Here is a 72,089-nt window from a genome sequence, read left to right on the forward strand (position 1 = left end):
GGAAGAAGAATCATCAGTTGTTTTAACACTCAGCTCTGATTGATATGGGTCCCTGACTTCAGCTTGTTCGATCAGGTTTTCAGAGCAGGTATCAGACTTTTCTGTGGCATTGTGTACCACACTTTCAGAAGAGTAATCATTTTGATGTATTTCATTAATTTGTGTTGGTTTTTCCTCCTGGTTGTGCTCTTGATTTGAAGCATCCTGTGAATGCTGAGCATCTTTGACTCCACATAAGTTGATATGCTCATTTATTTCCTCATGTGTAGACAATCTCTCTGTTGGTAATGACAATGTTGCTTGATCAACATTGTGTTCAATTTCAGTGGTTTCTCTGACGCTGGATTTATCAGTGATAATCTCTGGTGTGGTAGAAAACTCTACATCTTCTGATTCTACATGTGATTCAGTGACTTGTACATTTCCATGCTGACTTAACAATTCTGTGTCCTCATCTCTTTCCTTGTTCACTGTATCTGCTACAGGACCAACATTAGGAAGCTCTTCATTTGGCATATCTTGTGAATTTTCATCTACTTGATCACTAACTTCATTAGTCTGAGAAGTGTCTAATTTGTCCATTTCTTCCAGCACGGTTTCCACTGATTTTTCTTCTGCTTTTGCCACTGTTAGTGATGGCCTTGTCACATCTTCAAGGGCTGCATTATCCATTGTATTTTCAACAACTTCCTCTGTTGGTTCAAAGTATGATTCAACAACTGGGTCCTTAATGTGTCGTCTTCCTTTATTTCTACGGCTAGACCCCATTTTTCTTCTGTTCCCTACAGGGTTAAAGCCGTCGTCATTTTGTTCTTCTATGCTCATAGAATCATCCTGAGGTTGGGAGTCCAAAGGAGCATTTATTTCAGATTGTTGGGTTTGTAAAGAGGATTTGAACTCCTCATGGTCAGAGAAGATTCCTTCCATCACCTGGTGAACAGTTTGTTCAACACTGGGTTTTAAATTGTCCTCTACTTGGCCTTCACCTTCATATACCTGACATGGTTCTATGTTGCTAATCGATGGATCCTTGGTATTGGATACATTATCATCCTCATTTATCTGGTCCAAAGCCTCCATATTGCTTCCTTTAATGGGACCCTCATCCTGTTTGTCATCAGGATTTGAAACTTCCTGCTTGGTAGAAGAATCATCAGTTGTTTTCACACTCAGCTCTGATTGATATGGGTCCCTGACTTCAGCTTGTTCAATCAGGTTTTCAGAGCAGGTATCAGACTTTTCTGTGGCATCATGGAGCACACTTTCAGAAGAGTGATCATTTTGATGTATTTCAATCATTTGTGTTGGTTTTTCCTCCTGGTTGTGCTCTTGATTTGAAGTATCTTGTGAATGCTGAGCATCTTTGACTTCACATAAGTTGATATGCTCATTTATTTCCTCATGTGTAGACAATCTCTCTGTTGGTAATGACAATGTTGCTTGATCAACATTGTGTTCAATTTCAGTGGTTTCTCTGATGCTGGATTTATCAGTGATAATCTCTGGTGTGGTAGAAAACTCTTCATCTTCTGATTCTACATGTGATTCAGTGACTTGTACATTTCCATGCTGACTTAACAATTCTGTGTCCTCATCTCTTTCCTTGTTTACTGTATCTGCTACAGGACCAACATTAGGAAGCTCTTCATTTGGCATATCTTGTGAATTTTCATCTACTTGATCAGTAACTTCATCAGTCTGAGAAGTGTCTAATTTGTCCATTTCTTCCAGCACGGTTTCCACTGATTTTTCTTCTGCTTTTGCCACTGTTAGTGATGGCCTTGTCACATCTTCAAGGGCTGCATTATCCATTGTATTTTCAACAACTTCCTCTGTTGGTTCAAAGTATGATTCAACAACTGGGTCCTTAATGTGTCGTCTTCCTCTATTTCTACGGCTAGACCCCATTTTTCTTCTGTTCCCAACAGGGTTAAAGCCGTTGTCATTTTGTTCTTCTATGCTCATAGAATCATCCTGAGGTTGGGAGTCCAAAGGAGCATTTATTTCAGATTGTTGGGTTTGTAAAGGGGATTTGAACTCCTCATGGTCAGAGAAGATTCCTTCCATCACCTGGTGAACAATTTGTTCAGCACTGGGTTTTAAATTGTCCTCTACTTGGCCTTCATCTTCATATACCTGACATGGTTCTATGTTGCTAATCGATGGATCCTTGGTATTGGATACATTATCATCCTCATTTATCTGGTCCAAAGCCTCCATATTGCTTTCTTTAATGGGACCCTCATCCTGTTTGTCATCAGGATTTGAAACTTCCTGCTTGGTAGAAGAATCATCAGTTGTTTTCACACTCAGCTCTGATTGATATGGGTCCCTGACTTCAGCTTGTTCGATCAGGTTTTCAGAGCAGGTATCAGACTTTTCTGTGGCATTGTGTACCACACTTTCAGAAGAGTAATCATTTTGATGTATTTCAATCATTTGTGTTGGTTTTTCCTCCTGGTTGTGCTCTTGATTTGAAGCATCTTGTGAATGCTGAGCATCTTTGACTTCACATAAGTTGATATGCTCATTTATTTCCTCATGTGTAGACAATCTCTCTGTTGGTAATGGCAATGTTGCTTGATCAACATTGTGTTCAATTTCAGTGGTTTCTCTGATGCTGGATTTATCAGTGATAATCTCTGGTGTGGTAGAAAACTCTTCATCTTCTGATTCTACATGTGATTCAGTGACTTGTACATTTCCATGCTGACTTAACAATTCTGTGTCCTCATCTCTTTCCTTGTTTACTGTATCTGCTACAGGACCAACATTAGGAAGCTCTTCATTTGGCATATCTTGTGAATTTTCATCTACTTGATCAGTAACTTCATCAGTCTGAGAAGTGTCTAATTTGTCCATTTCTTCCAGCACGGTTTCCACTGATTTTTCTTCTGCTTTTGCCACTGTTAGTGATGGCCTTGTCACAGCTTCAAGGGCTGCATTATCCATTGTATTTTCAACAACTTCCTCTGTTGGTTCAAAGTATGATTCAACAACTGGGTCCTTAATGTGTCGTCTTCCTCTATTTCTACGGCTAGACCCCATTTTTCTTCTGTTCCCAACAGGGTTAAAGCCGTTGTCATTTTGTTCTTCTATGCTCATAGAATCATCCTGAGGTTGGGAGTCCAAAGGAGCATTTATTTCAGATTGTTGGGTTTGTAAAGAGGATTTGAACTCCTCATGGTCAGAGAAGATTCCTTCCATCACCTGGTGAACAGTTTGTTCAACACTGGTTTTTAAATTGTCCTCTACTTGGCCTTCACCTTCATATACCTGACATGGTTCTATGTTGCTAATCGATGGTTCCTTGGTATTGGATACATTATCATCCTCATTTATCTGGTCCAAAGCCTCCATATTGCTTTCTTTAATGGGACCCTCATCCTGTTTGTCATCAGGATTTGAAACTTCCTGCTTGGAAGAAGAATCATCAGTTGTTTTAACACTCAGCTCTGATTGATATGGGTCCCTGACTTCAGCTTGTTCGATCAGGTTTTCAGAGCAGGTATCAGACTTTTCTGTGGCATTGTGTACCACACTTTCAGAAGAGTAATCATTTTGATGTATTTCATTAATTTGTGTTGGTTTTTCCTCCTGGTTGTGCTCTTGATTTGAAGCATCCTGTGAATGCTGAGCATCTTTGACTCCACATAAGTTGATATGCTCATTTATTTCCTCATGTGTAGACAATCTCTCTGTTGGTAATGACAATGTTGCTTGATCAACATTGTGTTCAATTTCAGTGGTTTCTCTGACGCTGGATTTATCAGTGATAATTTCTGGTGTGGTAGAAAACTCTACATCTTCTGATTCTACATGTGATTCAGTGACTTGTACATTTCCATGCTGACTTAACAATTCTGTGTCCTCATCTCTTTCCTTGTTCACTGTATCTGCTACAGGACCAACATTAGGAAGCTCTTCATTTGGCATATCTTGTGAATTTTCATCTACTTGATCACTAACTTCATTAGTCTGAGAAGTGTCTAATTTGTCCATTTCTTCCAGCACGGTTTCCACTGATTTTTCTTCTGCTTTTGCCACTGTTAGTGATGGCCTTGTCACATCTTCAAGGGCTGCATTATCCATTGTATTCTCAACAACTTCCTCTGTTGGTTCAAAGTATGATTCAACAACTGGGTCCTTAATGTGTCGTCTTCCTTTATTTCTACGGCTAGACCCCATTTTTCTTCTGTTCCCTACAGGGTTAAAGCCGTCGTCATTTTGTTCTTCTATGCTCATAGAATCATCCTGAGGTTGGGAGTCCAAAGGAGCATTTATTTCAGATTGTTGGGTTTGTAAAGAGGATTTGAACTCCTCATGGTCAGAGAAGATTCCTTCCATCACCTGGTGAACAGTTTGTTCAACACTGGGTTTTAAATTGTCCTCTACTTGGCCTTCACCTTCATATACCTGACATGGTTCTATGTTGCTAATCGATGGATCCTTGGTATTGGATACATTATCATCCTCATTTATCTGGTCCAAAGCCTCCATATTGCTTCCTTTAATGGGACCCTCATCCTGTTTGTCATCAGGATTTGAAACTTCCTGCTTGGTAGAAGAATCATCAGTTGTTTTCACACTCAGCTCTGATTGATATGGGTCCCTGACTTCAGCTTGTTCGATCAGGTTTTCAGAGCAGGTATCAGACTTTTCTGTGGCATCGTGTACCACACTTTCAGAAGAGTAATCATTTTGATGTATTTCATTAATTTGTGTTGGTTTTTCCTCCTGGTTGTGCTCTTGATTTGAAGCATCCTGTGAATGCTGAGCATCTTTGACTCCACATAAGTTGATATGCTCATTTATTTCCTCATGTGTAGACAACCTCTCTGTTGGTAATGACAATGTTGCTTGATCAACATTGTGTTCAATTTCAGTGGTTTCTCTGACGCTGGATTTATCAGTGATAATCTCTGGTGTGGTAGAAAACTCTACATCTTCTGATTCTACATGTGATTCAGTGACTTGTACATTTCCATGCTGACTTAACAATTCTGTGTCCTCATCTCTTTCCTTGTTTACTGCATCTGCTACAGGACCAACATTAGGAAGCTCTTCATTTGGCATATCTTGTGAATTTTCATCTACTTGATCAGTAACTTCATCAGTCTGAGAAGTGTCTAATTTGTCCATTTCTTCCAGCACCTTTTCCACTGATTTTTCTTCTGCTTTTGCCACTGTTAGTGATGGCCTTGTCACAGCTTCAAGGGCTGCATTATACATTGTATTTTCAACAACTTCCTCTGTTGGTTCAAAGTATGATTCAACAACTGGGTCCTTAATGTGTCGTCTTCCTCTATTTCTACGGCTAGACCCCATTTTTCTTCTGTTCCCAACAGGGTTAAAGCCATTGTCATTTTGTTCTTCTATGCTCATAGAATCATCCTGAGGTTGGGAGTCCAAAGGAGCATTTATTTCAGATTGTTGGGTTTGTAAAGAGGATTTGAACTCCTCATGGTCAGAGAAGATTCCTTCCATCACCCGATGAACAGTTTGTTCAACACTGGGTTTTAAATTGTCCTCTACTTGGCCTTCACCTTCATATACCTGACATGGTTCTATGTTGCTGATCAATGATTCCTTGGTATTGGATACATTATCATTCTCACTTCTCTGGTCCAAAGCCTCCATATTGCTTTCTTTAATGGGACCCTCATCCTGTTTTTCATCAGGATTTGAAACGTCCTGCTTGGTAGAAGAATCATCAGTTGTTTTCACACTCAGCTCTGATTGATATGGGTCCCTGACTTCAGCTTGTTCAATCACGTTTTCAGACTTTTCTGTGGCATCATGTACCACACTTCCAGAGGAGTAATCAATCTGATGCATCTCTTGCATTTGTGCATGACCAACATTCTGTGCATGCATTTTATTTATAGCATCCTCTGAATGCTGAGCATCTTTGACATCAGATAAGTTGAAATGCTCATTTAGTTCCTCATTTGTTGACAAGCCCTCTGTTGGTAATGGCAATGTTGCTTGCTCATCATTGTGTTCAATTTCAGTGATTTCTCTGAGGCTGGTTTTATCAGTGATAATCTCTGGTGTGGTAAAAAATTCTTCTGATTCTATATGTGATTCGCTGACTTGTATATTTCCATACTGATGTGACAATCCTGTGTCCTCGTCTCTTTCCTTGTTTACTGTATCTGCTACAGGACCAACATAGGGAAGCTCTTCATTTGGCATCTCTTGTGAATTTTCATCTACTTGATTGCTAACTTCGTCAGCCTGAGAAGTGTCTAATTTGTCCATTTCTACCAGCTCGCTGGATAGTGACTGGTCAATTAGCTGCTCATCAACTGTAGGATTTAAATGTAACCTGGAGTCAGGGAGTTGATCACTAACTTCTGCACTCTCGAATGTATCAGCTTTGTCCATTCCTCCCTGCATGATTTCCACCAACTGACAAGAATCAGACACCATTTTACAGTCAGTCTCACTTTGAGCATGCTCTGCTTGCAGACTTTCATTTTTGGGAATCAAACTTTCCACATCAAACTCTGAATTACTGGGGTTCTTTACCTCAATACCAGGCGTTGTGACTGAATACAAAGAGCTGTCATTTGCCACATCTAAGAGATCATCATCATTCCCTTGACTCAATTCTGCCTGCCTCTCAGGTTGTATTGCAAGTGACAGTTGTGTTGTTTGGACGGTTTCATTACTCATATTTTCCTCAACTTCCTCTTGAGGTTTGTCAAATGGTTCAGCAACGGAGTCCTTGACATGCTGTCTTCCTTTACTTCTACGAGTAGATCCAAGTTTTCTTCTGTTTCCTGTAGGTTCTGGTGAGGGTGGATGTTTGGTTTCCAATAGGGAATCTTCAGGATTAGGTAATATATTTAACAATTCAGTGTTTTCTTCTGGTATGTTGGCTTGTACTACAGAGGTACTGTCCTTTACTTGGAACTCAGGCTCTGATGTTTGATTTTGGTTTCCCCCTCGACGACGTGAACCATATCTTTTTTTCTTTCCACCTTGAGCAGACATGACTTCAAAGTATTTTACCTTAAAGCATGAAAGTCAGTTGTGCAATGTTAATCAAGTTTAATTATCGGCTATCCATGAAATAAATTATTTAAATTTGCCTTTTCTTTAGGCTACTACTTGCAAACAACCTAAAGAAGAATTTTCTCCTAACAATCATGTCACAGCACAGTATACACTGATTTGAGACTTAAAGCATTTTAATCAAACTTATCACTTTTAACTAAAAAAATGCACTTAAGACAGCTCCTTAGTCAAAAGAGTGAACTGCACTGATCACATTCTCCATAAAATAAAATGGGTTTACAGTACAATTAAGTCAAATACCTTCAGGCCTTATACTAAATAGATACGACACAAAACGTACTTACCAGCCAAATCTGGCACGTCTGTCGTCTTGCATGAGCTGCTTTGTAATCAAGCATCAGGCTCTGCTGAGCAGTAGTTAGAATTCACATATGAGGGTGTTTCTTTTCATGCAACCATGACTGAAAGCTTCCTGTGTGGGTGACACTTGCAGCTCTATCACCTCACACCAACAGCATACAACACTTCCTGAACTAAAATGAGCTACATTTTCTATACTATTAAAAGTTTAATTTGATCATTGCACATGGCCAGTTTTTTGCTCATATTTATCGAATTAGTAGCTTACAACAAGGCACAAAGAAGAGATGTCATCACCTTGGAAAAACATTTATTGAACAAGTTTTTTTAACTGCATCAGCATAAATTGTCAGAGCTCAGAATGAATTGAGAACAAATGCCTTCTTTTGTAAAAGTGACATGGTAAAATACAGTTACAGATGATGTCTGATGATGTTTTAGGCATTAAGATAGTCTGGAAATAACAGCATCAATATTTACAACATTTGTTGTCTGTTTTCTGCCACTGGTATAAACTAAAACTTCTCTTAATCGTGATGCATTTCAGTAACCTTTAGCTAGAAGTCAATGAATAATAAAAGAGCAAAACAAAAACATCACATGAAATTTAAAAAAGGAACAGTGTGTAGGGTTTAGTGGCATCTAGCAGTGAGGTTGCAGATTGCAAACTGAATACCTCGCTCCTCCCCCTCCCCTTCCAACAATGAAGGACAAACTACGGTGACTGAAACTTGCAAAATACTTGGAGCCAGTGTTTTGTCTGTCTGTTCTGAGAAACATGGTGGTACAACATGGCAGGCTTGGTGGAGGAGAAATCACTCCTTATGTAGATATAGATATAGATATAGATATAGGGGGCTCATTCTAAAAAGGTACCAAAAACAACAATTCTCATTTTCAGGTGATTATAGACTAATTAAAAAATATTCATGAATATTATATTCCATTTCTCCCAAATCTGTTCCACTAGATTCTACACAGTGCACCTTTAATCCAACAGTTAAAATAAACAGGATGGCAATGTAAAAAAAAAAAAAAAAAAATTCCAGTATTTCATTTCAAAACATGCAGGGTGACACAGAATTCGTTTTTATGTGAACAGTAAATTTGAAGGCAAAACATGTTTCAGTAAAATGGGAAAACCTCGCCATGAGAAATGACAAAAAGGAGGAAAAAGACTGAAGTCCTTTGTTGTTAATTCTATTGACTGCTATGACACAAGATGTAACTTGGACAACCTAAGGCTGCCTTGAGTTGGCAAATAAAATCTAGGAAGAAAAACATGACTATAAAAATTTGTATTTTCACAACCATCGCAGAATCCTGCTGATCAACCATCCTTTAATGTTTTCATTTCCTCTCGTTGGATCGGGAGCGACTGTCAAAACAAAAAATGAATTGAGTGACTTAATTTTAATATATTTCTGCAAGAGTCAAATCTCAGTATACAGTAAAACCACCAATAATAATAATAATAATAATAATAATAATACCTCCTTGATCGCGAGAAGGATCTTGAACGTTTACGATTCTTGTCTCTGGACAGAGACCTATATCTACGCCTGTCTCTTGAAAGAGACCTGGTGGACAAAACCACAAAAATCAAATTAGACACAGTTAAAGAATGTACATACACAAAGTACTTAAAACATATCATAGGTTCACCTGCTGCGACTGCGGCTGAGGCTCCTCCTCCTCGGTGATCTAGGGTGTAGGTGAAGCAATGACATGAAAAAAAGAATTAGGACAGAAAATTTTACCCTCTCCATCACTTATGAAACCTCTGGTTTATACGTGGAAACGTGGATACACGTTGTTCCTAGACTGTTTACAGAAGGATCATCTGCATCCATGGGATCTTGATGGAGTTCATCAAGATCAATTAATTATTATTCATTCTCATTAAATGGGAACTTTGAGTCCAATGAGCACTAAACATGGAGCCAGATTTAAATATATTAAGAACAAAATCACAGCTCGACATTAAGGCTCTCTTTGGAAAACTAAGTAAGTATGTTGTTACAAGAATCATTGGTTTGTGTTTGGTTTCAAACACTTGCAGTATACTGTACAATACTATGATCTCTACAAAGTATATGTGAAAAGTATGAATTTCAATATAAGCACATTTAAATCAGGCAGAAAACTGTAGCCATGTACTTTTAGATCACGAAAAATTGGGTGTGGAGTAATGGAAAGTCACTGTGGCACCAAAACCTTGTAACCTACAACCTCAAAAGATCAGTGGCTGCAAAAAATAAAAAAAATATATATATAATAATAATAATAATAATAATAATAATAATAATAATAATAATTAAATAAATAAAATAAAATAAAATAAAATAGTGAATGTGTTTTGTTTTTTTTAGATCAGGACACTGGTGTACTCCAAAAAAATAGACAAGTAGAAATGGGATAGCAAAAAGAAACAAAAAGCAAATACACTTTATTCTGGTGGATATTGCTCAAAATGGCCTAATGTCGAGCCATGAAAATGCACTCAAAACAACTGCACTGTGAAAATCTGATTAAAACCCACAGCAAAAGTTCCTTGACCACAATTTTTGATCTTTAGACTTTTGCAACTCTGCACTGAAATTGCTCTAATGGTCTAAATTACATAACTGCTGAGGGAAAACTGTCAAGCCGCTTGGAAAGCTACATTAAGCATAAAAACTACAAAGAGCAGGATAAAAGCAACTTACTATTTTGGGGGATTTGGACAAGATAGAAATGACGCAAGGTAGCCAGACTGATGGTGAGGGAGGTCGAATTGCAGAGAGGATTTGCCACATGATGCAAATGTTGGAGATATGAAGTTGCTTGGTGGCTGGTTGGAGGGGGTAGTTGTAGATTTTCCCTGCCTTTTTTGGGGGGAAGGATGGGGAGGGATGTAAGCCAGGGGCTGTTCCCGCTGATACAGTAGTTGTTTGGAGAATAGTAAGAGTAAAGACGCTGATTGGTTGATAATGTGAAGTGGGCTGCTGTCGATTGGGTTAAGGTTGGAGGAAGAAGAGGAGGATGCTGGGAACTGCATGCGCAGGAACCAAAAGGTTGGTGGAACCTGACGACTGGCGGTGCGCCTGGGTCATGTGACAACACCAGCCAAGCTGATTGGGGCTCGCTGGACAGCAGTCACATGATGCTGAAAGAGGACTAGTTGACTGACTCAGATGGTGAGAAGCGTGGTGGTGACTCTGCAACGGGGTTCAGTTTTATTAATAGTTGGCAACTGAACTGAGAAAGAAAACAAAATTTACACCTGCAGAAAGTAATTCTAAAAAAGTACCTATAAAAAAAGTTTAATGGATGAAGTGCTAACTGTGCCTCTTAAGATGTCCCCGGACAACAAATTCAGGTAGAGTTAAGTGTCTTACATACATATTCTCATAAGAGTTCATAAATAGTCAAGTGCTGACATAGTGCTGGGTGGTACACCGGTTGACACCGAATACTGGTGTATATTTTCATTATGATATGAATTTTTAATGTACCGCCATACCGGTGTATTTCATTACACAATGTTAGTAACGCTGTGTGACACTGTTTCAGACGGGACCCTTTTCAGTGTTGCGCTTCCTGCAGCTCAAGAAACAGCAGAAGATGTGTGCCTGCCGAGTGGGTTAAGATGACAATAGTTCACGCAACACATCCTGGTTTTTAATAATTAGTCAGTAAACTCAGCATTGTCTGATGCAGGCTGGAAACTCTGCACTTCTATTTACAGTTAAACACATTTTGCGTGTGTGTTTCAGCTTCCGTCAAACTAACAGAGCTGCAGTGGCTTCCGGTCTAATCTTTCAAAATAAAACCTTTGTTATTGTGCTCTTCTTATTATCATTAACAAATAAAGTTGGGGCTGTAAGTCAAAACGGGAGGGCCACGGGAGATGAGTCTAAAATACGGGAGAAACGGGAATGTTGGCAGTTATGATATTACTACTAGTGTGGAATTCTACAGTATTCACTCATCATGACAGTAAAATAGTCCATCCAGTCAATCTACTGTAGTAGATTAGTAGTTCCTCTCTCAACCAGTAGAAGATGTTGTGAGCAACTGATTATGCATGAAAAAAAAAAAAAACAAAAACAAAAAGTCATATACCGTTAAACATTTTTTGGTCATACCGCCCAGCACTACGCTGACATAAGCTGCCTTTGGACTTGACTGTCAACCTTAAATTGGCACAGACAAAATTTCTTTTTTAAACGTTGGATGAAAGAGGAAAACTCAGTTAATGTGGAATAAGACCAGTAACAAAACGAAAGCTTAAGAGTGACATCAACAAATCAAATCATGAAGCAGCCAGATCCACAGATCATTTATTGATGAACTCATATTGCATGTATGCATGTTTATTTTACTGAGGTGATCTACAGCACTAAAAGTAGACAAATTTAATTCAGGCCATGTAGACGACCCATTAGAAACTTCAAGCGTTTTTTGTTTGTTTTTTTTTTAAGTTGACAAAGCAGTAAGTTTAAGATGAAAAAAAAAACAGAAGAGATTTGTTTACCGGTGTGAGAGATTGGTAGATTTATTCAGCTTTGCCAAACTAATTCATAGTTTGAAGGAGTCAACAACTGATTCTTACATTGTGTGGAAAATGTGAAATCTGCTTTGTCATTTGTGCTTTTAAAAAGGACACTGCAAATGAGATTTTAAATAAAAACGTTAACATTAATTGTCGAGAAGGAAATGCATACCTGCGTCTGACTGGAGGACTACGCCGTCTGATGTCATCCCTAGGCCGTCTACTCCAAGATGGAGGGGGGCCACGGCTTCTCGAGCGCTTTTCCCCGGTGGATAATTCAACACGCACTCGACAGCCACACATGGTCCTAACAAAAAGAGGTCATAACATGAGTGGGGAAAATGCAGAAAACTGAAAACTTAATGAAAAAACAGCAACTAAGAAAAACAATGTTACCTTCCATCCAGTTCTCTTACAGCATCAGATGCATCTCTGGGATCTTCAAACTCTACAAAAGCAAAGCCTGGGGGATTCCTGGCAACCCACACACTTCTTAAAGGGCCATAATATCCGAAAGCCCTTTCTAGCTCTGTCTTATTTCCATTGTTTCCTAGATTCCCAACATAAACCTTGCAGTCGAGGGGACAGTCTCTACTAAGAGCCGGGTCTGCGAGGAAGGAACACACAAAAACAAACAACATGCAGGGATATGATTAATGTGTCCTACGTGTGGTTGTAATTCAGCGTACAACATTCATGACAGACTGGTTACATGTAAGCAGAGTATCTCTAAACATTCTTACATTGAGAGAACTTCCTTGCTAAAAGATCACCATATAACCAACCTTAGGGCGCACTCACACTAGGCAATCCTAAAGTCCGGATTATTTGGCTAGTGTGAGTGCAAGTGTACCGTGCTTGATTACAGTACACTTGGTCACCCATGCGCACTAGGGATTCATATTTTTCCCCAAAAATGATTTTAAATCCCGGGAAAAGAAGCCAATTTTCCAGGGAATCCCAGGAAATCCATGTCTTTTAAAAAGGCAACACGAGCCGAACCCTGGTCATTTCAAGCAACACAGAGACATTATGCATACATGGGTTCCCAATCCGATCATTTTTGGTGTATTATTTTATCATTATTAAGGCAAAAGAACTCAATTTATGTCCATCGACATTACAATGAATAGGCTGTAGGGTTAATATTAGTTTGCATCCAGCATGCTGCGTGGACTTCATTACATCTGCTGCACAGCTGCTACCACAATTATGAAATGGTAAGTTTATTGTCTGTGACTGTGACCCTCATAAAAGTAATATTTTACAAATCTGCATTATATAAAACTAACGAAATTCATTAAAGTAAGTCATTAAACTAAGTCTTACTTTTACTGGAGTAAAGAGTTGAATCAGTACGTCTGCTTTTACACAAGTAGTACTGCATAGTACACAGGCATAACTCACAAGAACAAGCTTGCACTTTTTAATCTTAGTGCGTTGTGTTAATTGATCTACTGTGTGCCCTTAATATGCTTTTTGTGAAGACAAAAAAAAGACATTAGAACCATTAACTTATTTAATTTTGTGTTCATGTTTTTGATCAAGGATTAAAGTTGAAACATTGCTCCAAAAATCCATTTCTGAGTGTAACGTTTTGACCGTCTGCTATTACACCCACATCTCTCACTTCACTTTATAATTAGAATGAAAAAAATTAAATATTCAGACCAAATAGCCGTCGTCTAAGTTATAAATCTTAAATAGGTCTTGTTTCAAAGTCATTTGACTTTCTGTATTATTATTATTTTCATTTATTGTTAAATGCAATAAATGGGTTTAGTTTTTATTTTAAAAAAAGAATGTCCAGGAATAAAACCCAATTGATTGTTAATTTTCAGAGACGTGTTTTTTATCCTCTCATTTTTACTGCACTATTTAATAATTTGATTACTCAATTAAATCAATGAAATAAATCAATAGAATAATTGATTACAAAAATAATCCATAGCTGCAGCCCTAAACCTTACTGCTTTTAAAAGGTGCTGTCGGCTTAGATCGTTAAGACCCACCCTTGTAACAAAAGAAAAATGCCATAAAAAGCTGCTAGTGCACATTCCTGGTAATTACTTTGTAATGTGACTGCCATATTTGACTGTGTCTTATAATTCCCACGATGAAACCTAAAACTGTTGTCCCTTTAAAAAATCCTGTAACAGCTGTAATATCCTCTATGTGAGTATTACAAACTGCTGCAAAGTGTTTTGGTTTCCGATTTAAAAAAACAACAACCTTTAAATGCACCAACTCAAAATCCTGGGTTATATTTCATATTCTCACATAAAACACGCCTCACCACCGCAGTGCCTTGCAGGGAAGTTTCAGTCTGAACCATTTCTGGCACTTGTGCAAATTATTCAGCAGTATTTCTTACTGACAACTAATACTGGCCATCTTACTTTAAAACTAACTTGTTACATTACAGCCTCCATGGCAGCACACATTTTTTGCAGGGCAAATCCTGCATAATAGAAGTTATATTGTCTTTATCACAGATATCACTTAATACGCAGCCATTAGTATTACTGTCCAGTACGGATACAAGAGGGCATTGCAGTGTTGAAAGTAACCAGTAAAAATCACAGTTTATCATGAGATAAAAAAATGTAACTAAATAACTGATTACTTGAATTGCAAAATTCATACATTATGTTACTCGTTCCAAAAACAAAGTAATTTAAGTACTTTATTTACAGGTTTTTTGCATCAATATGATTTGTAGTATCTTGTCTAGATTTCCAAGACTCTCCCATCTGATTATTGTACCTAAAAATGTACAGTATCCATTAAAAATGTTTGTTGATGAAATTTCCAGGTAAACAACATTTCAAATTTAACCAAAAAATACACTAGCTGCTGGTAAACTGTCAATCTGTTAGGTTACTAAACTGGCAGAAAGTATTTAGCTAATCATAACAGTCATGGACACTCAGACAACTTGTTACTTTCTTGTATTATTTGTGTGTTAAGTCCAATATTATCTACGTCAATTTATTTGCTTTCTTCCTATCCTACCATCAAAGACGACCACACTTTGTCTTCTGCCTGGACTGTTCTCTATTAAATAATTTAACCATGAGATTGAATGTTATAAGATGCGTGTCTTACTGTAGAGACAAGTAAAGTGAAGAAACAAATCACCATACCTCCCATTTCAACAGGTCCAGATAACTTCTGCTGTACTGCAGTCAGATGTGCCTGAAAGGACAGAAAGTAGGGAACTGTTAGCAGCCAACCATCAGACCTGAGTGTAAAAGAAAAGCTTTGTCGACATCTAAATGTTATCTGATTCAGAGTCCATTTTGAAAGCCCCTGGTCGGCTACACGTCGCGTTTCATGTGTTTCTCTCCAAACCACAGGAGGGCTGCTCATGTTCTGACCACCAAGGAAATCACAACATTATTAAGCGACGACCAAGTGCACCGAAGACAAAATAAAGGCGCCTCTATAATAGAGAGCATTACACTTTAATGTTGAGCTAACAGTCGTTAGCAACAAAAAGTAGTCTGGTTTCGTTTAGCTTGTAGCTTAACGAACACAAACTCCGCCTTTACTGCTTTTGGTTGGTTTCAGACATCAATGTGGCCAATTTACAACATCACGAGCACTTTTTGAGTGCAACTTTGCCACCATATATGTATGCAGCCACAATTCCCAATAAAACATGCAGACATGTGTTAGCTGCGTTAGCCCACAGAAGGTCTGTTAGCTGGCCAAGTTAGCATTAGACACGACGGTGAAATTAAAAAATATATAAAAAACACTTATTCTGTGCCCACCTGCACACTAACCATGTTAGTTGATAAAAACATGCCTGGAGCAGAGCAAGTTAGCTGATGTTTAAGATGTGCCTCACCTTTCTTGTGCTACAAGTCAACAGAAGCGTTATCAGCAGGTTTCACGCCGACCGTTGATCAGCGGCTAGCTTCACTTGTTGTTAGCGCCACAGCGGAAGTTGTCTTTATACATCCATGAAGCGGAACTGGGCGCCTTTCTGCTCACAAACACACTTTAAATATACCTGCTGCCATCTGCTGTAGCGGAGTGGACAGTCACAGTCATCATGCTGTTCGTTAAAACACAAGTTTGTAGTAGACAGAAGTCTTCTTTCTGAACAAGAGTGATTACTTAAAATGAATTTGCACAACAATCTCCTGAAGGTGGTTATAGTTCACAGAGACAGTCTCACCAATATTCTTTGTGTATTTGTTGTATGTGTGTTGTTACTCTGAGTACACTGAGTGAGAGCCACTAAACTAGAGTCAAACTCCTTGTATGTGTAAACTTAAAATTACTGTTTTGCCAATGGAGATGATTCTGATTTAGTTAAGTAAAAACACCAGTACAGCAATGTAAAATACTCCATTACAAGTAACAGTCCTGCATGAAAAAATAAGTCGCCTATTAGCAGTAAAATGTACTTAGTATTAAAGTACTTCTTTGTCCCTCTGACTGATATATTATCATATATGACCTCATTAGATTATTAATACTGCAGCATTGGTGTGTAAGCAGCATGCAACTGTTGTAGCTGCTGGAGGTGGAGCTAGTTTGAAATACATTATAGGCCTACACAATTAGCTGGTTTAGTCCAGTGTTTCCCAACCTAGTGGTCGGCTCCCTCCCAAGGGTCACTGGATAAATCTTAGGAGCTGTGAGATGATTAATTGGAGAAGAAAGAGGACAGTTTTTGGACAGTTTAGAGGTAAAAGTCACTATTTGGCAGAGCTGTTAACAACTCATAGACATCTGAAATGTGACCGCTTCTACACACTGCTTTTTTAAGACATCAAAAGTCCGAAATGTCGGAAACTACTGATTTCATCTTTAACAATATGTTGTACTAGGAAGTACATCATTTCCCTCTGAAATGTAGTGAAGTGGAAGTATAAAGTAGTACCAAATGAAAATAGTCAAGGACAAGTACCTCAAAATTGTACTCAAGTACAAAACTTAGTTAGGAAATGAGTTACTTTCCAAAACTGAGTGTATGTGTAAATAATATTATAGGTAGTGTGGTTATATATTTTACAACCACACAAACATTCCTTTTAAAGTGTTTATGTAAGAGATTAATTGTTACATTTTCCATGAAAAATTTTGGACCTGGAACCCATATTACTGAAAAAATTTCATCCATCTAATCCTGTATTAAATGTAATAATCATTGAGCCAACATTGTCCCTTATAGATAAAACAGATGGGCAGATGTCTTCCTCAGTGTTTGATGATTATTTCCGTCATCTCACTGATTACTTTCATCAAACCTTTTTGGCGCCTCAGGGCTGAAGATTTTCCCAATACCTGTCCTTGTTCTTGTCTCCTCTGTCATGTACGGTATCTTCCTCAGATATTTAGTTAAATATTAGATTTCCAGTGTCAAGACATGTCAATCCTCAACAGAGTTCTGGAATGTGGAAAAAAGAAAATGGAACATATTAAACCCACTGATGAAAAACATAATTTTGTCAACAGCAATACAGACACAACAAATAAGAAACAGTATTAATGATGCTTTGCAAAGAACACAAACACAAAAGTAAAAATGAAAGTGTTATGTGTCTGAACACTGTTACAAGAAACAATTTAGATTGGAGCAATACTGTTGCATTTACGGAGTTTGAGGCAATCTGCTGCCAAACCTATGCCATGTTACTCTACATCAAATGCATGGTGAATATGGATACAGTATATCATTCAGGTGTCATGTTTCATGTTGACAGGAAACACAAAGTTTGACTTAAAGGAAAAAAACCATGACTGCCATTAGGTTACTACTGTGGGGTGAGCATGAGTGCATCAGCTCGAGTGTTATTGCTCAACAGGAGACACAACCACAAATAACCCCTTTGTGAGAGGTCGACGGGGTGACAAACAGTGTATGTACATGTCCGGTACAGAAACTTTGAAAAAGCAGTGTAGAACAAGGGAAGAGGTGTGAGAAACGTACAATCTCAAGGTTGCGCAACACAGACAAGAATGGTTTGTTAATTTAATCCTTTATTTGTTCAACGTCAGAAATTGAAATCTGCATAGAGTTACAGTTGGTTGTGTACTGTGTAAAAAAAGTTTCCACTTGAATTCTCCATGCAGTCTTCAGTCAAAAACATTTTTAAAATCCGTGATCTGACTTTGTTTTGATGCATTGCCTTTCGTAAACTGAACTGTCACATATCTTGTTTGTGGTAGTAGTTTTAGTCGTGTCACTACCTAATATGTTTAGATGGGGCTACCATTGTGAAATTTGAGTTAAAAAAGTCACTCACATATGTCTCAAGCTTTGGCTAAATATAACTGGACATGACAGAAGAAATGCTACTTATAATATCATTCCTGCATCTAATGCCAGATACTTAAATGATGAATGATAACCCTCATTAGCAGAGGTTTGGTGGAAGGGCTGCTCCATGAAGGAGATACTTGTTTTGTTGTCATTGGCATCACTTCCTAATTTTTTGGGGTCCCATAGATCCCACTTCAGTGTGTCTAATAAATGTCATAACTGCAAAATCAAACATTTTTAGCCCTCAAATATTTTAATTATTATCTTATGAAAAAAATATGGAGAAAAGTATTGAAGTGGTAACACTTTTTTGACACAAACTTATTTAGCTAAATATAGAAATGACCAAAAAGTTAATTATTGTTACACCAAATAAGGAGATATGTCATGTTTTATTTGTTGGGCTAAGCATGAACAGTCATGATTTTGTGTACAAAAAAGTTCACAGACAATGACATGTACAATATGTCATCCTATGTATGGGTGTTACTTCTATTTGGGTTCAATTAGTTGAAAATTATGAGTAAGTTGTTATAAAACTCTTATAACAGAAATGTAAAAAATGTAAAGCATGCAAAAATCCAATTTATTAAATCATATTTTATATGATTATTGTAATTTTTACAAGCAATTCTCATCATTAGGAGAAGCCATGGAGCATTGAAGTGATAAAACAGTGTCAAGAATGTTTTTTTTTTGACCTCTTAAAGAGGGTCTGTGATCGCCAGGATCCCAAAGAGAGTATTAGTTTTAAGATTGAATGTATTTTTTAGGGCTAAACTATTAACTGACAAAATGTCAGACAAAACAAAACAGCATCAGGACAAAAGGAACAAGCATGCATGTGAGTAATCCAGCGCAGAGGCTTCAAAACCACAACTCCCACAATAGTGAGGGAGAGAAATTCACAAAAAAAACAACAACAGAAAAACACCTAAACTGCAACATCAAGTCAAGCTGTTTCTAAAAATGAACAAAGTTTATTTTTTACAAAACATAACCAAAAGTTTTATTTTTCCAACTGTTTGCATACATGTGATGGACCACTGTAAGTACATTTACTCGAGAACTGTATCTAAGTAGGATTTTTAAGGTACTTGAGTACCCTAATGTTTTGATGCATCACGCCTTTCTTCTTTACCACATTTAAAAGAAAAAAACAGACTCTTAACTCTACTACATTTCTCTGAGTGCTGCTTTGCATATTGAATTTTACATACAAAACAGAGGATTAGCTGAGAAAATATGGTGCATTGTCATAAATTAAACTACTCAACACAATATAAAAATGCAAAATTAGTTCCACTTTTACCAACTATAACAGCAAAATACTTTTACAAGGTTATTTATCAGGAATAATAAGCATATATAATCATAGCACACTGACAGGGACCATTCTGCTGCGTATCTACTTTTGCTTTCAACACTTTCACTATAGTTTGGTGGTAGTACATGTGTACTAATTTTGAATGCGGACAACAACATGTACACTGTTGTATGCTACTTCAAGTACAGAATACTTAATACTGTTATTCATCACTGAAATTATTAATGGAAGTTCAGTTCACAATTCATCATTTAAATAAATAGAATAAGCTGACATTTTTTTATTTTTTTGTTTTTTATTTTTCTATTTTGAATCATCCTGTTAGACACTGTTCCACTGTGTTCCTTCATCAGTAGAAGCGAGAAATCATTAATTTAGGGTTCTTGGCAGACAGAGCAGTAAAGAACTCTTGCTTCAAGGGGGCAAAAGTTCAGGGATAAACGGGATCACACAGGAGATTACTCCCATGTACGTAACGCGGATGGCTAGAACACAAACAAAGAGCATTATGTTGCTCAGCTTTATTTTAGTCGCAGCGTGCATGTTTGTGTGAGAGCGAGAGCCTCTCTCTCCTTACCCTCACCACTTGTCTTTTATACTAAATGAAGAGTTAAGCTCAGTTTGTTTTCTTTGTTCATATCTCCCTGCTGCCATAGGATTCTCCTTTTAGCTGTTTAAATGAAACATCTTTTTTTTCTCATGCATCCACTCAGGCAGTGTTTTTCAATCAGATTAGTACAGCACATTCTGTTCTGTTTCACTTCCTGATGACTGTGCAGCCTGTATCCCTGAATGAACTCACCCGCGTGCTTCTGGTTACACCAAGACACTCATTCAGACAGACGTATTCTCACAATTGCCTGTTAGATTTTTTTTGCTTAATGTGTTCTTTAGTTAAATGTGTAAGCCAATTATCAAGAAGACCTATTGTTTACTGTGACAAAGATTAAAATGCTTAGAGAGAAATAGTGTGCTAAAATGTGTTACTCAGTGCACAAAAGGCCCATAATCCCTGAATATATGAGTGATGTATCTGTATGTATGTTTCATGAATATGTTTATTACATTCATGTTAAACAGCTATAAATAGCAGAATAACCTTTGACTGTCTAATTTTCCTGTTTCCTACCGAGCTTGTGATTTCATCAGAACAGAAACAAGATGTTCATGATGTTTCAGGAAGGAAGACACCATCTCTAACCATGTGTCAATGTAGAAATGTAATCATGCATTTCAGTTCATCTCAGGTCAGCCGAGTTCATTTTTAACCTCCACTTAAGTATACACAGGAGGAGGAAGTGCCAACAAAGCTACCAGGACACCGCAGTTAAGACGAGTGTTTTTGGGAAAACCAACAAAACTCTGCCATGAGCTGGGCCCGACTTTCTTCACCATTTTTTTGAAAAGATCTATTTATTGTTAATAGCAACAGGTTGGCAGAGTTGCATGGCGGAGGCTGGTTGAGCTCTTAGATCACCATAGTCGTTCTGTTTATGTACTATTTATGCCTTTAATGTGAATAAAATGTTCTAACAGAATGTGTGAAACCCACTTTCTTCCGATATCCGATCGCTCAGAGGATTACTCAGCTGGTTGACAACATCCCTGTGGGTTTGCAGAATCAGGTTCACTTCTGTTATGTCACCTTTATAATTAACAGGATCATCATGTTCCCTTCAATAGCTGCCTGGCTGTCTTCCAGCAGTGTGGTCAGACAGTGTCCTCGCCACCTCTGACTGTGGGATTCACCCACCAGCAAACATGCAATAAAGTTTTAACTATCTGAGTACCTCAGATCAAACAATAACATCATAGACAGAGTTTGAACTTTGTCACATGAGGTGAACTTTAAGGGTCAAGAATACGTTCAAACAAAGCATGAATGCAGCTTTGTAAAATTTTAAGCATTTTATTGCAAAAAAAAGAAGGATCAACCTAAATACAAGCAGCCTCCATAAAACATGCTTTACAGCAACTGGAATTGTAATTGCAAGTTATTGGGCGGAATAACATAATAGTGTCCTCAGACCACCACAGCAAAGTCATAAAAATGTTTTATGACTATTATGGGAATTTTGCTGCTCTTGCCCCCCCCCCCCCCTCCCCCTGAACACATACATACAGACACACAATGCAGTCAATAAATGAGCAGAGTTCACATTTTTCAAGATTCAAGATTCAATAAACTTTATTGTCTGTCATACAGTAACAGAAATTTCAATTTGACATGGCTCAGTTACAGACAAAGGTGGACAAACATAACAAAAACAAAATACAAACAGCAAAAAACATCACAGTAAAGTGTTAAACGCTGACATCAATACTGTTAAAAGGCTAAAAGTCTTATATTCATCATGACAGGATTTATTGAAAGCAACATTTTGGGGGATTTTTGTTCACAGGGAGAAGTTAAATGTCTATTTAAATAGAAAGAGAAGTTCCTCTCTCTCATGAATTGATCTTTCTATGTTTTGTCTTTTTGAATTCTTCTACTACACACACTACCATGTATTGACAATCCCTCTGCTTCAAGGTGAGTAAGTCAGAGAATCAGCCTGGTGGAGTGTTTGGTTGCAATATAAAAGCTATGAAGCAAAGGCAAACCAAAATGTAGTTTAAAATATACCTCAAACCTACTGTGTGGATCTAAACCTCACAAAAGCCCAACATTTTTGTCAATATGATGACAGGACAGAGAGACAGTGTTAGAAATGATCTTGAACTTGAGCTGGAATAACATATTTATCATATTTCACTGAATAATGAAGCTTCCATTACATCACTTATTCATTGTTATACAATAAAGAAAAAGTTGTCTTCTTCATAAATTGTGGTGGCATACAGATTAAATATAAACATACAGCTGTTCACATGGGAAACCTGTCAGTTAGGAAGTAAACATTTTCACTGAGTGGTTTCTGAGTATTTCCATTACATTTCAGAGGAAATGATTGTATGCTTTACTGCTTTACAGCTGCACTTTTTTCTTTGCAGATCTTGCTCTGAAAACAAGAGCTTGAAAAATTGATGCATTATACTACACAACATGACACAAAGTATTTACTCCTGTCAACACCTGCACAGATTAATGACTCTATGATATCACATTACATTTTGGCTGGGAGTGTTCTTCTAATACTGCTTAGACGGTAAACTTAAATTAGCCTCCAGCAAGTTAACATGTTTGTAGTAAGTACAGTCTCGACATGCTGTTCCCTTACTTGAGTATTTTCAGTTTTTAATCTCACCACTTTAAAATAAATGTATTATATTGTATGTTTTACTGCAAATTAGCTGCATTATTTTCTTTGAAGATGAAAAACAAGAGCTCATGATGTTAAACTTCCCAACCTGTCAACTGAACAGTGTATTACTTTATTTTGTCATTGAGCACTTTGACAGGGCCTATTATTTATTATCAACACATTTATCTTTAGTATATTATGTGTTGCTATAAAGGCTACAGTGACAGGTTAGGTAGGACTTTCAAATACATGTATTAAGTATTCATAATTTGTGCTCTGCTATATTTAAAATTACTTGCTAAACAAAATCTATTAAAATATGCCCAACTGCTATTTCACAATGTTACAAGAGGCAAATACAAATAACATCTGAATTAAGTAATTTATTAAAAGGATCATCCTTCTCAGTGATTTTCATTTAATCCTTAAATGTATTTACTATACTGTGTCATGTTTAATCAAGTCTAATGTCATTATGTTTTACTTAAAAAGGTATGACTCATAGGCTACTTGTGGTGTTTTTAGTTAGTGTTATTACACGCACACACACGCGCACACACGCACACGCACACACACACACACACGCACACACACAATTGTAAACACCGCAGTGATGTAAACACAGGTTGTTTAGGAAAATATGACAAGTCTCCACCCAGTAGAGATCACAGTAAGGACATAATGTATTTTTTAAAAAACAGCAATAAAAACTATACATGTAAGCATTTTGGTAGATATCCCTACCTGAGAATGAACCTATTAAAAAACGTGACAGCATTTGTACTTTTACCATAAAAATTAAAAAAAAAAAAAAAAAAAAAAGTCTCCCCGGTAAACCAAAATAATGAAGGCGGGGTTTTCACCGTGTATAATCCGTAACTCCGCGCTTCTTATCGGGCATTGAGGTGTGCTTTAATGTCGGTGCTTACACATCCCGTGTGTGTGTGGTAAAAGGCGGCAGGGCAAAAGGCTGGGCTATTACACAGCACTGTTGATGATATGTGCTGTCAGCTGAGCGGAGAGGACAGCCTGCTGCGGTACAGGCTGTTCCCGGCCTGGCTCGGCACGGAACGGGTTACAGGTCAGGGTGTCTATTGGAACACAGTGTTCTCATCAGCAGCGGCTGCGGTACAGCTACAGTACAGCCGGAACATTGTGTTACTTTGTGGCTGCTTTCCAAGACCTGCCCTTAATTTTACACTAAACGCCCTCCCACAACTCTACTCTCTCTCTCTCTCTCGCTCTCTCTTCTCTCTCTCTCTCTCTCTCTCTCTCTCTCTCTCTCTCTCTCTCTCTCTCTCTCTCACAGCCTGTGTCATTTCGAAGTCTGTGCTCCATGTGGCTACTACACCGGCACGTTTGTCGTCATTAGAGAGCAAAGGATAAAGGGAAAAAGACAAGGAAAGGAAAGGAAAAAAAACCTGCGCTACATAAGAACCACATGTGCAGAACATTTAGTACCCTGGATGTGAGATGAGAAGGGCGGGTTTGAATTAGGAGGAATAAACGCGGCTTTAAGAAAGAGCGAGAGACAAATATCTACCAACTGAAATTTCAGCGGGTCACCGAGGAAGAAAAAAAAAATAATTAAAAAAACAGGACCATAAAGAAACGTGAGTGTTTTATTTTATTTTATTTTCGATTTCTCTGTAGTCTACAGCTCTGCCTCTGGAAGACTTAATTAAGAAGTTAATTAAGACGTGTAAGGTTTACCGGCTTCTGTAGTGCTTTCTGTTCTGCCTTGTTGAGACTAAGGGACACTTGTTATACATAAAAAATAACAGCTTTTCTTAAATCTAAACATGAACGAGTGTGATGAAACAGTTCATGGATAAGTCTGGAGATGCCGTGTTGGTTGGTGGTTTTACAGGATGGATGCATTGTTGAATTTGCCACACGTGTGGGGGCATTCGAGGTTACAGCTGTATCCCACTGTGCTCTGGAAAATAAAGGCTGATAAGACTCCCTGTGTCTTTGTGTGTGTGTGTTTGTGTGGGTGAGAGTGTGTGTAAATGTGGCACTTGGCTGTGGTTCCCATTGGAGGTGGATGAGGACAACAGTTTACATCCAATCCCTTAAGGCTTAGGTGTATCTTCATAAATTACAGGTTGTGCAAGCCTGATTCTACTAGTTCACTCTGTGCTGATTCATACTCATTTTGGACCCACTGGTACATTTACAGCACGTAATGGCAGCCTTCTGAGAACTGAAAGTACACGGGTGTCATTGTACATGCGTTTAGATTCAGTGGAGGTGGTGATATTGAAGCACACTTTGTCTATATAAGTACTGCTGACAATGGATAAGGGTTAGAGCAAAGTTCCTAGGATGAATCAAACAGTCTTAGGAAGGTATTTCATTAAGATAATTGCTTCTTGTATAAATACACCAACATAAAAAGCTTGGTATCTAAAGCATGTCCAGCTCTGTATCATTGCTTTAACCTCAAGCAGTAGTCAAAACTTTGCCACTGAAGCATGATTTCCAGAAAGTGGTGGCTATAAAAACAACTTTACATGCTTCCCGTGCATCCCTTTTAATACCTCGTGATGCAGATGTCAGGTTAAAAAAGCTTCTCCCATGTCAGACAATGCGTTGCTTCAGGATGTCAGCAGAGTACGGATGTGAGACAGAATGTACAGATGTAATGTGTGTGTCTGTTACTGTGGTCTGTGCCTCATTGTGTTGTGTGTTCCTGCATTCCTCTGCAGGGCATCTGAGTTTAGGTACATATAGTCTTCATGCCATCTTATCTGTGTCGCAAGTACTTTCAGTTCTATTCTGGGTTCAGACAAATTTTTTTGTTACACGAAAAGGAAAAAAGTAACATGATGTAACTGTTGGAAAGAATCTTTTGATTATGGGGGATTTATTGATGATGGTGATTCATCACAGTAATGCCAGCACTTGCTTTGTTTAAATTAGAGCATTGTTTAAAAGCAAATGCAAAGGTGAAGTCAATCTGAACAATTGAAATCTGCCTATTTTCATCAGGAAAATGAAGCTGGGTTGTACGTGAGGGGGTCTCAGATTGGTGAGCACCATCAGGCTTTGCCAGCGGGGAACTGTGAATAGAAGGAACATTGTGTTCAGACACACACACACACTCACACACACACACATACACTCTCATACACACACACACACACACACACACACACACACACACACACACACATATACACACACACACACGAGTTACATCTAAAATGAAATCCATGAAATTTATAAGACTCAGGACAAGGTGTTGCTTCTGAAGAGACGGACATTTTGTCCTCTGCTTGTGTTGAGGAGTTCAGTGAATGAACACTTGATCTTCTTAAGTGACACAAATTTGAAGAACTAGAATAAATTGTTCAGATATCAGTGGAGCAGATCTTTATGGTTTTACCCTGTGGTTTGAAGCACACTGGTGGTGGCTTGAGCTGCTCCTAAGATCTTGCTCATGCTAAGAAAATAAGTTCGAATTTCCTCATCAATATTCAATACAATGAGCTTGCCAAGTTGATGCCAGGCTCTGCTGCTTAATGTTCATACTTGCAGGTGCTTTAAGAACTTAGTGACCACGGATGAATGTCCTAATTGCGAAACATCATTAACAGCATCTGTGATGTCCTGAAAAACAGTGAGGACAGGAAAGATCAAGATCAGATCTGATGTTTCTTGCTTTCTCACAACGCACTGCCTTTGAGTAAAGTTCATAGCCTTAAACCATCTCTGTGGAAATGTTAAGTGGCCACAAGACCACTGTTTGATCAGCCCATATCCTCTCCCTCACATTGCTCCCTTTAGCCTCTGCAGTAAATATGAACAGGCTGTCACATTAATTTAAAAGTGTTTTTAAATGTTGTTTGCTTCAACAGAATAGACAAAGCCTCTCTTGTTGTACCTGTTTAAAGTGGTTTCACTATGTTCTAATGTTACATAATTTCCAGTGCAGGGGCACTTGAAAGATGGGCAAGAGTTAAGTTGTGATGATAAAATTTGTACAAGTCTTCCCTGCAACATCAGAGAGATAATCTCTTATCTTTAGTTCTTCTTATAAACACAGACAAAACAAACAAGTAGAAAACATTGCCTTTATATAAATAATTTTTTCCCTCCTGGAGGCAACTGCCAATTTAGGCAAGAGGTTGGGTTATTTTTTGTTCGTTACATATACATTTTGTATGTTCTTTCCTTTGTTAACACGTGTTGGTCAGTCTAGCATCTCATTTCATCATTGATGTTACATTTCCATTTGTTACTTCACAAGTCCGGCCAAAGTGCTAACCTTAGTATCATCCAAACATGCTCACAGAACAGCTGATGCTATGTGAGCAAGTGTTAATTTCTCAGCTGTTGCACATGATAATGATCACCAAATACTGTTTGCCAACAGGTTTAACATATCCAAGTAGCTTTTTCATTGTCTTCAAACAATGTCAAGATTATTCTGCGAGGGCAGAGTGAAAATGCCTGCAGGCATGTGTACTGACACAGTAACAATGCATGTCGACAACGATTGCTTCTGTGATGAGAGAGGAAACATTTAACAGCTGTAACACCAACGTGTCATTATTGTTTTATTGCTCTGGCAGAGCTGCTGGCCAAAGAGTTCTTGCCACATGGAAGTGTTAAACAGAGGCTATCTATCTATCTATCTATCTATCTATCTATCTATCTATCTATCTATCTATCTATCTATCTATCTATCTATCTATCTGGTAGCTATATGCTGTATTTGGGATAAAAATAGGTGCTACCAAAACAAGAGAATCTTAGAAAAAATAATTAGTTTTGTGGATATGATGATTTCACCTGGTTAAAACAGTCAAACAAGTTAAATAAAAACTGTGTGCAGCAGCCTGTGAAGCAGCCTGAATGAGTCAGAAAAGTAATTTACAGCAAGCTACTGTACAGTATATCACAACATCAACAGAAAAAACTGAAAATATGTAGCCTAAAATCTTGATAAGATTTAATATCACCTCTAAGTTGAAGAGGTCAAATTCAAAAGTTTCACCTGCCTCATCACAAAAAACTGCAAGAGAAATGACACGACTGTGATGGTGTAGCTATATTTGAGTGTAGTGAAACCCACACTTTCCTGTAGACACAAGGGTTTTGGAAGTAAGACGAAAGACTCATTGCAAAATGAAAAGTGAAGCTATCTAGACTCTGCTGTACTGCAGATTTAATTTAGGTGTCAATAAAATGTCTGGATGGTATTTATAGATCCTGCTGTCAAAGAGCACAAAAGGGTTATAAACTAATAGTCGTGGACGTACTGTACTCAGCGTGTGTTACAAAATAAACCCAGCCGCTGCCTTTAATGTAGGTTTATAGTTATGTAATTACGTCATCTGTGGTGTATCACAATAGGTCCGCTACAGGTGAGTGATATCAAGTACAGTGCAAGGTAGAACAACTGGGATCAATCCTGAAGTGGCTTTTGCAACAAAACTGTATCTTGAGTATAGTAGACAACGTGTCCTTAAATATCTGCTAGTTATATAATGTGGAGGAAAAAGTCATATTTATTGTGTGGATTATGGTGATCTGGTCCACATATTTTTGTCTGAGATCGTGATTTTCCACTCCAGCTCCACAAATTAGATTTATTTCATGTTGAATTTTCTTTGTTGCAACTCTGTTCCAAAGTGAAAACATGAGACATGAGGACATGTTGTTTATGGTGCTCAAATTGCTAACACGTAGGCTTGTGTTGTTTTAAATAAATGTTTACAGTGTTACCGTGTGATGCCCACACGCAGAAAATGACCAGTGATCAGGAACTGCCAATGGACGGCCAATCAGCCACAGCTGTGTTTGCTGCAAGGGGCATTGATGTAACACTTAATAAAGACCAAGGAGTAATCAAGGTATTTATTGTCATTGCTTGAGATTTTAACTTTTTATTGTAGGTATTCAAGCACAAATAGGACTTTTGATTTTCATCTGTTATTCTCTGGATCTTCAAGCTCCTCTCTGTCAAATGTTGTAATTTTTCTCAATTAAACTGGAAGCTTGTGTTTCTGTTTCCAGGTTGTGAAGCGTCAGGGGATAGATGGAGACCGACCAATGATTGGAGACAAAGTGACAGTCCACTACACTGGAAAGCTGCTCACTGGGAAGAAGTTTGACTGCAGCCGAGATCGCAAGGAATCTTTTTGCTTCAACGTCGGCAAGGGTAGGTGATTTTTCTTGTAATATATTACTGCATACATTACAGTCACATCTGATAATGCCTTAGTGTTGTCTCTTACTTAAAGGAAGTATTTGTAATTTAGAGTTAAGATGAGAAGATCAGAACCATAATCAGAATCAGTTTTATGTGTACAAATAAACATTGAATGTTATGCACAGTATATACAGCCTGCTAAAAATAAATAGTAATACATTATTTGTATACATGTCATTGCACAAATTTGTATTTTCAACTTGATTGAGTAATTTTTATATTAAATATATAATTTGTAGGTACAGTGGGTATGAGCCGATGAATGTAAACCTATGGCCAACAGCCGGTTATCTCACCTTAGCATAAAGATTGAATCATGGGGAAACAGCAAGCCTCATGTTGTCTGTCAGCACCTCCAAAGCTTAGTAATTAACATGTTATATCTTTTTTGTTTAAACTGTACAAAAAACATGACATGTTGTGGTTTCACAGCGGGTTATGTGTGGGATTATTTCTTGGCTGGAGTCATTATTGTTTGTCTTGCAATCTCATGGTGACAAGAAGATTCTTCACTCTGCCAAAAAAATAGTCTTGCCATAGCCCTTCATAACACCACAACCTGAAACATACCAACAAGATATAAAATGTTAATTAATGTGGTTTTACGGTGCTGGTATTTTTTACCTTTGGCTCGCTATTTCCCCCATTCCCAGTCTTTATTCTAAGCTAAGCTAACCAGCTGTTGATGGCTGCTTTATATTTAGGGTACAAGCATGAGAGTGGTATGTTTCATCTAATTTAACTCCGAAGAAGCATATTTCCCAAAATGTTGAACTATACTTGTTATTATACCTTATTATTCTTAAATTTTTATTATTATACCTTGAATTATAAATTATTACATAATCTCTGAACCAGTTTTATGGCCCAGCAATGTTTCTTCTTATTGTTTAAAAAAAAATTAAAAAAAATTGATTTGTCTACTCACAGGACAAGTCCTCAAGGCTTGGGATATCGGTGTGTTGTCTATGCAGAGAGGCGAGGTGTGCACACTACTGTGTAAGCCAGGGTATGCTTTTGGAGCTGCTGGAAATCCTGACAAAATTCCTCCCAACTCTTCAGTACTGTTTGAGGTAGCTATGCAACGTCATTGCTGCCATTTGTGCCGTGCATTATTTCTGCATCACGTCAAGGGACTCTGATAATTTAGGAGCATGTGTCAGTCTCTGCAGATGGAGGTCTTTGGTCATAAAATTAACTGGTTTGTCTATTTTAATCTTCCTCAGCAATCCTGTTGCTTCTCTTACCAGTCTGTTTGTGGCTCAGTAGGGATACAATTCAGAGGTTTTCTATCCTCTGTAATCATTGATAATTATAATTCAGGTCTGAGAAAACTAAATTGAGAATTATTCAGTGGGTCTGCTTTACAAGCACACACATATCTCTCATAAAAATGAATATTCTACCTCCTAGAAGTCTTTTGGGAGGTATCACTTGCCGCAAAATTAATCAGACATTACCCAAAGTTTGACAGTTAGGTGTTCATTATTGATTTCATATGTGATCGCTCATGTGTTGCGCAAGCAGGCATATGAAGTTATTCAACTGTCCAATTCTTTTTAGTTTCACCAACATACTGACATTTGTTGTCACGTGTTGTTTAACCTCTTACACATTTCTTATGCACCTGTGCTTCTGTCATTACAAACTCGTGCTCTGCAGCCAAATTTTATTCAAACCCAAAGAACTTTATTTTAAATTCTAGCTGAGATCTCAAAGTTTCCAAAGATCCCAAATATGTCACGCTGAACTTTGGCGAAATGTGGATGAAATAATGCACAAGACAAGATGGACTTTTGCAACCATAAAAACATGTATACACTTATAAACATTCCACTCACTTTATTGATTGTGATTACGCAGTTGACTGGTACGACTCCTATTTGCTTTTTGTCATGTGTTTGCTTTTCTCCTCCCACACTAAACCTTTCTTACCCTAATGCTTTGTAGAGTTGTAATTTTGTATTCCAATAACCAACATTTGTGAAATACAACTAATAAATAAATATAATCTACAAAACAGATTGAGCTACTCAGGTTTGAAGGGGAGATGCTCACAGACGACGGTGGCATTATAAGAAGAATAAAGGTCAAAGGGGATGGTTACACTAATCCCAACGATGGAGCGATTGTTGATGGTAAACCTCTTTTTTTCTTCATGGACAATGATGAACATTAGTTCCACTCAACAGTTAAATCAAAGGTTAATTTGCGTGTCTCACAGTGCACCTGGAGGGGAACTGTGCTGGTCGACTGTTTGACTGCAGGGACGTAACCTTTACTGTCAGTGAGGCTGACGATAAAGGCATTCCACTGGGAGTGGACCGAGCCATGGACAAGATGCAGAGAGGAGAGTGCTGTTTACTTTACCTAAAACCAAAGTAAGTTACCAAAAACCTTTAAATGATCCACGTCATTGTTTTATGTTTTGCAATGGCACTTTGCTCGGTCGGAATTTGTTTGGTAATTGTGCTAAACTGTCATGCTGTGATCTGACCTGTGTTTTTTTTCTGACTTTCCTTCTAAACCAACAAGTTATGCTCTTAGAAACCTTTTATTTCATGGTGCTCAGTGTATGAATTTTTTCAAATTAGGATATTTATATGTGGATATACAGTTATTAATTATGGTAATATTGTCTAATATGGGTTTTTGAAAATTGATATTATGCCAAAACAAAATTTTAAACCCAACCCAACAGCAGCAATACAAAGAACTGGTGATTAGTACCAAAAACAGTTCATACTGAGAGTTCAAACCAGTAAATAGCAAATTAACATAGATGCAAAACATGGAAGAGGGCACAAAATAGAACAAAACAGATAGATAATAGAGAAAATAAAGACATAGAAACAAATTACATACTTACATGAATGCTTCTCCTGCTTTAAAACCCCCCCCCCCAAAAAAACATTTATCTCAAGACATACGTACATTCAGTGTTCTTCTTGGGGATCAAGGTGATTCATTCCTGCCAATAACTCCCTTTTAAGAAACTTTATTGTTTATTTGGCAATATGTATGTAATTTTTTATACCAGTCATGATGACATCTCCTTCATCAGCTTACCTCCAGATGGTTTATCTGTCTTTTCCAGGGAAGACTATCAGCTTGCAAAATATACATATTAATTATCACATACTGGCCTCGTTTTATATTTATATTTTATATATATGAATCCTGAGGTGCATTAAAACCAACTGTTCAATTGTGTGAGGTACCCCTTTCCAAAAGAAATTCTTGCATTCTTTTGGCATACATGGTATATTACTATAAAATGTATGCATTTTCACAGCTGCAACATGCATCAGCCTGGTTTTAAATTTCACAACCTGTATATTAAATCAATCAATCAATCTTTATTTGTATAGTGCCAAATCACAACAAAGTAATCTCAAGGCACTTTACACACAGAGCAGGTTCTAAAGAGAGTTTTAAAGAGACCCAACATTCCCACATGAGCAAGCACTTGGGCAACAGTGGCAAGAAAAAACTGGAAGAAACCTCAGGCAGAACCAGGCTCAAAGTGGGCGGCCATCTGCCTCGACCGGTTGGGGTAGAGAGGAGAGAGAGGAAGGATAGGAGAGAGAAGCACATTGAAAATCAACATTGAAGCTAGAAGGTCCGGGACTGGAATCTGTCATCCAGACATCTACAGGCCCAGATTACCTGTGAGACGAGAAAGCATAGACAACTCCGGGGAGGAAGTTTAGGTTATTGAATGCATTAATAGTACATGAATGTTAATGGATATAGATGGATGGATAGAGAGAGAGAGGGAGGAGGAGAGAGGAGCTCAGTGCATCATGGAAGTCCCCCGGCAGTCTAAGCCTATAGCAGCATAAACTAGGAGCTGGTCCAGGACAGTCTGGCCGGCCCTTATTATAAGCTTTATCAAAAAGGAAGGTTTTAAGCGTACTCTTAAATGTAGAGAGGGTGTCTGCCCCCTGGACCAAATCTGGAAGATGGTTCCACAGGAGAGGAGCCTGATAGCTGAAGGCTCTGCCTCCCATTCTCCTTTTAGAGATACTAGGAACCACAAGTAGGCCTGCATGCTGGGAGTACAGTGTTCTGGTAGGTACATAAGGTACTATAAGGTCTTTGAGATATGATGGAGCCTGACCATTATTAGCTTTAAAAGTGAGGAGAAGAATTTAAATTCTATTCTAAATTTTACGGGAAGCCAATGCAGTGAAGCCAAAATGGGAGTAATATGATCTCTCTTTCTAGTTTTTGCCAGAACACGAGCAGCTGCATTCTGGACCAGCTGGAGAGTCTTTAGAGACTTATTAGTACAGCCTGATAATAATGAATTACAATAATTCAGACTATAAGTAACAAATGCATGGACTAGTTTCTCAGCATCATTTTGAGACAGGATGTGTCTGATTTTTCATCAACACATGTCAAATGACGTGTTGATGAGGGTGCACAAATATGATCACATCACCCCCCCCATCCTGAAATCTCTTCACTGGCTCCCTGTCACACTCAGAAATGAGAACAAGGTCTCCCTCCTCACCCACAAGTGCATTCACGGACATGCCCCCCTATACCTCAAGCAACTCCTCACCCCGCAGACCTCCTCACGCACCCTCCGTTCTGCAACCATAAACACCCTCCAAGCGCCCAGAACCAAGCCCCGCACCATGAAAGCATTTTGCTAAATGTCTTTTATAGGTTCTTCTTTTAACCTTTTTTAAATTTTCTGCTCTGTAACACTTTGAGATTCCTGCAATGTAATGTGCAATACAAATAAAATGTATTATTATTATTATTATTATTATTATTATTACTATTATTTCTTGGCTGTTTATAGCTGACAGCACTATCTAATTTAGCTAATTTATCTCTATCTAATTTAGCAATTTATGTAAACATTTAGGAACTATAGCAAAACGTTTAGCAATTATTCTTTGTTTTTTGTCCTTTTCTTCTGAGCATTATTGTCAACAGTCATGTCTTGTCTTTTTGCAGGTATGCCTTTGGAAGTGAAGGTAAAACAGAGTTCAAAATTGGACCAGACAAAGACCTTGTATACGAGGTTACCCTCAAAGACTTTAAAAGGGTGAGCTCTACTTTCTACTTTGCTTTGTTTTTGCTAAATGAATAAACTACATTCTACATTACACTAGATTAGATTTGCATTAATGTATTTGTTACTTTGTGTTGTTATTTCATTATAGAAACTCATTTGAAGCCCACTTTGAGAAAGCCTTCATCTAGTGAATAATTTCAGCTGAAACTTAAAAACAATATTGACTCACATTTTCTGACTCTAACTGTGTTCCCATAAGGCCAAGGAATCCTGGGAAATGGACGTGCATGAAAAGCTGGCTTTGGCTGCTGAAGTTAAGCATAAAGGGAATCAGTATTTTAAGGTATTTTTTTTTTAATCACGACTTGTGAATATTTTCTGTTATTGTGACCATAAATTGGTGTTATCTTCTTGTATTAGGCAGGGCGGTACCAACAGGCAGTCATCCAGTACCAGCGCATCATTATGTGGCTAGAAATGGAGTGTGGTAATGGGATAGAGCAGCTAAAGAGGATACAAGACTTTGTTATGAAGGCCCACCTCAATTTAGCATTGTGTTTCCTGCGGATAAAGGAGTTTTCACAAGTAGTGGAAAACTGCAACAAGGTGAGCAACAAGACCCTGACCATATTTCCTGTGAACATCATTTAGTTTTACCACATTGTTGCTATGTAGCTGTGGGGACAGTCTAGATACATTCTTAACCAATTTCTCTGTGCGTGTATTTAAGGTGATTGAGCTTGATGAGTGCAATGAGAAGGCTCTGTATCGTCGCGGGGAAGCCCGTCTCCTCCGTAATGAGTTCAGCCTGGCCTTGGCAGACTTTCAGCAAGTTCTGCTAGTCAACTCCTCAAATCGAGCAGCTCAGGCTCAGATTTCCATTTGCCAAAGCAAGATGAAGGAATATCATGAGCAGGACAAGAAGACCTACAGCAACATGTTCCAGAAATTTGCAGAGCGTGATGAGAAGGTCTGTAAACTCCCTGTCCTCAACTAAATATAGAAAAATTGTCAGCTTGACTTGTGTTTCGTTTTTCTCTCCATTAAGTAAATTGAATATTAGCAATAATTTTAAGTTAAAATAGTTTTTAGAGTTTCAAACTCTAAAAATTATATGTACTTTCTCTTTCTCTTTCTCTCTCTCTCTCTCTCTCTCTCTCTCTCTCTCTCTCTCTCTCTCTCACACACACACACACACACACACACACACACACACACACACACACACACACACACACACAAGGCATTGAACTAATATAGTCAAATTTTTTATTACATTATTTTAGAAATTCGATTTATGTTGTAATGTTTATGTACCTGTTGTAGTTTTATGTTTTGTCATAATTTTTCACTGATATCAAGATCAAGGTCCATTGCATTCATTAAGCTATTCATATAAGAGATGGTTTAGAGATTTCACTTCTAAACAATATGGGAATGGAGTTCAGCACATAATAGAGTATTTTGTAAGACTTTTGGAAAATACATAGGAGACAAAACTGGCTGCAGTGATTTATCTGGATGGAACATTTTTATTACAGCTACTGCCGACTTTTTATCGAGAGCAAACACTGACCTAAATGATCAGCCATTTTGGTTATCATGGTGAGAATTATTGATGCAATTGAAGAAAGTCCATCTCACCACTACCTGCTAAATATACTGTAAAATAATTAGATATTCATGACAGGACCCCCCTTCATTGAATTTACATTTGTATAGCAGATGTAATTTATTTTAAGATGTAAGTTACATTTTCACAGTGTATTGTCCTGCTCTGTGTCCAAGTGTGTTTTCTTTAGTAGTATACTGACATCTAGTGTTCACTTATGGATTGGTTGAGTTTCTCTTTTACTGATGCTGATGCTCTTCTCTGTTAAAAAGGAGAAAATATTTATAAGAATAAAGAAGCACAACACAACATTTTAATAAATCAATTTCTTGATACTAATGTCAAATCTAAATTCAGTTGTTTTGATTTAATATAATTGTAATTGATTTTCAGCAGACATGAAATGCACAACTTCATGGGACATGCAAAATCTATGATTTTAGTAGTTTCAGTCTAATGACACCAGCAATGGTTTATTTTATACTGCTGTGGTTACTTGTGCTTTATCTGAAAAACTACACTGTCTCCTAACCAGGTTGTAAAGACAAAGAGGAGGCGAGACGAGAGCTTGAGGAGCAGCATGAATGGCGAAGTGGGCATTAAACGCCGACGGAAGAGTCAGGACTGTCCGTTCTAAAAGTGACATTTGAAAGGGAGAAAAGAAAGACAGGCCTCCCTTTGATTTCCAGGCCCAGGGAGCAGAGGCAGGAATGAAGTCATGTAAAAGCCTCTGATCCAAACCTCTTTATCCCAAAATCCAACGTTACCATTCCTGCATATAAAGCAGAGTGTAAGCAGGGATGTTTGCAAGCCAAACAGCATTTCCCCTGTCACATGAACTGTTCAACTGCCAGAACGCACCTCCCAGTGGAATTAGCACTGCAGAATCAGCAAGTTAAGATTGGTGAACACTTCTACACCACAACATATACAGAGGAATTCCATTTTCTTTGTCATTACGCTACTGTGTAGAGTTAAGATGTGCCTCCACAGTTTATATCCAATTCCAAAACTGCTCTGACTTGTATTTGGTATTGAGCCTTTCTTGGGCAGCATGCATGCATCACAAGGTGTTTGGGATTCAGACTTGAAACTTTAAAAAAATGTTTGTTAGTGTGCAATATGTACTTTGGATAAAAGGCGCAACAAGTCATGTGAGCTCGGTGGTATTTTCCAACAAAAACACAATCAATAATCATTTGTTGTGAAAAAGTAAGAAAAAACAATTGTCCGTAACTTAGGGCTTGGTTCATGAGAAATAATCACAGGATAGGAAGTTACATAGTCTGAATTCATATAATGTTGGGAAATACTGAAAATACAGAAATACTTTCTACTAAAAATCCTCCTCCAGACATGAACTTTCAGTATTTTCATAATTCACTGATACACACCTTGTGTTCTCAATCAGCAGGAGCCAGAAGCAGTAAGCAACATCTGAAAGAAGCACAAACTACAGATGCTAATTATTACCAAAAAATAAATATTTTATGCTGGCATATTACAACCTGCTGTCCCAACAAGTAAATTCACAATTCATGTGGTTATTATTATAAATAAATAAACACCTTAATGACTATGAGACAATGATATAAAACCTTTAAAGCCAAGTCAGTACATTTTTAAGCCCATAAAAGCTAAAATGTGGTTATTTTCAGAAATGCATGTATGCCTTTGTTTTGGGTAAATCTAAGGCATTGTAAAATGGATTTGACCACAGTCATGCACTAAAGTGATTAATTCATGAACATGGGTATGACAGGACATTATTCATTTGCTGAGAATATGTGTTTTATCCATTATACACATCAGGCAATACAAACAGTTTGTTTAATGAGAAGCCAATCTGGTATTATAGTTGATCAACAATTACAACTGATGATAGGTGCCCACTGAAGGATGCATATGGGAGTGACGACAGATAACGATAACATCAGTTTCATGGACTGATTACATTTTAAACTGGTGGCAGCTGCAAAAAATAAAACAATAAAAAAAATACAAAGTTAAGATATATTAAATTAAATGTTTTCGCTCCTGAGCTTTGTTGGATTTCAGTGGTTGATGAATCAATGTTTATTCTTCAGTTGCACTCATTTTATGCTAATCTATCAGCTAATTGCATAAGCAGCATGGCACAATCTTCAACACAAACGCAAAAAAAAAAAACGTCAGCAGCTGCAGCATTATTTCTACTGACTGTCAGAAATCCTGAAATTTATGATTCAAAACTCCCGCACAAGGAGACATGTTGGTCATAAAATCACCCCATCCCACTTTTGCATCTGACAGGGCAGACACATGAGTGTTGACTCTGTGAGTACAAGGGGGAAAGGGACACAGAAACTGCAATTAAGCTTTAAATCTCTTATGAATTTCATCACTTTTTCCAACTCTGGTAATGTGATCAACTAAATCATTTTACATCTGTGTAGGTCTTTTTGCTCAAGTCTCAAAACAGGTGTCTCTTTATTTCACTGCATCTTTTTTAATGTGTGAATGTTAGTGGATAGTAGACAATGATGCACTTTGGTGACTGTCAAACCAACACTGTTATCTTTTTATGAAATGTCTGGACAAAATCTGGACAATTATCTTGAGATGTTTTATAAACATTGGTTGGTTCAGAATGAAAACCTTAGCTGTCTTAAATATTTTGTGTAAAAAAATCAACTCTCTCTCTCTCTCTCTCTCTCTCTCTCTCTCTCTCTCTGTGTGTGTATGCGTGTGTGTATGTTTGTGTGTGTGTGTGTTAATATATCTTGTATGTTAGCAAGGTTTTTAAACAGCTTATTGCTAAATGTTTTCAAGTACTGCTGGCTCTAAACATTCAAATATTTTGTACAGTGGAAATGAGCATGAAGTACTTTTTTCTAGCAATTCTAAATTGTATTTAAGAATATACTGAATATTTATCCCCCTCTGTTAACTGCAAAACCTTAAAAAAAAAGATTTCCTGTACTACAATCATAATTTTTTATAACTTGAAAATGTAAGTTACGGGAATAATTTGGACAGCTTAAACAAGTAGGCTAAAATGCAGCTGGTCAGACTTCAGCTCACAGCCGACAAATGCAGTGTTATGTCATTCAAAAATGTTTACATGTATTCAAAAGATCATCATCCTGTCAAAAAAAATATGATCAATGTTTTAAACCGGCATTTATGCAAGAAGAAATATTTTCAGACAAAAACTACATAAGGTACCTTTGTTCATGTCTTCTTTATATATTTTTTTATTTTTTTGCACTTTAAAAGCATTAAATAAATCCAAGACTTGCATTTAAATAAAAAATGTCATTCTTTAAGTTATAGTTTACTATCTGGTAATAAGTGTAATAACATATCTGAAGGATATAGTATTGATGAGAACATTATGAAGACGCTTCACCAAACAATAACAGATTTTATTTATTTTACACACTTTTCTTTGTCAGAGACTGAAACTGTCAGATGAGACATCACATTCACTCCTCCGAATCAAATTTATTTCAACAGCAATTGTGCATGAAAGATGTGTATCTGTCAACACTGTATTCAGAAAGAAATACATATTCAGGCACATATTATCACACCATTCTGGGCTTTGAAGATCACAGATTTGTATCAAGTTAATGCTGCAGTGGATGTTTAAAAACTGTAAATCTCCCCTGTCGTACATATGACAGCTACATACATAGCACTACATTTACCACATTGTGCCATATTTTCCAAAACAATGATCCACTTATTACTGTGTAATATTGCAGTTGAGTAAGACGTTATTTGAAATGTTCTTGTGTTGGTGAATTCATGGACACAAAGGTTTATGTTTTATGATTTATTAATGGACCCTATAGACCACGCCAGGTAAGACCTGCGTCTGTATAGCCTACACAAAATGAAGCATTTATGAATTATTGCCATTTTATTATTCACATTATATTAAAACATTTCTTTACAAATTGTTGATTTTCATGGTTTCCATTGTCCACAAAACAACATTGCTCTCAAGCAACAATAAACTGGCAACTGATTTCTGAATGTTGAATGTCATTTTGACTAAATAATGAAATGAAAACAAGAGAGTTAATCAATAATGCTTGGCTACCAGTTTATTGAAGCTTGTTAATTTATTTACAATTAATAACATTAATAGCTAATTGCCCAATTCATGGTTAGTATTAGACAAATGGCACATTGTTTAATAAGATTTATATTGTGAAAATAACATACATCAATCCAATGATTCATTCAATCACACAAACACTGCCATTAATGAAAACATTAGCTTACTGGTTCACAATATATTTACAGTAGCCTACTGTTAACAGTGGGTGACATTGTCAATTTAAATATGAATTCACAAATTTCTTGTAACAGATATCTTTTAAATACAAATTACAAATTGATTCTTAAATTCAAATTTTTTTTACAGCATTTATGTGTTTTACAAAGATCCATTGCCACACATTTCAGTTATATTGGGTATAAAAATACAAAAAGATACAAATGAAACTGCAAACTTGATAAATGAGTAAGACAACTTTATCTGTATAAAAACTAAAATTAAACAATCTACGGAGTAAAAATATAATCTATGTAACTTAAAAATATACTCTTGTGATTCTGACTGCTACAGCCAACCGGTTTGAACAGTGTTTCCATCATCATAGTACCACTGGTTGCTATTAAAATGATCACTTTAAAAAAAAAATCAGACACTGAACACAAACTTATGAATTAGGAGTAGTTCCCCTACCTGTGTGGTGGTACATACAGTACTCGTACAGCGCATTGTTGGGACAGCCTGGTGGCTCAGTTGGCAAAGGTGCACTAAGTGTCCAAGATCTCAATCAGACCCTTATATTGCTGGACTGCCTCTTTTTGTTCAAATCTCTGCTTTATTAAGGGTTTACACTTCAATGCAAATTTAATTTATGACCTTAAATGACCTAAAGTGACTACAGTGTTAAATCTGTGGCTTATTTGGCAAGTGTTATCAATGTTACTTCATTTGTAATAGTTATACACCCTGGTTAAAACAGACAAACAAACTCAAATTCCCATACATCTTTTCTTTAGATAAGTAACAATTTCTAATATGAAATATTATTTTTGAATTCGAGCCTACTCACGGACTTTATTCATGTCCATGAGATGTGGTTGACAGCACCAAAAATAAAAGGAGAAAACAAATTGTCTTTGTACAGTAAGTGCATCTTTGAACTCGATTCTCTTTACCGTATGCTTGACCGTATTTCAGTTGAGTCAGCATTTAATCTCTGTGGTGCTTAATGGTGTGAAATCATGTAAAATCTGAAGACATTCCTTTAGAGCAGTGATTCCCAACCAGTGGTTCAGGACCCCCACAATGGGTCTCAAGTTAAATTTAAAGGGTCATGAAATTATAAACAGAATTGGAAAGCACAAAATGTTTTTCTTCTCCTGCCAAGCAAACAATTTTCAGACTTTTCTATAACCCTTTAGTGTTTGTTATTCTGTGAATCACTGGAATATCCATGTTCAACCAATGAAAGGGGGTCTCACATGAGTATTGCTTTGTTTTATGGGATCAAATCCCCAAAAAGGTTGGGAAAACTGCTTTGATGGTTTAGGACAACTGGAATGAAAGTAATTAAGTTTCTTCCTTATGCTGCTTCACAGTGCTCAGTATATATGAAGCTGCTCCAGTTTGTTTAGGACACTATGCCATCAGGAGATGAGTTCAATTCAAGCAGTTCAAGAGCTTTCTTCTCTGATTTGGTCAAAGGAAGGTCTTCAGCTGGCGTACATAATATGGAGATTCTCTGAAAAAGAATATTTGTTTTAATAAAAATAACAATCACACAATCACAGAGCTTTACGGAGGTATGACTCATTCTTATATACCTGTTGAAGTGTCCCAGGAGTGATGATCAGATTGTACAGCATCCATAAAGGAACCATGAGTGTAGAGGAGAGAGTGAACCACCAACCAAGAGCATAACCCCACCATGGATACTCAATTATGTTGTTAAATTTCAGAGGAGTGTGTTTGACCAGGGAGAAAACAAATGTTGCCTGAAAATAGAAATGGAAAAAGTGGTTTTAGTCCTGGGAATGTACTGTATACACAATGTTTATAATACACTAAATCTCCCAAACCACTTCAATTAAACCATCTAAATTTAGAAAGACTCAATAATCAGCATGTCATTTTAAAACTTATTGATGTTGATGAATTCAACTCCAATTCCTCTGTTGAACATTCATTAAACCCCTCTCTTTAACAGTCATTATCCACATGTAGCTTTGATGACCACCCAGTAACTATGACAGGTCAGTCATTCAAGCTTTGGGTATCTCCTCATGTTGAACTGTCATAGTTTGGGAGGTAGTGTGTTTTCACTCAAGAAAAGCTCAAGAAAAAAATAAATGAATGGAAAGAACAGAACACAAATGAATTAAACTGTATAATTATTATAATGTGAATAGAAAACATTAGCCTGTCTGGTTAACTGGCTTTTATCAATAGCAATAACCCCTAATTATGATAGTCGGTGGAAAATTACGAAGTGCGAGCTCAAAGCATTGCACTTCTCATGATGCAAAATGAAAACAACAAAACAACACTGCAAGAAACTCATCCTCTTATGGCAGGCAGCATTGGCAAAATATTTATGTCAACGTAGCTTAATTGGATACATTGGTGAAATGGAAGCGGATAAGGTAAGAGGCTGCCCCAAAATATTGTGAAGTCAATGCATTTTAAAAAGCCTGGTACATGGGCAGCACATCCACTCTGTAATATTTCCACACCATGTGGAAGTCAAGTCTGAATGCTAACCGAGTTTAGGGTAACTTTACGGGTTACGTCCAGCTCTTTATTACATTTGAGTAGGTTGCACTCTAGCAACCCCAGTAAAACTCACAGATTATTATTTTAAAACCATTCAGTTAGAAACATTTAAAAGTCAGCATGAGATGGTATTTTCAACAACGGTATTTTTGCAGAACAAACATTAGCTTAGTTAGCTAGTAAGCAACAGCTAATAAAATCTGCCAGAAACAGATGTAATTTCAGCCTTCAAATTGAGCAGGCTGCTTTTGTCTACCACTGTTGGAAATCAGGGATACTTTGCATAGTATAGTAAACAGTCAACTGATGGATGAATGAGTGAATTTAAACTTACCGTGCAGATAACTGGAGTGACATATTTCAAACAGTACTTAATCAGACTGAAAGGCCTGTATCCAATCATGTCTTCTATGTTGTCATAAAAACGGTCTGCACCTGTGAGTAAATGGAAATGGTGTGGTGAGGAGATTTAAATTCACAGTGAGGACAACACTGAAATAACTTGTTTATTAACTTACCATACACCCATCCAATACACACAGACTGCAGTATGGCAAAGAGAAGTAGAGTCATCCCACTGCAGGCGTAGTAGTCAAACACCTGGAAGATGTACAGTCCACCCTGAATATGAGACAGGAGCTCAGTTAGGTGTCATATTATCATGTAAAAAACAACTTAATGTGAAAGAAAATGATGTGACACTTTAATTTGATCTTACTTCTGTAACCATCACAAGGCCAATGAAGAAACTAAGGACACTGATAGCAAGCAGAAGAAGTTTGCGTCGATGACCAACATGGAAGAAGGCAGGGTTGATATCAGAAATCGCTGTTGCAAGAGCTTCCAGACCTACAAACTGAAACACACACAGGCCTCTCAGTTACGCAGTAATTCTACATGTGCTACACACTTTACAAACTTCATGGTGGTGATGTCATAATAACTTAGAAAGTAAGCATACCTCTAGGACTGCACAATCCTCTAAAGTTATTATTTTTGTATATAATTTTGAAATGTTTCATCTGGATCTGTATCAAATAAATACACAAAGTGATACAAATCATGGGAGACATGAGACAGATTTTTATCATTTAGTAAGTGCTTAAGTTTTCTTAATACTTGCAAAAACAAAGACCTGATTACTCATTCCTTGGCCCATTGCTGAACTTTCCATCAAAGTTAATTGAAATCTGATGGCTAGTTTTTGAGATAGTAACTAACAGGTGAACATATAAACAGTCAAAAACAAAAACTTTGAAAAACACAGATCCCATAAGTATTGTCCCTTGTTAACTGGGAGTTAAAAGTCAAAAGCCAAACTGTTATGTAATGTGCACATTAAAAATAGATGAATATTGGATCCATTATAGATATGAAGCCCTCACTTTGTTGTACAATGTATGAAGAAGAAAAGTAGATCATCCCAGACAGTAGATCAGCATTTCATTCATTTAATTATCATTCTACAACACAATTTAAACCAGTTTAAAGTCAAACCATATAAACCAGTTTAAACTGTATTGAAAATAGCAACAAAGAGCTGCTTTGGTAGATCTTGGTAAGAGTCACCATACCTCGCTGTCCAGTCCCAGGAGGATGATCATAATGAAAAAGAATATCGCCCAGATCTGAGGAAATGGCATCATGGCCACTGCTCGAGGGTAGGCAATGAACGCCAAGCCAGGACCTGCAGTGAGAAAGAGATGGTCAAAAGAAATAAAAGACATCCGGTTATTTGATGGATTTTTATATATTCAGTTACTGATTCAGTTTTTCAGTCATTTTCTAATATTCTCACCTGATTCAGCCACTTTTGATATATGTGTGCCCTGCTCATATGCCATGAATCCAAGAGCAGAGAAGATGGCAAAACCAGCCACAAAACTGGTCCCACTGTTCAAAAGACACAAGTAGACACAATCCCTGAAAACAAACAACAAAAGCACATTTTTAAACTTAAATTATTTTGTATTACATGCACAAAACGTTCACCTTTATCTGTAGTCTCTTTGACTCAAATCCCAAACTGAGTGTTTCACATAATTGTTGGTACCCCTCTGTTAATGAAAGAAAAACCCACAATGGTCACTGAAATAACTTGAAACTGACAAAAGTAATAATAAATACAAATTTACTGAAAATTAACCAATGAAAATCAGACATTGCTTTTGAATTGTAGTTCAACAGAATTATTTTAAAAAACAAACTAATGAAACAGGCCTGGACAAAAATGATGGTGCCCCTAGAAAAGATTGAAAATAATTTGAGCATAGGGACATGTTAAATTAACGTGTTTCCTCTAATTAGCATCACAGGTGTCTTCAAACTTGTAATCAGTCAGTCTGCCTATTTAAAGGGTGACAAGTAGTCACTGTGCTGTTTGGTGACATGGTGTGTACCACATTGAACATGGACCACAGGAAGTGAAGGAGGGAGTTGTCTCAGGAGATTAGAAAGAAAATTATAGACAAGCATGTTAAATGTAAAGGCAGAAAATTTCAATATGTCTTGTGCATCTTCAGCCATGAAGCTAATTGACATTTGGCTGTTGGCTGCTTTGTAAATTGGTGTTACTTTCTCAGCTTTGGGGAGCAAATCAATTCAGTGGTTGGATCCAGTTCCCTCCAACTGCGAGCAATATTCAGCAATAGTCTTTCCTCTTCTGCCATGTCCTACAAAGGACTTTAGAAGCTTATACTTTTGCTGGGTTTCTAAAAATACCTGACCAAAAACTGAGATCAAAATCAACAATGCATTAGTCCGTCCCTCAGTTCTTCTTAGACTTCAGTTTTCTTTAATGGTTTAAGTATGATTCTTGACCAGCTAGGCATGTTCACAAACAGGAGTAAATGATGTTGTGAGGGGCTATTATCAAATTCAAAACATTTACAGCAGCAGGATGGTGAATGTGGGACTGAAATATATCAGGCAGGAAACATTTCAATTCATTGGTTTCCAAACAACAAAAGATCTCTATGGCACAGAGGAATGAAATATATCAGGCAGGAAACACTTGTTAGTAGGATCAATTCATTGCTGGCTTTGTTTTTTATCATGGAATCTATCGAAAATAAGAAAAATACAGAATATCACCAGACTAATCCCTCAAGAGCTGTCTGTATATTTCAGCATTTTCTACCTATTTCTACCATTTTCTAAGCTGCCACCTGGGCTACAATGCCTATATGTGTCATCTGTGTATCTGCTGTCCCCAAACTGATAGATACTATATCAAACTTACTTGTAACAGTTGTTGTTGTACTTATTATAACTGCCAAGAGCAGTTAGACACCCAATGCAAATAGCATAGGAATAAAATATTTGTGTGCCAGCATCCATCCACACCTGCAAGACAAATAAAGGACATCTACAATGAATAACAAATGAAAGGCTTGTATTCACAGTGTTGCAACTTTTTACTGAGGAGGTAAAATATTTTACAAAGCGTTAGACACACCGCCTCATGTTCATTTGCTAATGTTCTACACTTCTGTCTGCATAAATGACAGCAAAGTAATCATCAGCAAATACCATTGAATGATGAGTGACCAATCCTTTGAATCTCATGAACTCCGATTTTCTCCTTAAATATCCCCTAAAGCTGCTTTGTGTGCACAATATATTGTTATAGATTATAAAAAATGTTCTGTTTTTTCCAGCAATTCATTGTTAGCAATTCATTGAAGCTAATTAGACTGTTATAATATGATGAATATGATGAATCTCAAGTACCAAGTTGCATTTGGCTTCAACATGACCTAAAATGGAAATTAAAATCCTACTTGATACAAATTTTTCAGTATAATTCCACTTTACAATCACAAACACAGTAGTGGTATTTGAACAATGCTTTTGTGTTTGCAATGGTGGTGGAGAATGACGGCTGACGGAGTGATAGGTTGAGTGGACACACATGATCAAAGCAGATAAGCAGTGAAATCTGCTCATACCTGTGGATCACTGAGGCGGGATGGATCCGGGTAGAGGTAGAACTTGATCCCATCTATAGCCCCAGGCAACGTGAGTCCACGAAAAAGCAACACCACCAGCATTATGTATGGAAACGTAGCGGTGAAGTAAACTACCTGTGGAAGAGTCATGTCACAAATTAATTTGTGGCAAATGGTGACATTAGATTGATTTTGTGTTTAAATTATTACAATTCAAACAAAGTTTCAGAAAATATATGTTTGCCGTGGTGTAACTCATAAAAGCATAGTAATGGAGTAACATTCCAACGTTAGAAGGCATGTATTCCATCATTAAAGATGATTTTAAATAAATAATTTAAATAAATAAATAAAAATTTTGGAAAATAATTTTCTTGCAGAAAGCTAAATGACAATATTGATACCACTCTCATGTCCGTATGGTAAATATGAAGCTACAGCCAGCAGCTGGTTAGCTTAGATTAGCCTGGAAGACTGGAAATAAGAGAAACAGCTGTCCTTTAAAGCTTATTGATAAACATTTGATATGATGACAAATGTGTGGTTTTATGGAATTATGTGCCTGACTATTACTTGGCCAGGCTCAGTGACTCCAGAAAGTCTCTGAGCAGAGGAATGTAGTGGCCTCCTTTCAATAACATTTTTTATGTGTGCTAGTTCAACGATTAACTTTGCGCAGCACATCATGTGTTTAATATGTAATTAAACTGTAGTACAGACATGGTGCCCTGCAAAGAATAGTGATTGCAACATTTCATGAGTAGAAGGACATGCTGGTCTCGTCTAATGAATTATGTTTGCAGTGTTTTCATTAGCAAAAGAACATGTTCATGAGTAGTCCTACCTTTCCAGTGGACTTGACTCCTTTCCAGACACAGAAGTAACAGATGACCCAGGACAACAGAAGACACAGCGCCAACTCCCATCGCATGCCACCTAACTCATGGACACTTCCTGTGATATTCAAAACTCTTCTCCTACAAATCACATTTCATTTATGATTTCAGAGTCACTTTGAGATCTTAGTGTCACTTTTGTGTGTGTGTGTGTGTGTGTGTGTGTGTGTGTGTGTGTGTGTTTCGAATTTAGTTTTTGCACTCACTCCCAAAATTCTCTCACTGGTGAAGTTGCATTTACTGCCACAGTCCAGTTAAGATGATCAACCCTCCGATCAAACTCCACACAGGTCTCTGTTGTAGAGGAATACAGGACATGAAGGACATGTTTAAAAACATGATCTGTCAAAGCCTTTGAGCATTTAGCAACATCAGATTACTTTATGCCTGAATGGGATGTTTAGGTATGTTAAATTATGTAAATTGACTAATTTCTCATTTAGTCAAATCATACATTTGGACCCACCTGTGTTCCAGCTGTTTCTGCAACTTGCCCAAGGAAGTTCGGAGTTGAAAGAAGAAAAGAGGTACACAAATGCCCAGGCCAATATGATAATATAATAAATGCTGGAATATAAAACAACCACCTGGCTGCCATAACCCATCCCTGAAAAAACAAAAGTCTTTTAATTACAAGCTAAAAGCAACCTATAAACACAACACAGACATATTGTTGCTTTATACAGTGGTTTATGGCAAACAGCCTCTTTACACATACAGCAGACATGAAGCAACATTAACATTCATTTGGAGTTATGTTTCTGTCCACCTGGTGAATGTAAGTCCAGTAGTCACTCTCCTTTAAGCTCAGTTTTTGGTCTCTACTAACCCCCTGGCAGAAATAGCCATCTATTTACTAGCTGGTCCGTAATTTTTTATACAGAAAGCTTTCATTGAAAACAGCTGCCCGTTGCAACTGGAAAAATTTGAATAAAAAATGGTGAGGATAAGCAAAACAATACTCAAAACAATGAGCTGAAAGAAGCTGTTATGGATGTTGAGGGGAACTGCAGAGTCAGGGGATGATTCTCTGAGGGCTTATCTTTAAAAGCCATCATGTGATCCATTTTCATTATTCAAAAAGTGTTTATAGCCACTCTTGAGCAATAATATTTAAAATAACATGAAATAATACAGAAAAAATATGAAAAATACAAATGATAAAAACAAAACTGTAGCACTGAATATATGAAATCCAGTATTATTGCAGTAAATGTGTCCGTTATGGTATTTTGTTTGGCATAAAGATAATTCAGTTTCCTTTGTAATATGCATGCATTTAAACATTTATTCAAATGTGACATGAAAATATTTCAATAATGTCACCACTGTCAAAAAATATTTTATAGATGCTTGTGTGATATGTGGGATGGCTAAGAGAAGGATAATGGAGTGTTTTTGTGATGTAGTGAACAATTTTACCACTGTTTTAGATTTACTAACAATGTACTTGACTGTATGTGTAACTTTTGTAACTCATTCAACCACCTGTTGTAGCTTTTGGCAATAGTTAACCAGTGCAACCCACGTCAGACTCAACTCAGTTCAAATCAGCTTGTTTATACAGCACCTTTCTTACACCAGAGTATCACAAAGTGCTTCACAGAGCAAAATAAAAACCTTAAAAATACATTAAGAACAACAAGAAAAACACCTCAATTAAAAGTCAAGCTAAAAAGATATGTCTTCAGGTTTTGTTTAAAAATGTCCACAGAAATGTAGTCCCTCAGATCCTCAGGTAAACTATTCACTCATTTGATAACATACAGAAAACACAAGTAAATTAAGTAAGGCTGTAATGTCGAACGTTACGTTATAGATATTTACCTTCAAAAAGGGGACAAATCTTCTTCCAGCAGGTAATACTTCCCTGTTTGGTGTACTGCCCAAGAGATGTCTCCAGAAGAAACAGAGGGATACCACAGGTAAAGAGGAAGAGTACATATGGGATGAAGAACACCCCTAGAGAAAAATGAAAGTTAAACTACACAAGTTGTCTGTTAAGTGACAGTATTTCTACAGGAATCACATTGGATTTCTGATTTGAATGAATACACTTGACATTATTTCTACCATATCTCAACCGAGGTCACACTAATACATTTACAGCTCCAGAAGGCAACAAGAAATAGTCTAAATGTATTGATTTTTTCATTCTCTATTTGCTTGGTGACTTTTGAGGAGTCTAGCTTTATGGTGAAGATGGCCCAACTACCAGTAAATGTATTTTAAGTTAACATATATAATATATCCCTTAAATATATTAAATATATCTCTAACACAAGCAAAAGACAAAACAGAAGCAAATAAATAAAGATAAAGGTAAAGATAAAGGTGCATTTAACCCATCCTATCCTATCCTAGTATTAGGAATCTTCATTAAAGTCTTCATTACTTTGACAATGCAAACATTGTATTTCGAAAAGATGCTGTAAACGAATTCAACACAATCAAATTTAGGAACACATTCACTAATTTGACAACACATACAGAAAACACAAGTAAACACAGTAACACTGCAAGTCAAGTCGTACACTGTAATGGAAGCTACTGTGAGATATTAACAACTGAACAGAATTTGTTGCTAATTACAGTACAGTATGCAATCAGAATGTAAAAAACTAGTGTAGGCGTGCTCATTTATTTGTGTATTGTTCCTATATATATTACACACACTTACATAATGTAAACTCTTGACCTAACCTAACCACTTAGGTCATTATGCATAGATTCTGTATTTGCTTGTGTTTAGTGCATTTCTTGGTGGCACATATGTGTTGTCAAATTAGTGAATTTGTTCTGTCTTTATTTGCAGTGTTCTTTCTAAATGTGACAGTAAATATGTTCTCTTCATTTACTTGTGTTTTGTCTATTTGCTTGTACTTTCTCAGTCAGCTTGTCTGCTGTTATTGAGTAGTAACCAGGTGTGATTTATTTAACTTTACCACCACAACCAACAGTAGTGCATAATAGCGCATCATGAATGGGTGTGGGTGGACAAACATTATCATGATAATGTATCAGGCCTCAGTCTTAATTCAATATTTATTTCTTGCTGCCATCAAATGTTTGCACAGTTTAAGTAGTTTTTATACATACAATTCTACAGATTTATTTTTGAAGAAAGCAGCTGCTTATTCATAGTTACTAATTTCTTTAACTATAATGAAACTCACCTCCTCCATTTTTGTAGCACAGGTAAGGGAACCTCCACACATTTCCAAGGCCTATGATTTGTCCTGCAACAGCCAAGAGGAACTCGATTTTGCTGGACCACTGTCCTCTGATGGGAGTGCTGGGTGCAGGATGGGCAGTGCCTATGTCCAAAATGAACTTGACCTCTGGACCATAGGACTTATCCATCGCACTGTAACAAGAGAGTAGTTCATAGAAAAGAGTACTTTTTAATCGAAAGATTTGAAGATTTCTAATCAAAGTATATTCTTTCAGAGTCAGACAAGGCAGACCTGTGTCCAAAAAAATAAATCTCATTCTTCAGTGACATAATTTAAAAAAGTCACCATTATGTGAAGCAGCAAACTACATTGATACATTCTCTGTCAACTAAACTACATAACAACATAATCACTAACTACAGCAGGGATATTGACATGATTTGATCACTGTAGATTACAATATCTCCTCAATTTGACGAAGCACATTTTTTGAAACACTGTTGCTGTAAGTCAATGCATTGGTTTGTACTGAGCAGCACAACACTCCATCTGTCCTGAAAAGGTCAGTTACTTAAACATTTAAACTGTGTCAAAAGTCAATTAAAGTCAGTTTCATCAACATGTGCATCACTGCCAGCCAAAGGACATCACTTTATCATTACTTTAAGTCAAGGCAGTCAATGACAAAATGCAGTTTAATTGTGTTTCTTTATATCATTTGTCAATAAGACATACATGCAGTAATTCTAATTCCAGTTTCAAAAGTTTATCACTGTCAATATTCATCTTTCTGGTATGTCCCCTATTCACCTGGAAAACACAATTTTCAAAAATGAAGGTAGAATAAAAACAAAGGTCTCAACACAAATTCATGTGAAAATATGAACAATTTAGAAATGAAAGTGAAATACATCAGTTCTTCTGGTAATACTAGATTACTTTGAAAGTTAATGATACTTGGGTGAAAAGGCAGTGTTATCCACTTTTGTCACTGCACATAGCTTAATGAGAAAATGACCTGTGGATTAGAGATCTGCACATTGACAATAATGATTTACATTTTCACACTGTGCCAAAGCGATGGAGAAAAACTGTAATGTTCTGCACAAAGCAAGCAGTCTTGCTGCATTGGGTCAGCAGAGGGTCAATGCTGCTTGGCATGGGTGTAATTCTTTCATCAATGTTGCTATTGTGTTGCTGCTTTGGATTTGATGTGGGAGTACAGCAAATTGACATGGAAATATGTGTGCTACTATGATGCTATTAAATACATATCAAAACCCTGAGACACTCAAACAACCTTCCTAAAGAGCTTTAGGGACATTTAGTGGGCCTGCTGAAAGGAGAAAATCAGCAGAGGACTGCAATTATTTTTAAATAATCATTTTTAAATGATTATTAGATCATTATCTAATTAAGACTTTGGCCTACGCTTTATGGTTGGTGTGATTCATCAAGGTGTGCATGGTGTAATAATTTTACAAAATGAGCATGTTTGATATGTTAATGTGTATATTCGAACAACAGGTGAAAAAGGTACATACAAAAAAAAAAACCCAAATCTTTTTTTTTTTTTACTTTGCTTTTTGCTTCAGCAAAGACCTAATTACCACGGGTGTCAGCTGTTAAATCTCATCTCATGTTGAGAACATGGCTCTTGATTCTTAACTTTGCCTGTGACTGGCCTATCATTTCTTTAAAAAAAAGTGAGGCATTACTTGCTTACTCTTCCCCAGTGCAATTTTTCAAAAAGTGGGAGGCATTGATTTTCTGTTGCACTGTGACTATGATATATGTAAACTGCCTGTGAAATCAGACTATCACCAGCAAGTTCTCCTTTACTGGAACCTGATATATAAACACAATTTTACTTTGGATACCCTTTTGGAATAACAGATATGTTCTGTCCAATTGAAAGTCATTGTTTTTGGGAACGTGGTTGGATAATGGAATTTGGGCTGTCTCACATCTAATGGATGAACATGGTCATGGAACATGGAACTTTTGCATTAGATATAATCTTCAATGCTGATTAAAAGAGTACAATAAAGTAATTAAAGCCATTCCAATTCCCTTTAAAGCAATGACGCAACAACTGGTGGTGCATTCAAATGTTTCAGAAATGAGATCACTCTGTAGAAGGAGTCAATTTAGGTAGTAAACAATTCTCTAATAAATTCATTAGAAATGTTTTAAACACACAGTACTATCCTTGCCAGCTAAAAAAGAAAATATGTTCTGTGTACTTACAATGACGTTGAGGCAAGAAAAATAAGGAAGAGATATTTATCTTATCCAATCCCTCACAAAGCTAAAGAGGTGACATTTAAAATATTAAATGATATTTATCCATCTAACCAATTCCTACATGTAAGATTTAATTGGGACAATAATTAATGTGGATTTTGTGAGAGTGATATTGAAACAGTAGAGCATATTTTGGTCTTCATTTCAAAACTGGTTGTTAACCAAACAAATAACAGTGCACCCTTTGAACTGGATGTCTATCAAGGTTGGAGTACAGTTGATAGAGAAGAACTTGGACTTCTTGGTGAACAATCTAATCTCACTTGGGAAACATTTTATTCACAGATGTAAATACCTCAAGATGAAATCCCACATCAACAGTTGGAAGAATGAACTCAAGCTATACAAGAAATCCTTGTACTACATGACAAACAATAAGGCCCAGAGACTATTTGCTATTTACCCTTCTAGAATGAGACCCTCACATTGCTATTTTTTCTTTTCTTCTTTTGTTTTATTGTATTGGCTTCTCTTCATATCTTACAAGCTGATTCAACGTCTTCAATTATGGTATCACAGAATGTGCCTTAAATGTTTTTGTAATGTTATAATACTGGAAAAAAACTTGCTTACTCTATAGTGGATAGAATCTATAACTTCAGTCCTTATGTTTGTGGGTAGCCAACATACACACAGCAACAACTAATAACCTTGAAAATGCAGTCCTGATTAAGTGTTGATTGGGGTGTTAATTAGTTAATGTACATTATATACAAGATATGCAATCAAAAGAAGTATATACACTAATTCATAATGAACAATTTAGGCTCTAAAAGGCCCACATACTGTGCCACACTGCTTGTATTAGGTCACAGACATTAGGACATGTAACAAGGTGAAAGGGTTGACCATTGATTGTTGGTTGTTTGTCCACATGATGAAGTGTTCTTGAGCATGACATTGAACTGCAAAATTCTCACCAAACATACAGTATATTGTTTTGGATTAAAAGCCAAATTAATTTAATATTGTCCTAATATAGCTCTGCATAGTTGCATAAGCAGAAGGAGAAGGAATTTTTCTTTGGCATATGAGCAGCTTGAGCAAGTTACAGAACAAACGGGAAGCCTTTTTGACTAATCAGATCTCTGTGGGTTGCTGACAATAGTTATATAAAAGAGAGAGTGGAAAAAACCTTGCAACAATACGGCTTCCTCGGACACCTGGAGTTTAAACGCGAGTGTTTTTGTTATGGCCTCAGTCTGAAAGTAACTGTGTGCTTGTTAGAGCCAATAATGTCAGACGTACGTCAGTGGTTCACAAGGTGATTCAAAATTACGCACCTTTATATCAATGTGCTGTAAGAACAGGCACTGTCAGAACACAGAGACATTTGAACATAGGTGAACACAGGTTTAGCTCACAGTTAAAGTTTGTCTATTCTCTACTATGCCCTAATATTCAGATATGACTTCCACACCTTTCTGACATTGGAAATGGGGGTTGTGCATCTGACAATGCTTCTCTCAGCGACTAGCCAGATGTGTTGATGACGGCAGCCTTTTCACTTTTTGAGTGTGACCTTTGAAACGGCTATAAACACTTTTGGGCTACATTGTATGACCTTTTCCATTTTGATCTTTCCACTAATAGTGTGGTGTTTCTGTTCCTCTCTGGAAACTCTTTCTCTGCCATAGTGAGATGAGGCAACAAATCTGTGGATCTCCTTCTAAAGTTCCCCAAATTAAATGACATAATGAATATGTTATTGGTCCATGTCCCCAAGAGCAACACAGAAGCGTTTTCTGATCTAACGTCCATATTGGCAGGAGTACATTTGAAAAAAAAAAAAAGTTTTATGTCAACACTATGGTTGAGGTCTGGTTAGGTTCAGACACAAAAATTACTTGGTTAGGTTTAGGGAAGATGATGGTTTGGGTTGAAATAAGTACTTTGTTAATGTAAGGGAAACATTGTGGTTAAAATGACCGCTTCCTTAAGGTCAGGGGACCTTCGTTGTCATGGTTACAATAGTGACCATGTGGTGGCAGTTAAGGGAACATTGTGGTCATGGTTCAAGTCACCAGATTTCCTTCTTTGCTGCACAGCTGCTAGAGGGCTTTTGTCACTTGAATTTTTTCCTTGCAAGATCAGTCTCAATCTGTGCCAGTGGAAGTCCGTAGGTATTCAGTGTCTTTCTCCAAGACATTTCAGTGAAACTTCAACCTGACTACTCCTATCGAAGAGTAGTGTCCCGTCACATTTGACCCTCCTGTTTCTGAATAAATAGAGCCTCCACTGGAGAAATTCCTCCTCTTGGCGTTACGTTCATATAAGGGAAAAGGTGTTATTGTGACTCTAAAAATCAATTTTAAGTTCAAGAGTTCATGAGAGTCCTGCAACACATGACATTACTGTCAGGTTTATTGAGCCATTTAGTTTGTGTCTGATAAATGATGTCATTGTTTTCCTGGAAGACCACACTGTTTGGAGAGAACTGCTCAACAATTAAAGAGTATGATCACCCGCAATGTATATGCAAGGTAATGCATACATTAACATTTGTACATCTTTTTTTTCACAAATAATAAGAAAAATTTAACTGGTTTTACTGAAAGTTGCTTAAGCCCTTATTTATCCAGATATGTTGAACAAGAGCACAGACATTTAAATGCAAAAAAAAAAAAAAAAAAAAAAAAGTAATCACAGCCCAGTTCTACTTAACAGAGAGAGAGTTGAGGAGGTAATAACATATAAGTACTTAGGTATTTATTTTTGTACTGAAAAATGAAGTTTATAATGCAGAGTCCAGAACCAGAATGTAAACAAAACAATTGTGGAAAACCAAATCACAGATTTTGACACAAATGCATTACTCATGAAATAGTAACCAATCTTTTTACTGCCTACTGTAGGCATCCTTGTAAGTGAAGTGAAGACAGATTACAGATTCAAACACGTTGCAGCATTGTCAGACCTGGCAGGGATGCAATACCTCAAGGACTTTTCTGCAGAAGGAGGCTGTTTTTTATCACAACACTACCTGTCACTATACGCTCCGTGCAAAACTAGACAAACCATTGATTGTTCATCTAAAAAAAAGGGGGAAAAAAGGACTCATCAATAGTTTTAGGAAATGACACATCGTCATCGACAAAGCTCTAGTTGAGAGGATAAACAGAATATCAGACTATTTGCATCCCGTTTCTTACTGACTGTCAATGTTGGTATCTTTTCCTTGACTGTGATCTTTGCCTAAAGCTATTTTTGTGCCTAAACATGACAAAATTACATTTCATCTTACAACATTTACTTTTATGGTGAGCATTTTCTTCACTAGTCATTCATTCAGACTCTGCCATTCCCACACTGTTATAATTATTATTATTTAATACTAAACCAAACACTTGGTGAGTGTTTGCTTTAGTATTAAACCACACTTGCCGTTATCAAGCAGTGACTGAGAGCGGTTTTAGAAGGCCAATATCAGATCAGATCAGGACATTCTTATTTGTGTTTTGTTGTTTAATTTGGAAGAGTTGTTGTGTTTTAATGCATCATACAGTATGCCATTATGCAATATAAAAAGTAGTGCACTATTGATGGTCACCAGCTCTAATTCTATCTAAGTGGTGGAACAGACACATCTATGAGAGAGATATATATCTCATATATGATAGTGTGTCTGTATATACATATACATATATATATATATATATACATATACATATATATACAGTCAAGCCCGAAATTATTCATAACCCTTTTGGACATGCCACTTTTTGTTCAAATATAAATAAAAGCTGACTGAAATATTTTTTTTACCACAATGATGCCTTTTGTACATCGTCTTTTTATCTTCTTGGAGACGCCTGTGTCACTTCCGGTCAAAAAACAACTTGCTGGTTGAATAAAAGTAACTTTAAGTCAAAATTTGCCAGGGGTATGAATAATTTCGGGCTTGACTGTATATATATATATACATATATATATGTCAAGTATCTGAATGTGAATTAATTAAACCTGACTTACGGTACCTGTCAGCTAATTTCTATCTGCACTGATTAATTATCATAAGGAGTCACAATTACAAGTTGAATATGTTCAAACAATATTAACAAGTGAATAGATAAATGAGGAAAAGGCAAAACTCAACAAGCCCAGGTGTATAGAATGTGATGTTTATGAGAGCATAAACTTGTCTACAGATTATGGCTTTCTTTAAAAATGTCTCTGATGTCTGATGATATTTTGCTCTACATTTGACCAAGAAACCTGACCTGAGAAACTTGGCACTATAAGAAATAGTTGCTGGTTTGCTCAGCTGAGTATGTTTCTTTTTTTATCTCAGTCCACCACTGTCAGGGTAGTCAGGGTTCAGTGGTAATAATTTCAGTTTCTGTTTTAATTTTCTGACTGACCCAGATCAAAACACATATGGTAAAACACATGAACTATTCTGTTGTTCTGCTGTTTCATTAACATCCAGATACATGTTTTCCTTTTGGGATCTCCAATGTTTTAAATTACTTAAAAACATGAAGAAACTGTTAATAATGTATGTCTCTAGCTTGGTTTTTTTCTAATGAAAAGCATCGCCAAAACGTTCTCATTCATTCATTTTACATCAGTCCAATTGTGTCAAATAGAATTTAAGAAGATTATTTAATCGGGCTATTTGCTTAAATATTTGCAAAAGACACATATATTTGTCTTATTCAACATGAGTGTTCTGCAGACATGCTCATACAACAGCCTTAGGTGTTACTCTAAACAAGGGAAATAGTTGCTCTCACGGCAGCATAGCCAGTAACCTTTGCCCTACATATTACAGCTACAAGCGCCAAGAATAAGTACAACCACAAAAGCCCAGTTGTATCTCAACTGCAAGGATAGAGTTTAGTTCATATTCATGAAAATAACATTTAGTCGTCTACTGTCACATTTCACGGCACAAACATAAAGACAGGAAAACATGCTTGTGACCTTAAAGGAAAGGGATCGTTAAAGAGTACCTGAGTAAGGTAGCTGCACGTCAGTAGTCTGAATCTCTGTGTTATGCTTCCATTTAGCCTTTGGTGGAATTCATCTGGTGCCTTTTGGGGAAAATAAAAGTCTAGATCCCCCAGTATGTCCAGGACAAGTGCTCTTCCCAGCTCTGACTATGAGTGAGCCCATGTGTAGAGGCTTGAGAGAGCAGCGTGTGTGTGACAATGAGGGAGGGAGAAAGCGCAAAAGAGACAGAGTGAGAGCAGAGGGGGCGGGCTGATATGTGTTTCTGAATGAGAAACTTAAGGCGGGGACTGTTCAACAAGGCTACATGGTCTCACATTAAAGAGTGAGGATTTGCACAGGCGACCATGCCTCCATATAGAGCATTGTAGGTCAGTTAGTCTGTCCACCACTTTAATCCAGATTGAAATATTGTCAACAGCTATTATTGTTCCCATAGGATGAAACCCTCTGTCTTTGTGGATCCTGTTACTTTCTCTCTAGCGCCAACATGAGGTTGGCATTCTTGTTTTAAATGAAAAGTACCAGCAATTAATTGAGTAGGCTAAATACCGATGCCCAGACAATGTATCTTAATAACTTTAGCGAATGTAGGTCCAAAATTCTCCAGTGCTTCAGTTTATGAGCAAATGTTTGCACAAATATTAACATCAGCCTTAGCTGTAGGCCTACTTTGTATGTTGTGTTAAGAAAATGTTTCTAATTTACCATGTTCCACAACTGAGTAAATATTATATCTGCTAGTGTTGTCATTGTGACCATTTAATCATGCTTACATTTGCATTCAGTTCATTGCACCACTACATCTTTAAATACAGCCAGCAGCTTGGCTAAATACTCTTAAAGGTATAGTATGCAGGATTTTCTTTTAAAAACATAAATAGATTCATTCAAGAATAATCCCTCTCAATCACCACTTATGACTTACTAGAAGTGTATTTATCTGCAGAGTGTTATGAGACACTGTATTTGTTGACGAAAAACAATTTATGCATATGCCCAGTATTTCTCTGCTTTTTCTGGCAATGGTTTTGGTTGCCAAAACCACTGTGGTTTTAGTTTTGTAGCACAATGATACCAAATATGCCACCCTCACTATGATGACAAGACTTTGTGCTGTTGCACATAATTGCCTCGCTTGACTTTTGGTCACCAAGAAATAGTTCCTGTTTGTTATTTTCATATGTTTGTATATTGGTTAAATAAATGTGTGGCCATTTCATTAAATTAATGACTAGTTGAAAGGGAATCAAAGTCTCATCCAATGCATTAGCCAAAGACGTTTCCACTGAATTTGCTTGATCCTGCTTGGCCCATTTACAGTGTCTATTCTTAGGTGACAAGTGGTATGAATGCCCTTATTTTAACCAGTTTTAACAATGGTATAAACAGTCATTATCCATTATAGCGTACACAAATTATTGTGGTATCAGAAAAATTATGGGGGGGTGGTTTGAGGTTGTGTGGGGACGTGACAGAGGGATGAATTATTGTCTGGGAGAATTATTATTTTTTAATACTACTTCTGGGAGTCGCCCATGGGGTGGGGGCTTTAAACCAAAAAGTGGCAAGTGGTGGTCTTTTAAAAAAAATTATACTGGTCTACAATGACAGCCCACCCCCTGAACAGCTGACAGCTGTGGAACTAAAGGGCAAATAGCTTATTTCAAACACAAGGGCAATTTAATTTGCTTTTCATCAAATTAAATTGCCCATTAAAATCCAAATTCAAAAGAATAAAACCTTAAAGCAAATAGAAAAAAGTACAGGCACATACAGGATTGGCGAAGGTGAGGGCTAGGTAAGTGACAGCACCTTTCCAGTGGGGGGGGGGGGTCTTTTTCTGTCATACCTATTATCTGCAAGGTTGGTGTTAGATTGTGCCTGGTGGCGATCGATGCTGATGCACAGACACAGATGAGGGATTAATTTAAAACCGGCGTTAGCAGCTCCTTCATTGTATATGAATCCTAAAAGGAGTGTGGCATGGCAGAGAAGGGGGCCAGCAGAAGAGGAACATGAAGACTGATCCATAACCTTGTTATCAATACACTGACATTGAGGTTGTGATGTTTTGTCTGCACAGCTGCTGTGTACGAGGGTGTATCATCTTTGGTCTGCCGATGGGTGTCGCTGGCTGAACAAAAAATGGTCCATCAGTACTTCAACTCTAGATCTGTTTGGGTGGAGTACATCAGTCCTGAAAAACATGACTCTGTCCCCAAAACAGATTAAAGTTATCAATGAAGTTGATCCCTTGCCAAACTGCAGGTTCTGCTGAGCCATGTATTCATTGATGACAGTCTGCTAAATCTGTTGATCCCTCTGTTGACTGTTGGCAGCGATCCACTTATAACAACTGAGCTGGGTTTGTCAAGGCCATTAAACATTTCATTGAAATCCTGCTGCATGACTTTTGATTGTTTTCAGCAAACACCAGTAGCCCCCACATGTACGTAGAATATGTTGATTAAATTGAGACATCAGTTAGGGATTCTTTCTTTGTTTTTTTCTACCTTCAGACTACAACACCTGGGATGCTGTATGATTTAAAGACATGGAAGCTTTAACTTGATGCCCAGCATTATCCACACCCACCTCAATTTCTGTCTCATGGAGATTTATTAACAGTTCAAACTTGTCCTGTAATTGTAATAATGGGGGTGTCCCCTCTCCCTGCTGTACTGAGCATGAGGTTGCTAAACATCAACGCTGTTAGTATTCTACATTCACATAATCTATCCCATGTATGTTTGCTGATTGAAATACATAATGGAAATTAAAAAGTGAAGAACTGAAGGTGAACTGATGCAGTACGGTTATGGCCATTATGATAAACCTGAAAGATTTAAGTAACATTACATTTTTACAATTACAAGGCCTTAAGATCATTTCACACAACCAAAAAATTGTTTTACTGATTCAAAGGGAACAGCTGGTGACCCAAGATGCTCCCTCCCTCTGTGTAAGTCTCTGTCCCACACAGGCACCCCGCATCTATCCCTGAGAACACAGAACTGTTTCAGCCCTCCAGATTCAACACACATTGTGTGACATATGCAAAGCAGACAAAACTCTCTGCACAACTGTGACTGTTGTTGTGATATCCATTAAGTTTGACATGCGTTTTATCTTGTTACTTTTTATTGACACTAAGAGCTATGCTTTATTAGTAGGCATGACAGTATCTGCTTCAAGGCAAGGTAAGGCAGCTTTATTTTATTTATATAGCGCATTTTATACCCTGGGGCAACAAGTGCTTTATATAAAACAAACATTTAACAGTAAGAATTGGAAACAAAAACATAAAAATATGCCCCCCACTAATAATAAAAATAATAAGAACAAAGTACAGAAAAATAAAAAGAGAGAAAAATAAAATAAAAACTAGACTAGGATATAGTGTTAAATATAAGGCTGCAGTATAAAATAATGAATGAGCTCAATCATAAGCACAGGAGAAGAGAAGTGTTTTTACCCAGATATTAAATGTTGTATGTTCACATTTGAGGCTCATTTCAGTTTTGATGGTAGCTTTTCTAGTTGTGTGCAGCATAACAGCTAAAAGCTGCTTCACCATGGTTTGAACTCTGGGCTGTACTATCTGACCTGAGTCAGTAGATCTCAGAGCTCTACTGGGTTTATATTCTACTAACATGTCATTCATGTTTTTTGGACCTAAGCCATTCAGTGATTTGTAGAGCAGTAGCAGAACTTTAAAATCTATTCTATAGCTGACTGGAGGCCAGTGTAAAGGGACATTAGGGGGGTTTGTAAGCTTATCACCCATAGCAAACAGAGTATGAGTGTGTCATTTATGTACCTTCTCCTAACAGACACAGAGGTTAACTGAACATTTGGAATGACCTGTAAGTCAAAGAACACACAGAAATGATCAGAAAGAACCAAGTCCTTAACATCAACAGAAGAAATGTCAACACCTTCAGAGATAACCAGATCCAGAGTATGGCCTCGAGTGTGTGTGGGCCCTTTCACATGTCGCAAGAAGCCAAAAGTGTCAAGTAGAGCAGAGAGTTCTTTGGCATTACTGTCCATGTTATTGCCTATGTGAATGTTAAAATCCTCTGTTATGATAAAAAAGTTGTAGTCAGACAGAAAGTTCAGCAAACTCATCAATTAATTTTCCTGAGTATCTTGGAGGTATATAAATGATTAAAACAGAACTTTTGGATCGCCTTTTAATAAAAAACAGAGATATTTCCTTGCACTGAAATACAGATTTAAAGATGGCAGCAAATCCCTCGCCTTTCTTACCAGTTCGACATGTGTTCATAAAACTGAAATTTGTTGGTGCTGCCTCATTGAGAATAGCACAACAGCTACATTCAGTCAGCCATGTTTCACTAAGAAGTAAAAAATCTAGATCATAGGTCATGTCATTAACTAACAGTGATTTGTTGACTAGTGATCTGATATTGACTAGCGCTAACCTTGTGGAGAGAACAGGAGACACTGGTATATATCGAGGTTGACATGCTATAGTTAATAAATTGGCAGATTTAATTGAACCCTTCTTATTTCTCACCAGTTTAACCATTGTTCTGTTACCATCTCTGTCATCACAGGGATTGAGAAGGCTACCTGAACTCCATAGGGCCTTGACTTTTCCTTGGGGAGAACATTATTGGTATCAGTAATGCAGCCTGGACCCAGCACATATCAGACAGACTCACAGATTATATGATTCAAAGGAGGTGGGGGGGCATGGTGACTTTTGGATGATGGTTGTTTCCAGCGTGGTGGAATGGGAGGGGCTGGACGAAGAGGGAGGTTGAGGGGAGAAAATATGGGATTTGGGTGTGATGTGAGTTGGATTCCAACATTGACAAGGTCATTCATCCTGTCAGTGAAATCCTCGAAGTGGGGAGTCCACACTGAGTGGAGAGAAATGAAAGGCTGGGTGGGGTCCTGGTGGGTGAAAGCTAGGAGTCTCCTGGTGGGACTGGGGGAGACTCCACTTGTTGGGCTGTTGGGGCTGGGGGAGACTCCTCATGTTAGGGTAAGGATGATGACGTTAAAGCCTTCTGGGTCTGCTGTCCTTCATGGTCAGTCCTTATCTCAGGCAGTAGCAATTCTTCTCCAGAACACTGTCTTATCTTATCTGTCCTTGGCAGGGGCTGCTGGTGTCTGATGCACAAAATAAAAAATGTTGGAGCTTTTCAGCTGTACTCCTGGCTTGTTAAGGTAAAATCCATCTGCCTTAAAGAGGTGTCTGCGTTCCCAAAAAATGTTGAAATTGTCAATAAAATTCACTGATTGAGCGGCACACGTATCTTTGAGCCATCTGTTGAGCATCACCAGCCTGCTGAATCTCTCGTCTCCTCGCCGAACTGTCGGTAGAGGTCCACTGATAAACACCTCAGTATTCAGACATCAAACTTTTGTCAGCAGATCAATAAAATCCTGTTTCAATGCCTCTGTTTGTTGCTTGACAACATCAAGAGCTCCTGTGTGTATGACGAGAGATTTCACAGTCGGATGCTCAGCAGTGATATTCAGAATTTTCTCTGAGATATCGAACACCATGTTGTTGGTAAAACAGAGTACTTTGGTGTTTTTGTTGCTGCATTCACAGCTCCATCACCCACTCTCAGCATTTGAGGCCCAGTGGTTAGCTCTTTCTGCAGCCTTTTAGTATATGATTTAGCCTCATACCTTTCTCTGGTGCTGGAACATGAGCTTTCTTTTGGGGAGTCAGGGTCTTGTAAAAGCAGAGCAAATCTGTTCTCTAGTAGAATCCTTGTGCCTTGGGGCGGTTTGCTCTTACTTTTTGTTGTAGCCACAGTCCATGGCTGTTTTCCTGTCGGTACTGGGGTTGAAGAGTCCCTCCTGTGCAATGGCAGTGCAGGCCACCCAGTTTCATCACGAGTCTCCGGGTGCTGGGTTCTGCCTGTTAACCGCCTTCCCATATGAGGGAAGCGATTTATCTTTATATGATTTATGCTTTGGCTTTGCACCAAGAGAGTTCCAGAGAGGACTACTGGTTGATTTACTGCCGTTAACACCAGCCTCCTGCTTCTTGGTGGTGCTAATTAGCTTTCTGTTAGCCTGCTCCTGTCCACTGATTTGGGTCATCAGTAGAGTGGTTTCATTCCCATATTAACCATTTACCTCCACGTTGACTTTGAGGCACTAAATTTAGTCTCCAGTACTGCTATCTTCTGGAGAAGTTTATGGTAGTTTATGGCATGGCATATGGCATGTATTTTTTATCATGTTTATGTTCTTTTATTTTTTTATTTGTAAATTGTTTGGGAATTTCAGTGAGATGCGCAGTGAGGTAGCCACTTTACACTGAGCTCCTGACTAAAAAACTCCTCACTTGATTGCTTTTCTGCTAATTTAGTTTTAGATTTTTTTTCCATGTCTGGTCTACACTTTTTTGAGAGGATGGCATCAAGGAAGAGTTCATTCAGTACATCACAAAAAAACTGAGAAATACTTTGCTCCCTAAAATGCCAAGACTATGGAGTCACTGTTTGCTAAATTAAAACATCTGCTGGGCACTGTTTGTCAAGCCAAGAAAGTTACAATTTATTGCATCACTTAAGGGGAAAATCTGTACAAGAAGGTAAACAAAATTGAGGACAGGTCCAGGCGGAATAAGGCTAATAAACCTACCATCCTACCATCACGCTCAGAAGGAAATGATCTGGTAGGTTACCTGCAAAAAATACTCCTATTCTGGATTCTGGGGTTGAAGACATCCCCAAATGGCTTACTTGAAACAGGCACAGCCCACTGCATCTGCTCCAACAACTGAGACTGAGAACCATGATTTTCAGGTTACTGCGTTACCCCTACTGCCAAGCTATACTCTATGGTCATGAATCTCAATAGATGAGTAGATGTTGACTTTAAAGGAGTACCCCCTTTTATATGTATTTATTAATTTATATTATAGTTTTATCTTATTTCTTAAATCTCCAATTATGATATAATGATAAAATTATCACAGTAGTTATCTACAGGGATTTTGGGACATAGGAGTCACTATATACTTCCTATCACCTTGTACCATATATACAAACCATCGAGATAAAGGTTTAATGTTATAGTGAATGAAATTAAGTTAAGCAACCCTTGTGTGATTAGATTACACTTTCAGAAATATATTCAAATATAAATTTGACATAACTCTTACTTCACAATATAAAACTTCAACCTGAAATTATTCAAACATTATATTTTTACATTCCTATTACTTTATTTGTTCAACACAACATCTCATCTCATTTAACTATTAAAATATGGTTGTCTATGAAGTTAATAGATCAAAATTGAAATATTACAATTGCATAGTTACCGTATAATCGTTAATTGACCAATGTCAAAACCTTACCACTTGAGGGCAGTATTGTCACATATAGTAAAAAGCTAAAAACTCAAAATTGAATATCTCCTCAGTAGATTCCCACACAACTGTGAAAGTAATACAATTCTTTGTCTACTTACATGACAGATAACATTAGGTTACTTGCATAATGATTAGACATTTGCATGAGCTTCGGATTTGTCTCAGATTTGCAGGGTGACTCCTAGAATGTGAGTTTGTGGCTTGGTGTTTAGAGAAAAGAAAAGAGTGTCTGTCATTGTGTTGAGTTATCAGTCTTTTCTCCTCATTCAAATTACCCCAGAGATCGTTTAGGCTTTTAGTTCAGGCTATAGTTTAAGGTATTGGTTATAAACAGTCTTTCAGGTCTATTCAATCTGTTGGACTTTTGGGCAGTTATTCTCTTAACAATTACCCTCATGGCACAAAGGTCAATTTGGGCTTCAGGGTGAGGTATTTAACCATGTCTCTGTGGCACTGACTCACACCTCAACTTGAAATTAAAGAAGAGATGTTTCATACGTGGAATTACACGTATCAAGTTTCTTATATTTAAGAAACTTGCTTTGACCACCTAATGATATTCATACAATGAAGCTAAATTGAAGTTGAGGTTGAAATTACTCCCACATGCAGTATTTGAGACATAAAGAGAAATATCAGTTTTAACATGAGTAAAAAACACTAAACACACTAAAATTACAATTTCACCCTTGTCAGCAATTCAAAAATGTTCATCTAGTTAAATAAAAATAAATATCACATGTAAACAAGGTTGTCAGAGGTTTGATAAACACAAATGCAGTAAAGTTTTACCAACAATGAAGAGGAAAAAATGTGTATGCACACTCACCTCTTGTCATCTCCTGAAGCATCTTGAGCAATGGCATCTCCTAATGGATCTGCCTCTGACTTTGTTTCAACTTTTTCCATTTCAAAATACTCGTCTCTGACAAAGGGGCTTGCAACCGTCTGTCTATGTATCATCTGACAGAGGGGCTTGCAACCAGTGAAGAGAAGGTGCAAGATGTTGGACAAATCATTATACTGGTTGTTAATCTTTGGCAAACTATACAGGGGTACTATAGTTCAAAGAAACACAGCTGTCTTTTGACTTCACAAGACAAGTTTTATTTTCAGATTATTTTATTTTATGATTAACAAACGTGCAATCTTTGAATCATACTTGTACTGTATGTTGGTATTTTTAAGTTAACCCTTAAAAATCTTTTTCTTGAATATTCAACATGCATTGTGAGGAGGTGACTAATGTAACCTGAAAAGAAAAGTTTTATTTTTGCTTACGAGTCATTCTTTAACTTACATATTTTATTAATATATAGAATTATTTATAATTGTGCCCCTAACAAAGATTACATTATATATAATACATTTTCTCAAAGGCAGATTACACTAATATTTGTGTTAATTAACCATCACTTGTCAACTGAAAACACTGGCACAGGTTTACAAGTCCTAGAATAAAACAGCATGGGCATAACAAAATTACATGTGTTAAACAATGTGTCATTATTTGATGAATCAAAACAGTAGCTATATATAAATGACATATGTGAAGGTTTTCTAGGTCATGGTGTATTCATAAGAGCTGAGTAATTGGACAACTGTCAATGTTTAAATAATTGAGTGTGTGTGTTTGTTGAGTATAGAACTTGAGAGAAAGCTCTTATACAGATATTTAGCCCCCTCTAGTGCTTACAGACATACAGTTCTTGATTTTAGTTTGTTTAGACAAACAGCCAGGATGAGAGGGAACTAACCAGGGGGATTCACTGTAAGCCGAGCCCTCTATGACCACAGTCTGATCTGTTGATCACTGAGCCGCTTCAGAGTAGTGCACCTCAGTGGATGGGCAATCATTGCTCTTTTTCTTTACACATTTATCCTGCTAGTTGAGGGATCACTGTTATTTAAAAATTATACATTTATTTTACAAAGTCATGCAGTAATTTTTCCCTAGTCAGTAATTTGAAGCATTTCAGATAATTTTACGTATACATTAATAACCATTTAATGGTTTACATTCTAAGTTGCAGATAAATGACACATGATAAATTCAGATTTAAATGTAATTTCTTCTGCAAAAAATAAAATATAGCTTTAGTACCTTCACCACAATTATTGTCAGTGTGCAACACGCTAAACACAGTCAAATAAAATGTGAAAAACAAAATTGTACTTGTTTTCTTCTGTTGGTAATTAGTCAAACACTGTTTGGATTGTGTTGGAGAGTATTTATATAATGTGCCCTGATTACAACAAGGTTTTTGGATAGAGTTCCTCCACTCACAAACAGTTTTTCAAGGTTCTTGGCAGGTTGGTTGTTCCAAATATCTTGGAGAAGTTGCCACAGGTTTTCCATGGATTCATGTGTCTCAGTTGCTTTCTGACTCTTCAAGTAATCCCAGACTGACTCCATGTGGGGGCTGCACCATCTGTTGTGGGACTTATTTTTCTTCTTGTCACTGAAGATAGTTATTTATGACTCTGACTACAAGATTGGGTTCATTGTCATGCTACAGAATAAATTTGGCACCAATCAGAGGCCTCCCTCATACTGTTGCATAATGAATAAGAATCTACACATCAAAAGTGCCTAAAACCTTTGCACAACTGTTTATATATTTGCTATTAAAGGATTCTAATATTCAGAGTTTAGTCCTGTTGGCTGCACTGTTAGCAGTCGGTCTGGTCTGCAAAGTTAAAATTACTTTTTGCTAAATATTCAATACTGATATATTTCTTAATAATGTGACAGCAAAGTGTATTTAAAACATGTTCTAATATTTAAATCCTGCTAGTTTGAAAACAGGGATACTTATTAAATATTTTGATTAAGACTTCATAGTACAACATAAACAATATCATTACTCCAACAGATATGATGCATTGTATTGCATGCATTTGGCTCCTCTTTGACTCTGCATTCTGCATTATGTTTTTACCTGCTCCTTTACTAGCCCTCATAATGAAACTGTGGGTTCACTCATTGCTCAACTCTGAACAAAGCCTGCTGATATCTAAATGTAGGCATACTTTTTTGGCATACTTTTTTTTCATTTTATGATTTATGCTTACATAAAATTGTCAAGTATATGTATAAATATATATATATAATTATTTAAAGGTGAAATTCAGGACAACCATTTTTTTAAAACAATTTTTTGGCCTTATGTTTCTCAGAGAAATTGAAATTGAGAAAGGTGAGAAATCCTATCCACTGATTAGATGCTTTTGTTCCTCTTGTTATGTGCTGTGACATAGATGTGAAGAGACGGAAAGAGTAGTCTTCAAACTCAACTGAAAGTATAACTTTAAACTAAGGTTGAGGTGGAATTGCCATTAGGACTTAATGGCAGATAGCACAATAATAGATAACACAGCAGCAATTCAGCTCAAGAAGAAAATCGATTTTGCCATTGATTTATGAAAAACTAACGAGCAAAGATGCTTTCTGACATGATCTAGCCCCCTCAAATACAGAAGAACAAGAGAGAAAAAAATGTGCTACATGCAGGTCTGTAGTCCCAAGATAAAGGAGAAGCCCCCCAAAGGGGTTATCTTTTTATCTTAAGGAGCACACAAAACACACATTGACACCAAACAAGCAAGTAAGACTGACTACCCTGCTCTACAGGTCTAAAGAGGAGGCTCGTTATGTTAATCTCAGTGGCCACTCCTAACAGAAACCCATTTCACTCAACTTATTCTTGGAAAGGCTGGTGTCTTCTTTCAGAAACAGCTTTCAGAGGAGACAATACTTCAGCTGCTCAAGGTGAATTGTGCACTTTACAGGTTTGATTTATTTAACAGTATATATTATACAAATTTATTTTTAATCTTTTGCTTTGAATTGATTATTTAAGCAACTCAGTCTGAAGTTGCTGAATCTGTTAAGTACATCTTTTCATAAAACTCTAACCATAAACCACAACTACTGAATAGTTTTCTAAAGGAAATGTACGTATACTATTCCAAAAATGTCTTGAATTTCTTACTGATTAATCTTCTATAAATGAATGCCTCAAATGATCTGTCAGTTAAAATTATTTTAATCAGGAGATATACTTTAAAAATGTTAATGATAAAAGTAGATATTAAGCTCAAACACCATCAGTTCAGGATTGGACTTCACTTTTGTTTAGGTAAAAATAAACAGGTTGCTAAATGTTACTGTACAGTGGTAGCTATGCATTTATACAGTCAGAAAACCCAATTAAACATAAAGCAAGTGATAGTCTGACTTTGTCAAATTTGAGTCTGTCTTAAAATATCTCTGTTGCAAAATGTGCTTCCTCTTATTTTAAATTGGGCTTTAATTTACTTGAGATGCTACAATATCCTACATGTGTTACGAACATCACTGTGATATTTATCTTAAAACCACCAGGAGTGCTGTCCTCTGTTAGCTGGAAATATAACTGCAGTGAATGAGGCTTTGATAACTGCTGGATAACTGGTTGACAATGAGGATTAAAACTCTCAAATAATGTGATTTATAGTAGTTTATTTACATGTTATTCAAGAAACAAGGAAGGATCAGATTACATCTCCTATAAATCAGCATCTTCTAACACTGTCTCCCTCCTCATCATATTATCATATACAGATATAATGCTAGATTATAATATACGCTCAGGCGCACTTACATGCTGAACTGCTGTTATGTTAGATTGATTGAAAGATGTCCTTTAATGATGTATGAAACAGTGCTTAGCAATGTTATACTACTCACTTGTATTGTGATCTATTATTAGGTTTAAAAAAATGACATCACTTTATTATAATTTGCCTTTTAGTCTGTTTAATTGTGACTTGGGGATAATAATACATAAAAAACAACAAAACAGGCCCATTTTAATAGATTTAAATAAAAAGGTTAAACATTGAGGTTTAGACATATTAGTCTCGAAATATCCAGATCATAATTTTGTAATATTAATCATTTTTTTAAATGTGATTTTGAAAGTGACATGTAAATGTATATATTTCTGCCCTTGTTGAGGTGTCATACATGCAGTTTTACCCAGTTTCTTTCAGTTTAGCACCAGTATAACTTTAGGTTAACTTGACCTAGTTGCAACCTGATATTTGACCCAGTGTAAAACGTGTTTCTTGTACAAAACAATGTGCATATGACATTCAAAAAATACACAAGTGATTAATCAATAATTAACTGTGGCAGGTAGGTTTTAAACGAACATAGTAGATTATAAAACTTTGTTTTGAGTAAATAACCCAACAGTAAAATAAAAAAAAATACTAAACACTAAAACTTAATTAAAACAACTCTTTGTCTTGAATGGCTTTCTGGGTAACATATCCCAATATTATATTGGTGCTATATTGATCCAAACTGTCTAAAATGTATGTATGTTGTAGGCCATCCAGGAAATAATGCATGTGGAGTGAAACATGAGAATATGGAAGAGAAACCTGAGAATTTTTCATCATTATCTAAAAATACTAAATGGAAAAATACTTTTTTGAACTAAAGTATATTATCATTGATTGTAAACCAACATGTAACTCTGTGTAAAGTATGAAAGACTTCTACTGTACGGTACACTGACTGATTCAATCCTAACCAAGGACAAAACTCCTCGGTGAAGATGAGTCTGGTGAACCCTGGGACCAGAGCAGGACCTACTCCACCCAAACCTCAGGAGAGGGAGCAGTGGACCAGTAAAGTGGAATTTATCCTGGCAGTAGCGGGACACATTGTTGGTCTAGGAAATGTCTGGAGGTTTCCTTACCTTTGCTACAAAAATGGAGGAGGTAATTCTTTGCTGTGTTGGCCTCATGGATGTAGTTGGATATGGCTCAGCGTTGCAGCCAATTTTTCACAGTGGTCACTCGTGGAACTGCAGCAAAGAATGTCCTTACAGCTCAAAAAAGATTTTCCTCAAAGACCACCGCTGTAAAAGGAAGAGACATTTTGACAGGACACCTCCAATTGCAAAGAAAGTCAATTATGACTCTTTTTATTATGATTTTTTTAGTGTTGAGTGATGAGTGATGTCCTCACAATGGGCCAAGCAGCACAGCAAACCTTGAAGGTAGAAATGTATATTGGCGTACGTGCCACCCAAGCAGTTGATATCTGAGTCAAATTACTGCTATTGTTTCTGCTACAATGTTTCTTGTTTCTCAGCACTCAGAAACCAATTTTCCAGAAACCCAAACCAAAATTCAGTTAAATAAAAGTGATTCAAAACATCACAACAAAAACCTGTACACATCATGTAAAGGCTGTATTGTAGTTTTCCTCCCCAGGGATTAAGCTGCATTCAGTTATTCTGGTTGGGCAACATTTTACGAATGCCAGTGGTGAAATAAACACTTGCCATGTTTGTTATAAAGTGATTATGAGGCCTGAAAGCAAAAATGGTTGCACCTACTGTATTTGGCTGCTATATGACCTTCTGGACAAGCTGACCTTTTACAATTCAAACAACAGTCTTATTTTGACAAATCCTTAATTGTGTACAAAGATGAATTGAAATATTACTGATATTTTAACAAGATGGTTTCTTTTGTTTTAAAGGGGTTTTCTTCATACCTTATATTTTGTTCTTGTTCACCTGTGGTATTCCACTCTTCTTCCTGGAGACATCTTTGGGACAGTTCACCAGTCAAGGTGGAATAACTTGCTGGAGAAAAATCTGCCCTCTTTTTGAAGGTAAATCTTCACAATGTTCACAGCTTGTTTTCATTTTTTGTGGTTGTGTATTTTTTAGCTACAAAAATTAGTTAAAGTTCCCACGCTTTTAATATTTTATGATTTCAGGGTTCAGGACTTCAGGGCTCAGGATCAGTCTCACTGAAGTAAATAAAACAAGTTTAATCTGCTATTCATTTAAACACAACTCTCCCTTCAAGACACTTCAGCACAAGGAACTTATGTTATTTTGTCCTTCCCTTTCTTCAATCTTCCAGCTGACTTAATGTGTTTTGTGGC

At 37.0% G+C, this 72,089-nt stretch overlaps 4 protein-coding genes across 6 annotated transcripts in view; 2 read left to right on the top strand and 2 right to left on the bottom strand.

Moving 5' to 3' along the window:
• Positions 1–7,679: 7,679 nt before the first annotated feature.
• Positions 7,680–15,849, bottom strand: srsf3a (serine and arginine rich splicing factor 3a). Its single transcript, XM_053316058.1, has 7 exons — positions 15,780–15,849; positions 15,070–15,121; positions 12,320–12,530; positions 12,096–12,230; positions 9,052–9,090; positions 8,880–8,966; positions 7,680–8,764 (listed from the first exon to the last, which is right to left on the bottom strand). Exons 2-7 carry the CDS (start codon positions 15,074–15,076, stop codon positions 8,737–8,739), a joined length of 507 nt encoding a protein of 168 aa, XP_053172033.1. The 5' UTR covers positions 15,077–15,121; positions 15,780–15,849; the 3' UTR covers positions 7,680–8,736.
• An 8,262-nt stretch (positions 15,850–24,111) lies between these two features.
• On the top strand, positions 24,112–38,588 carry fkbp5 (FKBP prolyl isomerase 5). 2 transcript variants are annotated; one of them, XM_053316051.1, is made up of 11 exons: positions 24,112–24,391; positions 28,509–28,642; positions 28,806–28,950; positions 29,932–30,074; positions 31,025–31,139; positions 31,226–31,382; positions 33,979–34,069; positions 34,299–34,382; positions 34,460–34,645; positions 34,770–35,009; positions 36,187–38,588. In XM_053316051.1, exons 2-11 carry the CDS (start codon positions 28,538–28,540, stop codon positions 36,286–36,288), a joined length of 1,368 nt encoding a protein of 455 aa, XP_053172026.1. In that variant the 5' UTR covers positions 24,112–24,391; positions 28,509–28,537; the 3' UTR covers positions 36,289–38,588. The 2 variants fall into 2 exon arrangements, with proteins under 2 accessions (XP_053172026.1, XP_053172027.1); XM_053316052.1 differs by having other exon boundaries at positions 28,535–28,642.
• A 1,100-nt stretch (positions 38,589–39,688) lies between these two features.
• Positions 39,689–57,958, bottom strand: LOC128355720 (sodium- and chloride-dependent GABA transporter 2-like). Of its 2 annotated transcripts, XM_053316049.1 has the most exons (15): positions 57,756–57,958; positions 50,494–50,684; positions 49,145–49,279; positions 47,784–47,924; positions 47,524–47,611; positions 47,266–47,398; positions 46,422–46,556; positions 45,713–45,816; positions 44,270–44,394; positions 44,046–44,158; positions 43,190–43,327; positions 42,990–43,092; positions 42,806–42,906; positions 41,523–41,693; positions 39,689–41,440 (listed from the first exon to the last, which is right to left on the bottom strand). In XM_053316049.1, the coding sequence occupies exons 2-15, from the start codon at positions 50,678–50,680 to the stop codon at positions 41,330–41,332; spliced, it is 1,785 nt and encodes a 594-aa protein (XP_053172024.1). In that variant the 5' UTR covers positions 50,681–50,684; positions 57,756–57,958; the 3' UTR covers positions 39,689–41,329. The 2 variants fall into 2 exon arrangements, with proteins under 2 accessions (XP_053172024.1, XP_053172025.1); XM_053316050.1 differs by lacking the exon at positions 57,756–57,958 and having other exon boundaries at positions 49,145–49,214; positions 50,494–50,611.
• A 12,782-nt stretch (positions 57,959–70,740) lies between these two features.
• LOC128355280 (sodium- and chloride-dependent GABA transporter 2-like) overlaps positions 70,741–72,089 on the top strand; it is a 7,045-nt gene continuing 5,696 nt past the window's right edge. The window contains exons 1-2 of the mRNA XM_053315527.1: positions 70,741–70,906; positions 71,676–71,810. Coding sequence (XP_053171502.1) covers positions 70,741–70,906; positions 71,676–71,810 — 301 coding nt within the window. The remainder of the gene's footprint in view (positions 70,907–71,675; positions 71,811–72,089) is intronic.

The sequence above is a fragment of the Scomber japonicus genome, chromosome 3 (assembly GCF_027409825.1).
Source record: "Scomber japonicus isolate fScoJap1 chromosome 3, fScoJap1.pri, whole genome shotgun sequence".
NCBI classification, from domain to species: Eukaryota; Metazoa; Chordata; class Actinopteri; order Scombriformes; family Scombridae; genus Scomber; species Scomber japonicus.

Coding starts and splice junctions, on each gene's coding strand:
- srsf3a (XM_053316058.1), bottom strand. Junction 9,091..12,095: donor AGTCCTCCAGTCAGACGCAG/GTATGCATTTCC, acceptor CCTACACCCTAG/ATCACCGAGGAGGAGGAGCC. Junction 8,967..9,051: donor CTCAGCCGCAGTCGCAGCAG/GTGAACCTATGA, acceptor TTTGTCCACCAG/GTCTCTTTCAAGAGACAGGC.
- LOC128355720 (XM_053316049.1), bottom strand. CDS start 50,680: ATGGATAAGTCCTATGGTCCAGAGGTCAAGTTCATTTTGGACATAGGC. Junction 47,925..49,144: donor GATTTGTCCCCTTTTTGAAG/GTAAATATCTAT, acceptor TTGTTTTTTCAG/GGATGGGTTATGGCAGCCAG. Junction 46,557..47,265: donor GAGTCAAGTCCACTGGAAAG/GTAGGACTACTC, acceptor ACTCTTCCACAG/GTAGTTTACTTCACCGCTAC.
- fkbp5 (XM_053316051.1), top strand. CDS start 28,538: ATGACCAGTGATCAGGAACTGCCAATGGACGGCCAATCAGCCACAGCT. Junction 34,646..34,769: donor TAGTGGAAAACTGCAACAAG/GTGAGCAACAAG, acceptor CGTGTATTTAAG/GTGATTGAGCTTGATGAGTG. Junction 35,010..36,186: donor TTGCAGAGCGTGATGAGAAG/GTCTGTAAACTC, acceptor TCTCCTAACCAG/GTTGTAAAGACAAAGAGGAG.